At 45.0% G+C, this 71,733-nt stretch overlaps 6 protein-coding genes and 1 pseudogene across 6 annotated transcripts; 4 read left to right on the forward strand and 3 right to left on the reverse strand.

Annotated features, from left to right (window-relative positions):
• Nucleotides 1-18,521: 18,521 nt before the first annotated feature.
• LOC141110109 (heat shock protein 30C-like) lies at nt 18,522-19,495 on the forward strand. The gene has a single exon (XM_073601326.1). It carries the CDS (start codon nt 18,688-18,690, stop codon nt 19,342-19,344), a length of 657 nt encoding a protein of 218 aa, XP_073457427.1. The 5' UTR covers nt 18,522-18,687; the 3' UTR covers nt 19,345-19,495.
• A 1,720-nt stretch (nt 19,496-21,215) lies between these two features.
• On the reverse strand, nt 21,216-22,709 carry LOC141110110 (heat shock protein 30C-like). The gene has a single exon (XM_073601327.1). The coding sequence runs from the start codon at nt 22,613-22,615 to the stop codon at nt 21,959-21,961; it is 657 nt and encodes a 218-aa protein (XP_073457428.1). The 5' UTR covers nt 22,616-22,709; the 3' UTR covers nt 21,216-21,958.
• Nucleotides 22,710-33,220: 10,511 nt separating this feature from the next.
• LOC141110111 (heat shock protein 30C-like) lies at nt 33,221-34,160 on the forward strand. The gene has a single exon (XM_073601328.1). It carries the CDS (start codon nt 33,353-33,355, stop codon nt 34,007-34,009), a length of 657 nt encoding a protein of 218 aa, XP_073457429.1. The 5' UTR covers nt 33,221-33,352; the 3' UTR covers nt 34,010-34,160.
• A 1,739-nt stretch (nt 34,161-35,899) lies between these two features.
• On the reverse strand, nt 35,900-37,452 carry LOC141110113 (heat shock protein 30C-like). The gene has a single exon (XM_073601329.1). It carries the CDS (start codon nt 37,284-37,286, stop codon nt 36,630-36,632), a length of 657 nt encoding a protein of 218 aa, XP_073457430.1. The 5' UTR covers nt 37,287-37,452; the 3' UTR covers nt 35,900-36,629.
• Nucleotides 37,453-46,995: 9,543 nt separating this feature from the next.
• Nucleotides 46,996-48,011, forward strand: LOC141110114 (heat shock protein 30C-like). The gene has a single exon (XM_073601330.1). It carries the CDS (start codon nt 47,182-47,184, stop codon nt 47,836-47,838), a length of 657 nt encoding a protein of 218 aa, XP_073457431.1. The 5' UTR covers nt 46,996-47,181; the 3' UTR covers nt 47,839-48,011.
• A 1,608-nt stretch (nt 48,012-49,619) lies between these two features.
• On the reverse strand, nt 49,620-56,007 carry LOC141109878 (heat shock protein 30C-like). The gene is made up of 2 exons (XM_073601135.1): nt 55,975-56,007; nt 49,620-50,249 (listed from the first exon to the last, which is right to left on the reverse strand). The coding sequence occupies exons 1-2, from the start codon at nt 56,005-56,007 to the stop codon at nt 49,620-49,622; spliced, it is 663 nt and encodes a 220-aa protein (XP_073457236.1).
• A 15,507-nt stretch (nt 56,008-71,514) lies between these two features.
• Nucleotides 71,515-71,733, forward strand: part of LOC141110115 (heat shock protein 30C-like) — an 803-nt pseudogene continuing 584 nt past the window's right edge.

Here is a 71,733-nt window from a genome sequence, read left to right on the forward strand (position 1 = left end):
TGCATTAGTTACACAGGCTGCATTGGTGGATACAGGCTGCATTGGGGACACAGGCTGCATTGGAAGACACAGGCTGCATTAGTGACACAGGCTGCATTGGGGACACAGGCAGCACTGGTGACACAGGCTGCATTGGTGGATATAGGCTGCATTGGGGACACAGGCTGCATTGGCAGACACAGGCTGCATTGGTGACACAGGCGGTACTGGTGACACAGGCTGCATTGGGGACACAGGCTGCATTGGTGGATACAGGCTGCATTAGGGACACAGGCTGCATTTGTGGACACAGGCTGCATTAATGACACAGGCTGCATTGGGCACACAGACTGTATTGGTGGACACAGGCTGCAGTGGTGGATAAAGGCTGCATTAATGACACAGGCTGTATTGGGCACACAGACTGCATTGATGGACACAGGCTGCAGTGGTGGATAAACGCTGCATTGGGGACACAGGCTGCATTGGTGGATACAGGCTGCATTAGTGACACAGGCTGCATTGGGGACACAGGCTGCATTAGTGACACAGGCTGCATTGGGGACACAGGCTGCATTGGTGGATACAGGCTGTATTGGGGACACAGGCTGCATTAATGACACAGACTGCATTTGTGGACACAGGCTGCATTAATGACACAGGCTGCATTGGGCACACAGACTGCCTTGGTGGACACAGGCTGCATTGGTGGATAGAGGCTGCATTGGGGGCACAGGCTGCATTGGTGGACACTGGCTGCGTTGGTGGATACAGGCTGCATTGGTGGATACAGGCTGTATTGGCAGACACAGGCTGCATTAGTGACACAGGCTGCATTGGGGACACAGGCTGCATTGGGGCCACAAGCTGCATTGGTGGACACAGGCTGCATTGGCACTTGGCAGACACAGGCTGCATTTGCAGACACAGGCTGAATTGGTGGATACAGGCTGCATTGGGGACACAGGCTGCATTAGTGACACAGGCTGCATTAGTGGATACAGGCTGCATTGGGGACACAGGCTGCATTGGCAGACACAGGCTGCATTAGTGACACTGGCTGCATTGGGGACACAGGCTGCATTAGTGACACAGGCTGCATTGGGGACACAGGCTGCATTAGTGACACAGGCTGCATTGGGGACACAGGCTGCATTGGGGACACAGGCTGCATTGGAGACAAAGGCTGCATTAGTGACACAGGCTGCATTAGTGACACAGGCTGCATTGGGGACACAGGCTGCATTGGGGACACAGGCTGCATTGGTGGATACAGGCTGCATGGGGAACACAGGCTGCATTGGCGGACCCAGGGTGCATTGGTGGATACATGCTGCATTGGGACACAGGCTGCATTGGCAGACACAGGCTGCATTAGTGACACAGGCTGCATTAGGGACACAGGCTGCATTGGGGACACAGGCTACATTAGTGACAAAGGCTGCATTAGTGACACAAGCTGCATTGGGGACAAAGGCTGCATTAGTGACACAGGTGGCATTGGGGACACAGGTTGCATTAGTGACACAGGCTGCATTGGGGGCACAGGCTGCATTAGTGACACAGGCTGCATTGGGGACACAGGCTGCATTGCTGACACAGGCTGCATTGGTGACACAGGCTGCATTAGTGACACAGGCTGCATTGGGGACACAGGCTGCATTAGTGATACAGACTGCATTGGTGGACACAGGCTGCATTGGTGGACACAGGCTGCATTGGGGATACAGACTGCATTGGTGGATACAGGCTGCATTGGCGGGCACAGGCTGTATTGGGGACACAGCCTGCATTGGCGGGCACAGGCTGCATTGGTGGATACAGGCTGTTTGGGGACACAGGCTGCATTGTGGACACAGGCTGCATTGGCGGACACAGGCTGCACTGGCAGGCAAAGGCTGCATTGGTGGACACGGGCAGGCTGCATTTTTGTGCACAGATAAAGTAGTTATAACTTAATTCTGCATAAAACATTTAAGTGTCATTTCATGAGATCATTTATGAGGGATGTTTAGGGGCGGGCAGGGTGGGGGTTGGGCGGGGCAACTGGTGGCGAGTAACCCTTGAGGCCTGGCTAGTAGCTCAGGACTTGAAATTTTGAGCCCTGAAAATGGACAATCAGACTTGTGTGTAGTGCTCAATATTCCCAGTGGGGCCTGGACCGAAGGGCAATTCCAGCAGACATTAGCCACACTCATCCCAGACCATTGGTGTATATCCTGGATCTGAGGGGCAATCCGAGTGCAACCCATAACTACAGTATGTACTGACTGAGTGGAAGAAAGGGATTCCCTGTACACTACAAGGAGAGAGACTCCACTTGACCGAATCGGTTGAACCTTAAAGCGGGGGTCCACCTATCTATCGTTTTTTTTTTTTGGAGTTCATTTACAAACTTTTCTTCTCATGATTATCTACTCACATGTTCTGTGTAATAAGTCCGCCTGTGTCCGATTTCGTTGTAAAGAATAACTTATAAAATTCACTGAAGGCGGTTTCCATCTTCATTGTGGGCATTTGAAGCCCACAAGCATGTATTTCCTGGATGCAGTGAATGCTGTGCTCCCAGCATTCACCGAGATGTTGTGATGACGCTGTTGCACAATGCATGCTGGGAAGCCTGAGACTAGCTCCCAAGGTACTGTGGGAGGTCTGGGAGAGGCTAGAAACACGCCTACTCCCATGGGAGGAAAACCAGGAAGTGCTAAGAAGATTAGAAAAAAAAAAGTAATTACGGCGATTTAAATTTTTTTACACAGCATGTCAGCATCTAGGCAAGGAAGAGAATGCATAGAGATAATGTTCAAAATTTGGGTGGAACCCCGCTTTAACTCAAACAATCTGGCCGATCAGGGCAAAACCCGGGAAGTTTATAGAGAACCTACTGAGGAACTTGACCACCAGTCACAGTAATCACAAATTGAGGCTCTTTTCCAGCAGGACTCCCACCCCTCTAGGGAAGACATCTTTGATACCCGGATTGACCAGGCCATCCAGGCAGTGGAGGAGTAGGAGGTAGCTGATACCACAAACAGACAGTGTGATTGAGAGCTTGCAGGATCCAGCTTCATTGTTCAGAATCTGAAATGGGACAAGCCATGGTGCACTGCTTGCGAATGTCTAGAAGCTCTCAGAGAAGCATATGGAAAAGTCGAGAATTGTACTGAGCTAGCATACCTATTTGAACATTCATACCAAAGGTAGAGTGAAAAGCTGTCCGACTATGTCAGAAGGCTGGACAAAATCCTCCACCAAGTGATAACGCAAGGAGGATTGGAAGCAGAGGATGCCAGAAAGGCCCTCCGGACTCAGGTGTAAAAAGGGGCTCAACCCCTCGATCCCACAATACCACAGCTCCAGACCAGAAGCCCAAAGTCCCAATGACCTACTCCAAGTTTTTAAAGCCCATCCTGAAAGAGAAGGCTCTAATTGCAGCTGAAGCCCAAAAGTCATAGATGCTTAAAGGAAACAGATCCAGGACTCTTGCTTATGTTACGCAGACTGCATCCGACAAAGAAGTAATTCCTGAAGCAAGAACCCCGATCATGGGGGATGCTGCAACTCAGGCTCTAATGCAGATGGCTCAGGTCCAAGCTACTATCCAGCAACCTTTCTGTGAGGTTCTGTGAGGACTATATTTTCAAGTAATGGAGGCACACACTGCAACGCATAAGTCTTTTATTGAGATGAAACAGACAGTATTGGCTCTGACCGCAAATAGGGGAGTCCGAGTGCAGGTTCAGCTGTGTGTGTATCAGTGTGGAGAACCAGGACATTTCAGAGCTGCTCAATGTCCAAGTGGAGGTACGGTGGCTGACCTCACAGCTGAAGTGGTGCAAGCCCTAATGAAAACTTTTTTCTCTCGAAGCCAGTGGGAAACTTCAAGGGGACTCCGTGAAGGAGCCATGCACCATCTATCAAGAAACTCAAACTTGGAAATCTAAAACTACTCAAACCTCTCCAAATAGCTGCTCCATAGAGCTGGCCCACCCCCCAACTCCGCTGGCTGCTGCTTGGGCGCAGGAAGTTGGTTAACACCCCTTTTCTAAGCCTCGGAAGAACCTTATGAAGAGGAGGGTATTACAACAGGGAAAAGCCAGAATTTAGGCTGCCAAGCACAACTCAGACAGGCTTCCTGAGGATCTAATAGGCCCTTCACCCATCATCTCCATTCAAGCAGAAGGAGTGCGAGCCCTGAGCCAGGGGGCTGAATCCAGTGCAAGGGAAATGACCTACGCTGAGGTCATAGGAATCTGTGCCACCAGTATATCTCAAAACTATTGCAATGTGTCTCAATTGCAGGGCATAAAGTTACCCCAACTTACTCCAAGGGACTTGCAAGAAACGCAAGAGAAGGACCATCTCATTAAAAAGGTACTACTGAAGAAGCAAGGAGAGAGTGGGAGGCGAGCCCACTCAGAGCTTGGCTCAGGAGCAAGCCTGCTTGAGTGCCCCCACAGTAAGAGGCTTGCTATTGGGAGTACTCGGCAGGGGGAAGGAGCCAGGACTGCTGGCGGGGGTTCCAAAAAGGAGAGCATTGGGGCTGCTCTGTGAATTCCTGTAGAATCACTTTCTACCAATACCAGTATCGGTGCAACCCTACTTCCAGCCAACAGAAGATGAGGCATGTGGCAGTCCAGTGGGGGAGCTCGGGCTGGCGGTAGACATACACAGGACTGTGCGAGGACTGGAGGAGGCTGAGAGGGAACATGTCGCTCTGCTGCTGCTTCTCCTGGAGCTTCTTGTCACAGTTCAGCTGGAGTACTGCAACCTTGACCATTGGCCGTTAGTTTGAGCGGGCAAACTATGGAAGTATCTCTGGTAATCTGTCTTATTGGCTCCTTGTGATTAAGTCCAATGAGTGAAATGTGTCAGTAATAAGGTCCTGGAGGGGCTATGTATTTTCAAATATAAAAATTCCTATAATGTACATACTGGAAGCTGGAGTGTGGCTGCGTTCTTTGCATCATGGATGGTGGGAGCGAACAATAATGGCCAGCAGTCACAGATGAGCATAGGATCAGCCTGGAGCTGGTTTGACAGCTAAAGTAGAAGTAAATCTTACCTATACCCAGTGAAGTAACTGGCCACAGTCTTCACAAAGTCCAGAATTTATAAAGCTTGTCTGAGCTTTTAGAAAAAAGAGGTCGGAGAGCTGAAGTTACCCTTCAAACAGCACACAGGAACAGAGCTGAGACTGTCAATCAGCTGGAGATCCCTCCTCTGTCACCTTTTTTTCTATTAGTGTCAGGAAAAGTTGTCAAAAGTGATTCATGCTTATAGCAGAGAAGAGAAGCAGCAGACAGTAATGCCACTCTAAATTGAGACAATTACATACTATGGAGGAAAATGCTTTGTTCATAATTCATGTCTGAGGTTTACAACTACTTTAAAGTACAACTAAGGGCAAAACTTTTTTTTTTAATTTTGGATAGAGTGCACAATGATTTTAATGCTTGCTAGTTTCTATTGCTGTCTGTGCCCCTATTAAGGAGATTCACCCTCTCTATTTGTCCTGTTTACCATTTTTATTGAAAGTGAAAGTAAAAGAAAATCCCACATTTTCCCACAGAAAAGTAATAGAGGGGAAATCTTACACTGGTTCTGGCGACCTGAGGGTCCCCAAGGAATTCCCTTAATTGCCCCCTGTAGGGATTTCCTCTCACTTCCTGTTTGTCAGGAAATAAAGGGGAATCTCCGCAATGGGACACAGATAGTGGAAAAAAAACTGACTGGTTATACCCTCCCTTGCTCTCTCCAAAATGAAAAAATAAAATTTGCCTATACTTTGCTTTAACCACTTGACCACTGGAAGATTTACTCCCTTTCATGACCTGCCCATTTTTTTCGATATGGCACTGAGTTACTTTAACTAACAATTGCGAGGTCATGCAACGCTGTACACAAATAAAATTTATGTAATTTTTTCCCACAAATAGAGCTTTCTTTTGGTGGTTATTGATCACTACTGTGTTTTTTTTTTTTGTGCTATATAAAAAAAAAAGATTGACAATTTTGAAAAGAAAAACAATATTTTTTACTTTCTGCTATAAAACATATGTATTCTGCTACATGTTTTTGGTAAACAAAAATTCCAATAAGCGGATATTGATTGGTTTACTCAAGCGTTATAGCGTTTACAAACTGTGGTATATATTTATGGACTTTTTATTTATTTATTTATTTATTTATTTATTTTATACTAGTAATGGCGGCGATCAACGACTTATGCCGTGTACACACGAGTGGACTTTTCGACAGCAAAGGTCCAACGGAACGAATCCACCGGACAATTCGATCGTGTGTGGGCTTCATCGGACCTTTGCTGTCGAAAAATCAGACGGACTTTAGATTTAGAACATGTTTCATATCTTTCCGACGGACTCGAGTCCGGTCAAAAAATCCGTTCGTCTGTATACTAGTCCGACGGACAAAAAACGACTCAAGGGCAGCTATTGGCTACTGGCTATGAACTTCCCTATTCTAGTCCCTTCATACGTCATCACGTTCAAACCAACGGACTTTAGTCCGTTCGTGTGTGGGCAAGTCCGGTCATTCAAAAGTCTGTAGTAACTCCGTCGAAAGTCCGTCGGAAAGACTGTCAGACCTTTGATGCTGAAAAGTCTGCTTGTGTGTACACGGCATTATAGTGGGACTGCGATATTGCGGCAGACAATCGGACACTAACTGACACTTTGTGGGAAACAGTGACACCAATACAGTGATCAGTGCTAAAAATATGCACTGTCACTGTATTAACCACTTAAGCCCCGAAGGGTTTTACCCCCTTCATGACCAGAGCACTTTTTGCAATTTAACACTGCGCTGTTTTAACTGATAATTGCACGGTTATGCAATGCTGTACCCAAATGAAATTTGCGTCCTTTTTTTCCCACAAATAGAGCTTTCTTTTGGTGGTATTTGATCACTTCTGGAATTTTTTTTTTTTTTTTTGCGATATAAATGAAAAAAGACCGAAAATGTTGAAAAAATAATATTTTCTACTTTTTGTTATAAAAAAAAAACAATAATAGTCATACATTTAAGCCAAAATGAATTCAGCCACATGTCTTGGGTAAAGAAATTTTCAATAAGCGTATATTTATTGGTTTGGGCAAACATTATAGCGTCTACAAACTATAGTACGTTTTCTGTAATTTACGCAGCTTTTAGTTTATGACTGCTTATCTTATTTCTTAAGGTGCTAAAATGGCAGGGAAGTACACCCCCCCCCCCCAATTACCCCCCTTTTGGAAAGTGGACACCCCAAGGAATTTGCTGAGAGCCCATTGAAAATTTAATTTTTTTGTCACAAGTGCCGTAGGTATATGTGAAATTACACCCCAAAATACATTCTGCTGCTTCTGTGTACAGGGATACCACACGTGTAAGACTTTTTGGGAGCCTAGCCACATACAGGACCCCGAAAACCAATCACCACCTTCGGGATTTTTAAGGGCGTAAATTTTTGATTTCACCTCTCACTGCGTATCACAGTTTCGAAGGCCATGAAATGCCAAGATAGAACAACCCCCCCCCCCCAATGACCCCATTTTGGAAAGTAGACACCCCAAACTATTTGCTGAGAGGCATTTTGAGTCCACGGAATATCTTATATTTTGCCACAAGTTTTGGGAAAATTGCAATTTTAAAAAAAAAAATTTTACACAAAGTTGTCACTAAATGATATATTGCTCAAACATGCCATGGGTATATGTGGAATTACACCCCAAAATACATTCAGCTGCTTCTCCTGAGTACGGGGATACCCCATGTGTGAGACTTTTTGGCAGTCTAGCCGTGTACAGGACCCTGAAAACCAATCACCGCCTTCAGGCTTTCAAAGGGCATAAATTGTTGATTTCACTCCTCACTACCTATCACAGTTTTGGAGGCCATGAAATGCCAAGATAGCACAACCCCCCCCCCCAAATGACCCCTTTTTCAGAAAGTAGACACCCCAAGCTATTTGCTGAGAGGCATGTTGAGTATTTTGCAGATCTCGCTTTTTGTTACAAAATTTTGAAAATTGAAAAAAAGATAAAAAATATATTTCCTTTACATGGCGTACCTGCAAAACAAATAATGTTTAACAATAAAACCCAGTAACAGTACAATATAACAGTAGGACATACCTGCACAGCAAACACAATAAAGCACAGTAACAATAAAACATTACATTATAGCATAAATCACAGTAACAGTAGAGTATAACAGTAGAATGACACGATAAAAGACAGTACCAATAAAACATTACAGTATAGCATAAAATACAGTAAAACAGAGCAGAACAATAGAGAGAGAAGAACAATAAAATTACAACTATTTTTGGCTTTTTTATATTATATATATTTTTTAGTTTTTACTTTTTTTTTTTTTTTATACTTTGTAACTGTAAATGTTCCAGGTTAGGGTCTCTCAAAATGCGACGGCCATCTCATCTTTCCAGACCCTGTGTGAAAGTGTACCCTAAGACTGTGCTGTACCCTATGCTAATACTCCACTAGTGTGTGGTAGCGACGGGGCAATTAGGTACGGCCCCATCATCTGGTGGTTGAAGCCAACCCCTCCCATTTTAAGGTGGTATTCGTGCACACAGAGGGGCTTCTCAACAACACCAGTCGCCGTAGTAATTTAGACTGGCATGTCTGCATGAATGGAAGACAGAATGAAAACGTTCCGTTTGTCATTACATCTCACAGCAAGCAATTCGTTGGACCTCAAGCAGGCTCTCTCCACCAGACTAAATCGGGCATCTACAAGCCGTCGGGAGAAGCCCCCGGCAATTAGATCGTACGGTGCCACATGCACCAATTCCTAATTGAAAGAGGTGTCTAAAAAGTGGCACGCTTGTATAAAAATTGTCCATGTATAAATGTTACCCCTTTCCGAACAAGGGTGACAACAAGTCCCAAACAATCCTGCCGCTACACCATATGTAGTCTGGGCAATTGGGGGGTTGTCTTTTCCCTTGTAAACCAGGAAACTATATGTATAGTCTGTTGCCCTGTCACAGAGTTTATATATCTGGCACGCTTGCTGGAAGAAACTTTTTGAACACAAGGCGGCCAGAAAATTTAATCAGGGACTCATCAACACAGACATCTTGATCAGGAATAAACAAGGCTGCAAATTGTTGGTTGAAGTGGTTTACAAGGGGCCAAATTTTGTGGAGCCAATCATATTCGGGGTCACAACGAGGACGACAGAGTTCATTGTTGTTGAAGTGCATGAACCGCAAAATTTGCTCATATCGGGTCCTGGCCATGGCAGCAGAGAACACGGGCATATGGTGCATTGGGTCAGTGGACCAATATGACCGCAACTCACTCTTTTTAGTAATGCCATTGAGGAGGGATAAGCTCAGAAAGGTTCGGGAACTGTTATAGGTTTCCAGCCAAATTCTCTGGCAAGGGTCAAATTTGGATTTGCGGCCATAAATTGACCAGCATATAAATTGCTTTGGTCCACAATAGATCTGTACAGATCTTTCATGAAAAACAGCTCATAACAGTCAAGGCAAGTAAAATTTGCTGTTTCCACCTGAATTCCGGGTTGGCCAGTGAATGGAGGAAGTACGGGCGCTGCAGAAGTGGTGAGCTACCAATCAGGATTTGCAAACGCATCCGAAAGGTCACTATGGGCTCTTCGGGCCTGTGTTTGAATTCTTGGTGGATGTGGGGGGAACTACTTGTGCTAGCCACCGCACCAACTTGAACTGAACTTATGGGACTCGCCACATCACCAAGTGATACTGCAGTGCTGGTTTGTTTAGGACCAGGATGTACTAGGCTGCTGGTGCTTGCCAGTTCACCAGAAGTTTAAGCGGCCATAGCGTGCGCAGCCTATTGCATAAGGGTGTGCACCCCAAAGCTCAGACACATACAGTATTTTACAAAAGTGAGTACACCCCTCGCATTTTTGTAAATATTTTATTATATCTTTTAATGTGACAACACTGAAGAAATGACACTTTACTACAATGTAAAGTAGTGAGTGTACAGCTTGTATAACAGTGTAAATTTGCTGTCCCCTCAAAATAACTCAACACACAGCCATTAAAGCGGAGTTCTACTTAAAAAAAAAATTAAAAGACGCTTACTTGTCACAGGGTCCAGCAATGCAGGGTAATGAAGCCCCACTCGTCTGCCCCTCCGCTCGGCGGCGCCAGAATTTTAACTGTGGGCGCCCGGCTGTGAAGCCACCCACTGCACACGCGCGAGCCGCGCCGGGCACCGTGACTGGCTTTTTTTTGGGTGGAACTCCACTTTAATGTCTAAACCGCTGACAACAAAAGTGAGTACACCCCTAAGTGAAAATGTCCAAATTGTTTTGTGTGGCCACCATTATTTTCCATTATTTTCTACTCTCAAAACCACTTCCAGGCCCTAGATCAAAACAAACAGGCCCTGCCTAAATTTTCCTGCACTGACTGAAAAAAACAAAACCACTACCTCTAGCACGTCCTACCTAAGGTAGATGGTGCTACACTAGTAAGGGAGGTGTATGGTGTGTGCGTGTGTGTTAGCGCTACTGGCAATCAAAGGGTTAAAATCTGACACTGTCTGAGATTGACGCTACCACTAACTGATGCTAACACCTAACTGATGTCACCCGTGACACAAATTCAGTGATCAGAAAAGAGATCTGTACACTATACTAATGACACAGTGACAGGAAGTGAAAGGATTACCTGGGGGGGGGGGTGATCAAGGGGTTAAACGTTTATTAGGGAATATATGGCAGGTACCCTGATGCTATACAAGACTAACAATATTACAAACTAGCTAACTAGCATCACACGTGACACTAATACAGTGATCAGAAAAAATATCTGTACACTATACTAGTGACACTGTAACAGGGGGGTGAAAGGGTTAACTGGGGGCAATCAACGGTTAAAACTTTATTGGGAAATATATGGGGAGTACCCTAAACCTACCTGGGTCTACCACTAACAGTCACTAACTGCCCTAACGCTGTTTAGTGTCACAAGTGACACCAATACAGTGATCAGTGAAAAATCTGGAAACTGCACTTGGTGACACTGTGACAGGGAGTGAAAGGGTTAACTTGGGGGCCATCAGGGGGTTAAAAGTGTGCCTACGTGTACTGGTGTTAGTGTAGTACTTGGTGGTACTTACAGTAGATGTCTTCTTCTCGCTCACTGGAACCGAAAAGGGGAGGGGAGATGACATCACTTCCTCTGCCTGTGTTTACATTACACAGGCAGAGGACAGTCTGACATTCGCCAGAACTGATCAGCAGGTCCAGGCCAGAAATCATTGGCCTGGACCTGTAGACTGATCAGTTCTGAAATTAATCTGATTGCCGCTGGGACAGCGGGGGGGCATGCGCACGCGCCCCCTACCTATGGGCGCACACAACATACCAGTACATTGTTTCGCGCAGCCAGGCCGCCCTGCCACAGTATATGTACAGTGGACGATCCGGAACTGGTTAATGACGCTGGCTGGGAAGGGGTTAAACCTCTAGGGTTAACTGTGTGCCTAGCCAGTGTTTTTGTGTACTGTAAGTGCTGCTTTTACTAGATGAAGAGATGGATTTTATTCCCCAGGGACACAAAATTCATCCCCCCCCTTGTCAGAACAGAAATCTGCTTTGTTTACATAGTTAGATTTCTGCTCTGTGTGTTGTATCAACGATCAGTAGGTGCCGGCGGATTTGCAGTGCCTGACACCCTCAGAACGGCTTCTGCTGTGATTAATCACAGCAGAAGTGGCCCCCCCGGCGGTGCACACCCCCCTAGGCGGAAGTGTAGCATCAGGTATACTGGCTCTATACACCACCACAATGGATTTGAAATAAAACAAACAAGATGTGCTTTAAATGCAGACTTTAAGCTTTAATTTGAGGGTATTTACATCCAAATCAGGTGAATGGTGTAGGAATTCCAACAGTTTGTATATGTGCCTCCCACTTTTTAAGGGACTAAAAGTAATGGGACAGTTGGCTGCTCAGCTGTTCCATTGCCAGGTGTAATGGAAATTTGTAATTTTGTATGTATTGCACACTGCCTTCACTGTGCACACAGTGCTAATAATGTTTTCAGTAAATGTTTACATTCTTTTGAGTCCTGATTAGAATTAGCCTGCCTATGTAACGCCCCTTGTTACCATAAATGTGCAATTGTAATATTAATGTGATGCCTACGTAATCATGTGTATAAAAACCTTCAATTACGTCATAATAAGGCAGAACAGTTATTTGGAAAGATGCCGAGCGTATCTTTTGTGTCTGTTCCCTACTGCAGTAGTTATTATTAATTTGGAACCACTAATCAATATGAGGATAGGAGTTGCCTATCATCAATTAAACCGAGTCAGCATGGCGAGCTATGCCTTAGGAGGGGATTCCAGGTGACCCTGAGTATCCGAAACGAGGAGCTTGAGACAATCCGGGAATTTCTGATAATCAGCCGGCTGAGGTAAGCCTTTTGCTTAAATTTGAGTTATCAGACTTCCTTGATCGGTAAGGCATTTTTGGGACAAAGGGTACCTATTTTACTCCCCTTAAAGCGGGGTTCCACCCAAATTTTGAACAATATCTGTATGTATTCTCTTCCTTGCCTAGATGCTGACATGCCGTTTAAAAAAATTTAAATCGCCGTAATTACCTTTTATTTTTCTATTCTTCTTTGCACTTCCTGGTTCTCCTCCCGTGGGAGTAGGCGTGTTTCTAGCCTCTCCCAGACTCCTGGGAGCTAGTCTCAGGCTTCCCAGGATGTCACTGAGCATGTGCGGGAACGAGCAGTGAATGCTGGGAGCACAGCATTCACTGCATCCAGGAAATAAATGCTTGTGGGCTTCAAATGCCCACAATGAAGATGGAAACCGCCTGCAGTGAATAATATAAGTTATTCTTTCCGACGAAATCTGACACAGGCGGACATATTACACACAATATGTGAGTATGTAATGCTGAGAAGAAAAGTTTGTGAATGAACTCAAAAAAAAAAAAACGATAGATAGGTGGACCCCCGCTTTAATCGAACTGTATTGATTGGTGGTTTATTGTCCATCGGAGTGTTATAGATAAGAAAGGGAAGAATAGTGCTGTTCACAGGTATATGTAGTACATCTGCTAGATAAAGTAGTTTAGAGGCAAGAGGGTATAGGCACAAGTAGAGAAGACTGGCCAGTCATTATGGGCATTGAATTAAGTAAGGGAATGAAGGGTAAGAAACCCTCAAAAATACCCAGCGCAAGAGGAGCGCTATATATGAACCGAAGGTGCGGTTCTACCTATATTGAGCCCCTAGATTAATGGTTAAAGTGGACAGGGATCCACATTGGGTAATTGGGTTACCAAGGTCCACAAGGCTAAGAATCATGCAGAGTAAACAGCTAAAGAAACAGCTATCTATGTGAGCAGGATGGATCAAGAGTGACATTAACACTAAACAGAAAGGGACATTTTCATGTTAAGTTGTGGGATGAATTTGGGGTCAGGCACTACAACTAGTAAAAATCAGAAACAGAGAAATGAGAGGTAAAACAGAATACTTTATATGTTGTCAGAGAGGGAAGATGGGATGAGTACTATGGCTCCCCGTCTGATCATAGAAGCTAGATATAAAAGATATCTGAACAAAATAAGGAAAGCAGAATTTAGGCAGGGAAATATTAATGATTAGTTAAAATAAAGTGAGAGAATGATATGCATGTGTTGTGTACAAATGGGAAAAATGTAAGTGATTTTAGAGAGATATTGGTGTATGTGTGTGCGAATGCTGGAACCTTTAGTTCTATCCCTTGTGTGTGTCATGTATGCAGATGTGACCCCCTCCTTTGTGCTCTCATGAAAGAATGTGGCTGAGATGAGAGGTCAGTGATAAGCTGGAAGGACACCATTGCCAATTCGTTTTTTTAGACAAAACATTTATAACAAAATGTGCCGGGTTAACGAATCTAATGGTAAACAATGTGATCACAATTATTTTGAATCTGTTTTCCAAACATGGTAAAATGAAGGTTATATTTAACCGTGTATTACACAAATTGAATATCCTTTGATAGTGGAAACACTGCATTTAAAAAAGGGAAATTAAGTACAGTAATAATGAGTATTCATTTCTAATATGAGTTTAACAATTTTATTAATAATATAGATATATTGAAACTGGTTTAGACAACCTTTGGTTGGAAATGAAATTCAGGTTATTGGGGAAATTTGTAAAAACGGGATTAGTTTAGGTTAAGATAACAGTTTTGTAATTTTACATTTATTCAATAAGCCCTTATTGAGAGAAAAAAAAAGATTAAGATGAGGTTGTTATTTGGAATACAGCTGCCATAATATTTAACAAAGCCAAGATGGATGGGATACATAAGAAGTTTTTCTACAAAAATGAAATGTTAAGGTTCTTGATAATAACTTGATGTGCGGTCCATGATGTGAGAGTTATAATAAATAAAATTTAAATATAACAGACCCACATCAAGTCCACACACCCTGTTAGGATAGATGCCACCTGCAGCCAGTTGTTTTATAGTTTTTGATGCTTTCTGGTCCATCATACAGATTGTTGGTCCTTTTTGTTTTTATTTTTTTTTTTTTTAAATCCAAAGCAGAATGTGTGGATTGTGAAATGATGTGCCCCTTTTCCTTGTAAGTGCCGTGGTATAAGCAGAAGAATATTTTGGATTTATGGGCATCTCTCCATGACCGCAGGGTATTGTTATCGTTTATTATAATATTGCTAGGAAAAAGTTGTCTTTTGAAACATGAAACTGGAGTTCTTAGACAAACAGCATGATAGAAAACAAGCCATTGTAATATATTTATGCAAGCTGGACCCAGTAATGAAGGGTTCATTCCGATATATCAGAGCTGCAGCTTTTATGCAAAAGTGCTATTAGACAAAGTTAGATATTGTTTTGGTCAAACATTTAATTTTTAATGGTCCGACATTCTGAACAGCAAATATACAGCTAACTAAATGTTTGTCTAATGAAAGGTTTAAAATATGAGTTTGTTTATGTACAAATCTAACAATGAGAAATGCATACATTTGAATCCAGCCACCTTATTGCCTCTATTGGAGGAGGCTGGAGACAAAGGAAGACACGTGTGTTAAATTGATGATGTAGGAATCAGCTGCTGTGAGCCCAGTGCAGGACACACTCCCTGAAGACCCAGATATTACATTTTTTTTGTAGATTTGAGTATGTAGTTTATCACCCAGAAGGATACTCATTGGATCTTTTTTCCCCAGCTCAAGTCATTGGATCTTTTTTCCCCAGCTCAAGAAGCAGAGCTCCATGTTTTAGCAAAGCCTGTGACCTATAAAAAGAATGTATATTTATATAGATAGTCGAGATATCGAGAGCTTTTGGTTCCATTTGAAGGGCAAGAAGTTTGTTTTTACTTCGGCAGGTAAACCAATAAAGCATGCCAAGTTAATTTGATTGGCTATTTTCAGCCTTCCAGGGTCTTGCTGAGGTAGTCATATTAACTTTCACACATGGAAGCAGACCAGGTGACTAAGGATGCTGCATTTACAGCCCCGGACACTTGATGGGTCTGTGCAACTCACAGATTCCACCCTAGTTCTGGCCCCAGTATAGCTGGGATTAATAATTCAACTTTAAGGACCCTGGAACGAGAAGAACAAATGGTCCACAAGGGGAAACTTCTTATGAAACAGGACTTTGGAAAAGGTGATCATTTAGGTCTGCCAGCCACTCTTTTCCCTCCAGCTTGACACATGGATCATGTCATCAGTCACAAGCAGTTATGGCTGCCTTAGTAAATGAGCATGGGATAGAGCCAGGGTTCTCCACAGTTGTTTTTATAACATACCACTTCGTGTTTTACCTGTTACCAAAGGTGTTACCAAAAGCTGAACATCCCTTCCAGAGATTACAAAAAGATATATCCAGATGCCCAAGTCAGGATCTGACAAGTATGCATTTTGTCTGTATGGACATGTTTTTTGGATGTCCAGTGGCAAATGCTATTGCAAAGGCCACAGTAAAAAGTGTTATCAGAAGTAGTTTGCAAGTACAGAGTGCAGAAAGTACAGAGAGTAACAGAGGAAATAATTTTTTATTGGAGAGTCCTTACTAGAAGTTTTGAGGTTTTATTTTTACACCCCCTACTGTCTACAATGTAGCGCACAAAGTAGAGTAAGCCTGAATGTTTTCTTATATTTTATCAAGCCCCTAAGGGGGATGTTGGACTCCCTCCCTATGGGATTTTGTTTGGGAATGTGTTACTCACTTGCTTATATTTTGTCTCAGCAGCTGAAGTCCTCCATTCGGATCTCACAGAGAATGTTGCTGATCTTTTAAGGTTTTTTGACGAACTCATTTATGTGTTTTCTCCCCAAGTCCAGATCCTAAAAGTTTGGAAGGATCTAAAACTAAAGCCAGGTGACTTGTGGATTGTTAAGAGACATTTATATATAAGGAAATGTTTGGAGACTCAATACAGCATCTATTTCATGTACAGTTTTTGCAAAACTTGAAGGAAAAGTCACCTGGATCCACACCAGACTCTGCAAAAATGACTAAATTAAAGAAATCTCTGAGTTTGATTTGTTTCCCTCTTGTGATCACAGTCTAGGGTACTTTTTGATTCAATTACTTTAATTGTAAAGGATATATATATTTGAAAAGTAGTTTAGCCATGTTGAAGCCGTATTTGTCTTTTGTATGTCTTCCATTTTATGTAGAATTGTCTGTGTTTACATATGCTGATAAGTCAGCATGCCCACAATTCAGCTAGAGGGCCATTCTGGCCACAGGAGTGTACAGCCAGTACTCCGTAAATATGTCTTATCAATCATTTGTTTTTCACAATGAAAAGTCATTTTGTAATGAAAAAGTTGCTCAGCTATTATTTTCTCCACAATGGAGTTTTTTTTTTCTTTTGCCTCTTTGGCCAGGACTACCTCCACCTAAGCGTGTGGAGGTTCCAGGTTAAAGGTTATAGCAGGTATGGTTAGTGATCAAAATATTGATCAAAAGAGGGGAGACTGTAATGGAAATTTGTAAGTTCTGTATATAATTGTATTGTATTTTGTATGTATTGCACACTGCCCTCACTGTGCACACAGCGCTAATAATGTTTTCAGTAAATGTTTACATTCTTTCGAGTCCTGATTAGAATTAGTCTGCCTATGTAACGCCCCTTGTTACCATAAACGTGCAATTGTAATATTATTCCCCACTGACAGCTGAAATGTAAACTAAACAATGCCGGCAATACAAAAATATTTTTGAAAAATGGCGTGGGGGTCCCCCCCCAATCCATACCAGTCCCCTCTGCCCCCCCCCTGCCCCAAAGTACCTTGTCCCATATGATGAGGACAAGGGCCTCTTCCCCACAACCCTGAGCTATGGTTGTGGGGTTCTGCTGGCAGAGGGCTTAACAAAATCTGGAAGACCCCTTTAACAAGGGGGGCCCTCAGATCGCGCCTCCTCCCCCCTCCCCATGTGAATGAGCATGACCTACCCATTCACCAAAAATGTGTAAAAAGTAAAAAAAAAAGTACACAAGTTTTTTGACAATTCCTTTATTACAAAATAAAAAAACAATGTCCCCCTGATGTAGAGCCATCTTATGAAACAAATATTTCTGTTCTGACCCTGTCTAATGTGCGCCTTAAGTGAAAGTTCGCTTCATCATTGAAAATTAATTTTGACAGCAGGTTATCATCATTTTCCATTAACGCCTGGGGATTCCTGCAAAATTCAAGTCGCATTTCATTGTCTTGCAGATGTAACTTATGGACCAATTGCAACTTGTAAGGGTGAAACCGCAAGCCTTTGCATAAGATCTTGCTTACCGTGCTTTGCGGGATGTGCAACTCTGGGCTAGCTCTGCATGTTGACTTCTTGGGGATGCGCAAAAATGGCTTCTCTGACTCAATCAACAACTTGCTCGGAGACCGAGTATCGGCCTGAATTTCCCTTTCTCTGATCAAAGATGCATTCTTTATCAATGAAATTGCTGTACCACTTCAAAATGGACTTGTTAGTCGGCAGATCCACATTAACTTTGCATTTGAAAGCACGTTGCACAGTCACAGCACTGTTTGTTTTAACAAATTCTACCTTGCACCAGCATAGAATGCATAAAAAACCTTCTGCCTTTACAACCACAATAATGTGGGTTATTGTGTCTGCGGTCACCAAATTTATATTTTTTAACTACTTAAAATCAAGGAGTGTTTTTGTGTTAATGTATAATGTTTTTTCTAGTGTGTCTTCCAGAAACGACTACAGAGGAGACTGCGATAATATAACAAAACCATAAAGTACAGATGAATAGAGAGAAGATCTACGTAGTATAAAGAAATCTCTGGCAATCTCCAGCTGTCACCTTGCTCCCGCCCACTAGTGTTGTAATCCTCCAGGTTTAGGTTGGCACCTCCCCCTCCTCCTCCTATCTCAGAATTCTCCAGCAATCTCCAGCACAGAGTACAGAGTTCCAGCCGTCACTCAGAAGTTCCTGGCCCCGCCTCATATTATTCATGATGTGTCCCCCAGGCCCCTCCCCCTGGCTCCATATATGGAGAGCACATGGAGGGGTCCAGAAGTGGCTCAGGCAGTATAAAAGGAGTCGGGCTGGGAGAGGTTGCAGTAGAGCGAGCAGCAGAGAGCAGACGCTGACACACAGGCAGACGGCCTCCAGCTGAACTGTGACAAGAAGCTCCAGGAAAAGCAGCAGCAGAGCGACATGTTCCCTCTCAGCCTCCTCCAGTCCTCGCACAGTCCTGTGTATGTCTACCACCAGCCCGAGCTCCCCCACTGGACCGCCACACACCTCATCCTCCGCCAGCTGGAAGACGACATGCTGAGCGTGAGCAGCGACATGGAGAGGAGAATGCAGCGCCTCCACCAGACTTACCATCTCCTGGCCAATGACCCGGACATGAGGAGGGGGAGGGGGGCTCAGAGCAAACACCCCACCGCCCCCCAAGACAAATCTCCCACCGAGGGCAAAGATGGGAAGGAGAACTTTGAGCTCTCCCTGGACGTGAGTCCGTTTTCTCCAGAAGAACTGACAGTGAGGACGGAAGGAAGGAGACTGATCGTGGCGGGAAAATCCGACAAGAAAAGGGAGACGGAGAATGGCGGCTTCTTCCAGGAATACAGAGAGTGGCGCAGAGAAGCCGAGCTCCCGGAAGACGTGAATCCCGAGGATGTGCTGTGCTCCATGTCCAAGGACGGGCGACTCCACTTCCGGGCACCTCGCCTGGCACTTCCCGCTGCCCAACAGAGATCCATCACCATCACCAATGAGCAGAGCCCAGGAGAAGGTCAGGAGTCCAACCCAGAGAACCAGAACCACCGGGGACAGCAGGAGCAAGACCTCCCCCAGAATTCATCCTGATGACATGATGGGACTGAGATTTGGTACAATATTAATAGATTTTCTGTCACTATTTCTATCAGGATGAGAAGATGTCAGGAAGATCACTTCTACTTTCCCATGTTAGAATTTATGTTATTGTTCCAGTTTCCTGATTTTTATATTGCTTGGCTCACTCTTTCTATATACTGTATATATAGTTTTCTAAATAAATATTTTCATTTTATAACTATCTTCTGTTCTTAGTTTGCATGCTTTAGAAAATGCTTTTTGAAATAAGAATTCTCTTAATATTTGATTTATAGAATTAATAGGAATGTTTTATATAAAGTGAAGCTGAGTCCTTATCATCCGGTCAGTTTTCTGGATTCCTTTGTAATATGAACACAAAAATATCCAATACTGTATGATGCAGTCTGATAATAGCACAGGAGTGCTTACAATGATCAGCTTTTATTCACTTCTGTAAAACCTTTATCACAAAAAAAGAACTGTTGCTGTAAATGCACAAAGAGTGTTATCTGGAGTTCTACTTTATTTTGTTACCCATATAAAGTCTGTCTAAATCTTCTCATCCATAAATCACTACCCAGCCTTCTAATCCAGACTGTACAGGGTTAACATCAATGCAGCTAAGATCCGCCCTCCAGCCATGTGCTCTCTGTGTATCTCTAGTGAAGGGGAGGAGTCTGTATATACATAATGAATAATACAGGAGAAGGGAGGAGCAGACAGGGACTGCAAAGTTGGAGTTGGTGGAGGAACTTCCCAGTGGGCGGGTCCTTGATCTTTCTCTTTGCTCTTAATAGTCATGTTATGGAAGAGCCCCGCAGGCAATAAAAAAATAAAAATGCACAGTGAGGTAATCTCTCCAAATGATGAGCAATTATTCCAGTGTAAAAATAAGGTAAAGTTTGTTAAATGTGTATGTGTTAAGGATGAGCCTGAAATACATTTCATCGCTGTGGAACTACAAGTCTCAGCATGCCCTGCAAACTTGTCTCTGTGGTGATCTGCATATTAACCCCTTCACCTCCGTTATCCTGTACATTAACCCCTTAATTTCCATCTTCGCACTGTATATGACCTGTACATTAACCCCTTCACTTTCTCCTCCCTCTATGTATGACTTGTACATTCATGATACCCTTTATCTAGTGCACAATCATTAAACTCTGTGTTTTAACCCCCTCATCACCAGCATGTATTTTCATTTCAATTGAAATGACTTTAGGGTGTTTACCTTCCCAAAAGACATCATTTGGCATATTTTTATATAAGAGAAACGTTTTTTTTTTAAATGTTGACCTTTTTTCACCTATACAGTTAAAAAATTAAAAACTTGAAGCATATTTAATATCACCAAATAATGCTTTATGTTTCTCAAAAAAATAAATATATAAATATAAATATCTATTTATTTTTTTTTTTTTTGGTACAGTGCTGCATGACCAAGTAATTGTCAGTCAAACTATCACAGCACTGAAAAGTGGCCCGGTAATGAATGGTGGATATACAGACTGGTACAGACTGAACTCCATACAAAATGTTTTTTTTTTTTTTTGTTATGGGGAAGAGTTGGAAAGTCTGTCAGGTTTTTAATAGTGTGTGTGTTCTCTCACTTACTATCCCTATGACAGACATTCCGGGAGAAGAAAGAGAGAAGAATTTTTTCCAATATAGTCAAATGAGGCAACAAAACCTTACAGATTTTCCCCATTACGGGAAAAAAAAAAGAAAAGAGATATGGCTGAAGTTCCACTTTAATATTTATCATTTGTATTCATAGTCAGTACTATCCTCCTCTAGTCAGGACCACTTCCCTAACACCTCATCTCATATCCCATTATACAGTTTCATACAAATCAAAACAGACAATATCATTAGCATCTAAACATTTATTTAAAAAATAATATGTTACAAAACAAAAGAAGAGATTGTATAAAACAAATAACAAGACCAAAATAAGAGTTAATTATAAAATAAAGTTACATCTTGGGGTGGGAATAGATAGTAATAAAATAGAATAAAATCTCACACTTCATAATGTCTATTTTTCACAAAAAATCAAATGACTGTCTATACCTCATATGAGACCATATGTATACCAATTCATTGATTCATGATAGGCTCATAGCCTATCACTGGAAATCTCCCTCAATACCGATAAATCAATTAAAAACAAGAATTAGTTTCATTAACCAGATGGAAAAAATCTTTCACGTATTATAAAACTCGATACAATTTTATAATAAAAAATGTGACTCTTGGTTCTCACTTGGAGATGTATTGTTTAGAAATGCAAACAAATGAATAGAGATATTAGTTCAAATTGATATTTCTATGTTTGTTTATTTTTTCATCATTCATATCTATCTATATCTATATCTATATATTCTTTACACTATTGTACAAAACCCTTGATAGATTGTATCAATATATTTTCTACTTGTCTATTTTTCAATAATTATATAACTGAATAACCTTTATATGTTAATTTTACTGTAATTGAAACCTCTTATTATACCACGAATTAACCTCAATAAAAAAAGTTTGTAAACAAAAAAAGAATAGAATAGAATAAGATCGAAGAATGTGATCTGTGATGAAGCCAAATCTCAGTCCCATCATGTCATCAGGATGAATTCTGGGGGAGGTCTTGCTCATGCTGTCCCCGGTGGTTCTGGTTCTCCGGGTTGGACTCCTGACCTTCTCCTGGGCTCTGCTCCATGGTGATGGTGATGGTTCTCTGTTGGGCAGCGGGCAGTGCCAGGCGAGGTGCCCAGAAGTGGAGCCGCCCGTCCTTGGACATGGAGCACAGCACATCCTCGGGATTCACGTCTTCCGGGAGCTCGGCTTCTCTGCGCCACTCTCTGTATTCCTGGAAGAAGCCGCCATTCTCCGTCTCCCTTTTCTTATCGGATTTTCCCGCCACGATCAGTCTCCTTCCTTTCGTCCTCACTGTCAGTTCTTCTGGAGAAAACGGACTCACGTCCAGGGAGAGCTCAAAGTTCTCCTTCCCGTCTTTGCCCTCGGTGGGGGATTTGTCTTGGGGGGTGGTGGGGTGTCCGCTCTGAGCCCCCCTCCCCCTCCTCATGTCCGGGTCATTGGCCAGGAGATGGTAAGTCTGGTGGAGGCGCTGCATTCTCCTCTCCATGTCGCTGCTCACGCTCAGCATGTCGTCTTCCAGCTGGCGGAGGATGAGGTGTGTGGCGGTCCAGTGGGGGAGCTCGGGCTGGCGGTAGACATACACAGGACTGTGCGAGGACTGGAGGAGGCTGAGAGGGAACATGTCGCTCTGCTGCTGCTTTCCCTGGAGCTTCTTGTCACAGTTCAGCTGGAGGCCGTCTGCCTGTGTGTCAGCGTCTGCTCTCTGCTGCTCGCTCTACTGCAACCTCTCCCAGCCCGGCTCCTTTTATACTGCCTGAGCCACTTCTGCACCCCTCCATGTGCTCTCCATATATGGAGCCAGGGGGAGGGGCCTGGGGGACACATCATGAATAATACAAGGCGGGGCCAGGAACTTCTGAGTGACGGCTGGAACTCTGTACTCTGTGCTGGAGATTGCTGGAGAATTCTGAGATAGGAGGAGGAGGGGGAGGGGCCAACCTAAACCTGGAGGATTACAACACTTGTGGGCGGGAGCAAGGTGACAGCTGGAGATTGCCAGAGAATTCTTTATACTACGTAGATCTTCTCTCTATTCATCTGTACTTTATGGTTTTATTATATCATCCCAGTCTCCTCTGTAGTCTTTTCTGGAAGACACACTTAGCCAAACATTATATAACATTCATTTTAAAATGTAGTTTAACTTTGTTGCTTTTGCATTCATGTTTTATTAAAAGTGTATCTGAATCAAAAAATGAAACAGTAACATATTGCAGTTTACCAATTAATGTGGATGGAGAAATTGTTTCCTTTCTTTTTTTTTTTATTTAACCCGCTGGTTCAACAAAATAAAGGAATAATGTATGGCCAGCTTTATAGTGTACATACTGTTAGTTGGATTGCTTCTGTTTTCATTCGATCGTGGACAGTGAGAGTGAACAATAGTGCCTGAGAGTTGCAGATGAGCATAGGATCAGCCAAATTATTTTTACAATTACACTTTAAAGCAGGGATACACCCAAAAGTGGAACTTTCCCTTTTAAGGACTCCTGACCCCCTGTCATGCCACATTTGACATGTAATTTTTTTGTTGGGGGGGGGTGGGTACATAGTTTTGACAGCTCCCAACTTCCGTTCACGCCACCTAGGCAACTCGAGCGGAAATTCTCCTCTCACCCTCCCTCCCTGCAATGTTCTGGAACATGTCACAGGTCCCAGAAGACTGTCTGGCCATTCAGGACGCACAGCACAACTCACGAATGCACAGTGCGCATCGGCTGTGACAGCCGGGTGCCCACACTAGTGATGCCAGCACCAGGGAGAAGCTGGGGAGAGAACCAAGGCTTTGGGCAGCCGCATCGCTGGGACAGGTTAGTGTGTGTTTATTAAAAGTAACTTTTTGGCGCTGCTGACGTTTAATAAACACAGAAACGTCTGGAAATCCGCTTTTACCACTTGTCTACTCAGGTAATTTTTTTTATTTTCTGCACACACCAAAATCTGCATTTTTTTGGTTAGAATTTACCATAAAGAAGTATATATTTTCTAAAAACAGAAACCCTGGAGAATAAAATAGTGGGCGTTGCAATTTTTATATGACACAATATTTGTGCAGTTACAGTATTTATCGGCGTATAACACGCACATTAATTTTAAGAAGGAAGTTTCAGGAAAAAAAAAAACATACATTTTAAATAAGGATCTCTGAAGCAAAATAAGGGTCAGTGCCCATCTGCAGCCCCACCATTGCCATCAATGCAGCCTGATCAATGTCCATCTGCAACCTCACAAGTGCCATCGATGTAGCCTCATCAATGCAGCAGCTCCACCATTGCCATCAATGCAGCAGCCTCCCTATTGCCATCAATGCAGCAGCCTCACCATTGCCATCAATGCAGCAGCCTCACCACTGCCATCAATGCAGCAGCCTCACCATTGCCATCAATGCAGCAGCCTCACCATTGCCATCAATGCAGCAGCCTCACCATTGCCATCAGTGCAGCAGCCTCACCATTGCCATCAGTGCAGCAGCCTCACCACTGCCATCAGTACAGCAGCCTCACCATTGCCATCAATGCAGCAGCCTCACCATTGCCATCAATGCAGCAGCCTCACCATTGCCATCAATGCAGCAGCCTCACCATTGCCATCAGTGCAGCAGCCTCACCACTGCCATCAGTACAGCAGCCTCACCATTGCCATCAGTGCAGCAGCCTCACCATTGCCACCAGTGCAGCCTGATCAATGCCCATCTGTACCTAGAAGGGACAGGGAGGGGGGTGGGACGAGTGCCGACAGATTACATACAGTGACAATCTCCTATGATAGACAGAACAGTGGTCCAATGGCGGCCCAGGAGACGGGACTTCCTATTACAGAGGCCGCCAAGTAAACAGGAGATTCTCACTGAATGTAATCTGACGACGCTTGTCCCTCCTCCCTCCCTGTCCCCTCCAAGGCAGCTAAAATTGAAGTATTGGCGTATAACACGCACACGCTATTTGCACCCGATTTTCACAGTGAAAAAGTGAGTGTTATACGCCAATAAATACAGTACAGTATTTATCAAATGTTTATCTGCAGGAAATAATATGCTAAAATGCCTTTTAGTACAAATACAATATTATACCCAATTTTTGATAAAAGACAGGGTTGTGTCAAGTAAATAAATACCAAGCATTTCAAGTCTTGAGCATGGAATAATTGCTTTGCCATCATATTTAAAAATTAGAACAAAAGGTTGAGCCTTAAAGTATTGATGTACACATAATATCTACAGACACTTCCCCTGCATAACACCATGCAGACTATTTCTCCTCCTCTGCATATCTCCTGCAGACTGTTGCTCCCAGGACTTCCACCCTCCTGAACAATCTTCCACTGTAGATCATTACTCTTCCTATCACATCATCCTCTTTTGACAAAAGAGACCACTCTGAACAGTCTCAGTTGCTGGCTAGAATTGGTTGCACTGTTACTAGGCCAGAGGTCTGCAGTACCTCTCCCCGGTAGCCTAGTAATTTAGTAGCATGTGTTGATTGGTGAACTACTGCTTCCAGCTAGTCCAGCCTGCAAATCCTGCACCCTCAGGCCACAGCAATTTGACACTTTCCCCACAGTCTCTGGCCTCACACCCAGCTCCCCTTGCATGCCTCATCCAGAACTCCACTGTGGTCCACTTACCGACCTTTTTCTGCCCCGAGTCCATAATGGAGAACCTTAACTGGACATATGTTCTGACAGCTTCTCCAGCCCCTCTGTTTCAGAACACTCCATCCATGACTGTGTAAGGATGAAGCTCCCTCCACGCTCTCCCAGGCTCCTCCACTAGGCCTCGCAACCCCCCCAAGATGGGGATGGGACCCCTCCTGCTGCCTAGTACTCCAAGTCTTCCGGCCGACAACTTCCCCCAGTGGGCTGTTACCTCAGCTTATATGGGAGTTCTGCCCCCTGCCAATTCCAGTTGGGGCTTGGTCAGAGCTCCTCACATGAGCAGCCTGCCACTCCAGTCCTAGGCCCTGCCCCTCTTCCAGAACATTCTTCATGGAAGCAGGGGAGGCGCCTCAGAACTAAAGCACAGGTGGTCACACCCACTGCTGCACTAACCACTCCCTGTCCCCCAGATCAAAACAAGCAGGCCTAGCCTGAAGCATAGGCCTGCCCAAATGTATGCACTGACAGTTTCCCTTATAAAATCCTCACTCTAGCACCTACCTATGGTAGAGGGTGCTACATATTTTAGACATACGGGTAGTCCCTGACTTACAAATGCCCGACTTACGAATGACTCCTACTTATGAAAGGCCTCAATGCCGGCTGATTGTGCTCCACACTGGTCCTGGATACCTCTGAGCAGCTATCTTACCACATTCCACACTGCAGTACTTCATGTACTGCATGGCCAGAAGAGCCATTGGAGTTTTTCACCCGTAGGGTAAGTGTGGATCTGGTGGGGCCCACCCATGCCCCCCAAAAATCCTCCAACACCAGCTGCCATTGGGTCTCACCAACCAGGGCTTTTTTCAGGGGGAACTTGGTGGAACTCAGTTCCACCAACCCTGGCTCAAACCCTTGGGGGGACCTGCTCACCACAATCACGTAAACACAGAAGTCCAGTTTCCCCCCTGAACTCTGCACACTGTATGTAATGCAATCTTGGTATTTAATGCCCCTTTAACTACTTCAATACAGGGCTTTTATACACCCTTCCTTCCCAGACCAATTTTTAGCTTTCAGCGCTCGCACACTTTGAATGACAATTACTCAGTCATGCTACACTGTACCCAAACCAAATTTTTATCATTTTTTTCTCGCAAACATTGCTTTCTTTTGGTGGTATTTAATCACTGCTGTTTTTTTTTTTTTTTGCAATATAAGCGAAAAAAGAGAGAAATTTTTGAAAAAAAACACTTTTTTTAGTTTCTATTGTAAAATTTTGCAAATAAGTAATTTTTCTTCATAAATTTGGACCAAAATGTATACTGCTACATATCTTTAGTAAAAATAATCTAAATTAGTGTATATTATTTAGTCTCTGTGAAAGTTATAGAGTGTACAAGCTATTGTGCAAATCATTGAAAAATGATCACATCTGATCACACCTGATGTACTGAAGGCCTATCTCATTTCTTGAGGCCCTAACAAGCCAGAAAAGTACAAATACCCCCCAAATTACCCCTTTTTGGAAAGCAGGCATTCCAAGGTATTTAGTAAGAGGCATGGTGAGTTTTTTGAAGTTGTAATTTTTTCCCACAATTCTTGGAAATTTTTTTTTTTATTTTTGTTTGCACAAAATTGTCATAATAACAAGTTATTTCTCTCACACAGCACATGCATACTTGCAATGACACCCCAAAATACATTCTGCTACTCCTGCTGAGTATAGTGATACCACATGTGTGAGACTTTTACACAGCCTGGCCACATACAGAGCTCTAACATCCAACTAGCACCGTCAGGCGTTTTACGAGCATAAATTGCACATTTCATTTGATGACAACCTATTACACTTTTGAAGGCCCTGGAGCACCAGGTCAATGGAAACGCCCACAAAATGACTCCATTTTGGAAAGCTAACACCCCAGCGTATAATCTATGAGGCATAATGAGTCTTTTGAACAGTTCATTTTTTTCCAGTAGTTTTTGGAATATGTGGGAAAAAAATGAAAACGCATTTTTTAATACAAAGTTGTCCATTTATAAGATATTTCCAACACATAGCATTGACGTAGGAAAACTGACACCCCAAAATATATTCTGCTTCTCCTCCCGAGTATGGCGATACCACATGTGTGAGACTCTTACACAGCCTGGCCACATACAGAGGCCCAACATTGAAGTAGCACCATCAGGCGTTCTACATGCATAAATTACACATCTCATTTCTCAACCACCTATTACAGTTTTGAAGACCCTGGAGCACCAGGACAATGGAAACGCTCACAAAATGACCCCATTTTGGAAAGCTAACACCCTAATGTATAATCTATGAGGCATAATGAGTCTTTTGAACAGTTCATTTTTTTCCAGAAGTTTTTGGAAACTGTGGAAAAAAAATGAAAACGCATTTTTTTTACACAAAGTTGTCCATTCATAAGATATTTCCAACACATAGCATGTACATAGCAAAAATGATACCCCAAAATACATTCTGCTACTCCTCCTGAGTATGGTGATATCAAATGTGTGAGACTTTTACACAGCCTGGCCACGTACAGAGGCCCAACATTGAAATAACAGCTTCAGGCATTCTAGGAGCATAAATTACACATCTAATTTCTCAACCACCTATTACAATTTTGAAGGCCCTGGAGCACCAGGACAATGGAAATGCCCACAAAATGACCCCATTTTGGAAAGCTAACACCCCAACGTATAATCTATGAGGCATAATTATTCTTTTGAATGGTTCATTTTTTTCCTGAAGTTTGTGGAATATGTGGAAAAAACATGAAAACACATTTTTTTTATACAAAGTTGTCCATTTATAAGATATTACCAACACATAGCATGTACATAGCAAAACTGACACCACAAAATACATTCTGCTACTCCTCCCGAGTATGGCGATACCACATGTGTGAGACTTTTACACAGCCTGGCCACATACAGAGGCCCAACATCCAAGTAGCACCGTCAGGCGTTCAACAAGCATAATTTACACATCTAATTTCTCAACCACCTATTACAATTTTGAAGGCCCCGGAGCACCAGGACAATGGAAACGCCCGCAAAATGACCCCATTTTGGAAAGTTAACAGCCCAACGTATAAGCTATGAGGCATAATGAGTCTTTTGCATGGTTCTTTTTTTTACAGAAGTTTTTGGAAAATGTGGGGAAAAAAATGAAAACGCATTTTTTTAACACAAAGTTGTACATTTATAAGATAAGTCCAACATACAGCATGTACATAGCAAAAAGGACACCCCAAAATACATTCTGCTACTCCTCCTGAGTATGGAGATACCACATGTGTGAGGCCACATACAGAGGCCCAACATCCAAGTAGCACTGTCAGTTGTTCTAGGAGCATACATTACACACAAATTCCTGCCAACCTATCCCATTGTTGAAGGCCCTTCATATTTCTAACACATAGCATGTACTGTACAATTACAAACCAAAATACATTCTGCTGAGTAAAGGGTAAAGGAAAGATTACCTGTGGTTTTAGTAGTGCAGTGGTCCACAGAAAAGAGCATCGGTCCAGGCAGCAGGCAGGAACGTGGATAGCGACAGCAAAACAGGCAGCAGGCAGGAATAGTCAGTACAGGTAGAGATGTCAGCACAGCCAAAGCATTGGTCCAGATAGCAGGCAGGGATGTGGTCAGCAGCAGCAAAAGGATCAAAGGATCGTCCATGCAGCAGGCAGGAATACTGTCCATAGTTAGTATATGCAGCAGGCAGAGGTATAGTCAGCACAGCCAGAGTATTTGTCCAGGGAGCAGGCAGTACCATCAAGCTTAGGGCATCAGTCAGGAAAGAATGGGGAGAGGGGTAGAGGCTTCTCCCACCCTTATCACTTTGAAGCCTCCGGGCAACCAGACCTTGTTCTGGGAACACAGAAAACCAAAAACTGGTTTTCTGAACTCCGAACACTATTCTGGAGCTCCTCACATATGTGAGACCCCTGTGTAGCAGGTGAAAGATCAATCCAAGGGGCAAGCAAAAACATGGTCAACAGGCCGAGGTCAGTACAGGTAAAAGGCAGAAATAGACGGTAGGCAGAGGCATAGTTGATTCAGTCCAGGGTCAGTTCACGTGAAAGGCAAAAACATGGCGGAAAAACAATGCAGACGGTAGGCAGAGGCATAGTCGAGAAACAGGCCAGGGTCGGTTACATGGAAGGCAATGATATGGTTGGTTGAGGAAGGGAAATATTCAGGACAGAAATTGAAAACGGGGAAATGGCAGTATTAGAAATATGGACTAATAATTTTCCAGAGTGTGATATCGCTTGAAGCATTCTCCGATGCAAAGGCCAGGTTGGGAGGGACAGTCGGGACAATGGAAGCTGGTATCTTTCCTAATCCCTCTTTTGGTGCACACCCGACATTTTTTTTGGCGTTGTCTTCCGGATCCTGTTGGTGGAATATAGTCCGGGAAATGGTGCTCATGTAGTCTGCTGACAGAATCGGAGTGAATGCTTTCTGGAGGGGGATACTTGCTGATAAATCAGGGCAGTGACAATGTCTTCAATAAACTTTATGAAGGTGGTGGGTGTTTCTGTTGATTTCTGGTAGATGATGCAAGAATTTAAAAGGGCCAAATGAAAAAAGTAAATTGCGACTTTTTTGCACCAGAAGAGGGATTTTCTTGTTGAAAGATAGGGCTGCAACAATTGATCATTTAAATCCACCCCCCCATGTATTTATTGTACTCAGTGATACAGGAAGGCTTGCGAACGGTACCGCGTCTTCTATGAAGTTCCACCGAGGTGTCATCGTGGATGGTGGACATGATGTACACATCTTTCCTATCCCTCCACTTCACAGCCAACACTTCTTCGTTCCTCAAGCTTGTCGATTCCACCCTTTGAATGTTTGTGGTGACAAGACGCTGTGGGAAGCCCTTTCGGTTTTTTCTTGTTGTACCACAGGCCAAAGTTTGTTGTAGATATAGGTGGTGGAGAAGGGGAAAACTAGTATAATAGTTGTCCATGTAAATATGGTACCCCTTTTGGAGGAGTGGGAATGCCAACTCCCAAACAATTTTCCCACTTATTCCCATGTACGAGGGACACTCAGGGGGCTGGAGCTGGGAATCTTTGCCTTCGTACACGCGGAATGAGTACACATAACCGGTGGCGCTTTCACAAAGCTTGTTAAGATCAAGCCGTACCTCGCCCTCTTACTGGGGATATATTGCTTGATTCCCAGCTGGCCTGTGAAATGCACCAGGGATTCGTCCACAGATATATTTTTGTCAGGGACATAAAGTTCGGCAAACTTCTGGGAAAAAAAATTAATTAGGGGGCAAACTTTATATAGTTTGTCAAAGTTTGGGTGATTTGGGGGGGGCACTGTGAGTTGTCACTGAAATGCAAGAAGCGCATTATGATTTCGTATTGGGACCTAGACATGCCCGATGAAAAAATTGGCATATGGTGGATGGGTTTGGTCGACCAATACTTATGCATTTCATTTTTTTTGTAAGCCCCATGTTGAGGGTTAGGCCTAAAAACAATTTTAGCTCCACTACTGTTAGGGGTCTCCATTCAAAAGGGCGGGCATAGCTGGAGCTGGGGTTGGTTGCAATAAATTGTTGGGCAAAGAGATTGGTTTGGTCCACGATGCCTTGAATCAATTCATTAGGGAAAAATAAATTTAAAAAATCAATTTGGGAAAAACCTGCAGTGTTGACCTGCACACCTGGCTGTGCTGTAAAAGGGGGGATCGTGGATGACCCTGTGGTAGAAGGCAGCCACAATGGGTTGGCCAAGGCATCTGGAAGCTGGGTTTGGGCCCTAATTTGGTGTGCACTTGTGCTGGGCCTTTCCTCCTGGGGTCTAGCAGCGCTTGTACTGGGCCCCTCCTCCTGGGGTCTACCGTCGCTGGCACTGCTGGTAGCTGCCTGGTGTTCAGATCGTCGTCTTTTTGGACCGACTGCTTCCTCCTCTGATTCGGATCCTGACGTGCTGCCTTCGGGGTGCTCATATTCCGAACCAGAACCAGAATCAGAATCAGAACTGAGCGGTGAGAGCTCCCCGTTGCTCTCATCGGTCAGACTGAGTATTTGGTATGCCTCTTCTGGGGTGTACACCTTTCTGGACATAGTGGCTCACTGGCTGTATGTACTCTGGTGGCAGGTACTCTGGTGGCAGGTGGTGAGGTGACGGGTACTCTGGTGAAGTGACAGGTACTCTGGTGGCAGGTGGTGAGGTGGCAGGTACTCTGGTGGCAGGTGGTGAGGTGGCGGGTACTCTGGTGAGGTGGCAGGTACTCTGGTGGCAGGTGGTGAGGTGGCAGGTACTCTAGTGGCAGGTACTCTGGTGGCCGGTGGTGAGGTGGCAGGTACTCTGGTGGCAGGTACTCTGGTGGTGAGGTGGCGGGTACTCTGGTGGCACTTACTCTGGTGGCAGGTGGTGAGGTGGCAGGTACTCTGGCGGCAGGTGATGAGGTGGCGGGTACTCTGGTGGCGGGTACTCTGGTGGCAGGTACTCTGGTCGTAGGTGGTGAGGTGGCAGGTACTTAGGTGGCAGGTACTCTGCTGGCAGGTGGTGAGGTGGCGGGTACTCCTGATGGACAGGTACTCCTGATGACAGGTACTCCTGATGACAGGTACTCTTTATTTAGGGGGGGAAATCTGGGCACAGTAGTACATATATGTAATAGGTAACTCACTGTTAGCTGATCTCCTCCTCACACTGGATCGGTGTGTGAAGAGTAGAACCCAGCAACAGCAATTACACTGTATGTTTTATTTACATTAGTGACCGGCTGTGATTGGACACAGCTGGTCATGTGGTGAAGAGCCATCTCATTGGCTACAGTGATCGGGGCTGAGCTGTATCCAAGGGAAAAGCCTCAGCCCCGATCACCGCTCTGCGCGCCACCGGAAGCACGCGTGGACACCGTGCATGCCGCTTCCCAATGCCGCTCTGCATTGTGACAGGTTCACCACTCCCGACGCTCCGCCGCCGCACGCCGCCGCTTCAATACCCCCATCAGGGAACGGCTGTGTCCCGGACACAACAGAACCCCGATCTGCGGGCCCTAGCGGCAGAAAGCCAAGGCCGTCATATGACGTCCTCCCAGGATGGGAGATCCCATCTGTGGCCGTCATTTGACTATGGCTGGGTATTGAAGTGGTTAAGACCTCCTACGCTTTGTGAAAATTGATTGACCACACCCATTATTTGATGTGATTTGGGGGGTGTATGTGGGGGGAGGGGTTTTGGGGGGTTACAATGGCTGAAAAATGTTGTCTGTACAAAATAATGGGATTTCCCAGCCTTGTTCAGCTCTTTTAGGAAATGGTAATTACGCTGTGTATATTGTCTGTCCTAGAGATTAGCTTCTCCGTGTGTATCTGAACTATATATACAATATATACATTGTTCTAATCTCCATCATGTGTGCTCAGTATACGGCTATGTACACTCATCTTCTTTCTATCACAGATATTTCTCAGAATTCTCCAGCAATCTCCAGCACAGAGTACAGCGTTCCAGCCGTCACTCAGAAGTTCCTGACTCCGCCTCGTATTATTCATGATGTGTCCCCCAGGCCCCTCCCCCTGGCTCCATATATGGAGAGCACATGGAGGGGTCCAAAAGTGGCTCAGGCAGTATAAAAGGAGTCGGGCTGGGAGAGGTTGCAGTAGAGCGAGCAGCAGAGAGCAGACGCTGACACACAGGCAGACGGCCTCCAGCTGAACTGTGACAAGAAGCTCCAGGAAAAGCAGCAGCAGAGCGACATGTTCCCTCTCAGCCTCCTCCAGTCCTCGCACAGTCCTGTGTATGTCTACCGCCAGCCCGAGCTCCCCCACTGGACCGCCACACACCTCATCCTCCGCCAGCTGGAAGACGACATGCTGAGCGTGAGCAGCGACATGGAGAGGAGAATGCAGCGCCTCCACCAGACTTACCATCTCCTGGCCAATGACCCGGACATGAGGAGGGGGAGGGGGGCTCAGAGCGGACACCCCACCGCCCCCCAAGACAAATCCCCCACCGAGGGCAAAGACGGGAAGGAGAACTTTGAGCTCTCCCTGGACGTGAGTCCATTTTCTCCAGAAGAACTGACAGTGAGGATGGAAGGAAGGAGACTGATCGTGGCGGGAAAATCCGACAAGAAAAGGGAGATGGAGAATGGCGGCTTCTTCCAGGAATACAGAGAGTGGCGCAGAGAAGCCGAGCTCCCGGAAGACGTGAATCCCGAGGACGTGCTGTGCTCCATGTCCAAGGACGGGCGGCTCCAATTCCAGGCACCTCGCCTGGCACTGCCCGCTGCCCAACAGAGAACCATCACCATCACCAATGAGCAGAGCCCAGGAGAAGGTCAGGAGTCCAACCCGGAGAACCAGAACCACCGGGGACAGCAGGAGCAAGACCTCCCCCAGAATTCATCCTGATGACATGATGGGACTGAGATTTGGTACAATATTAATAGATTTTCTGTCACTATTTCTATCAGGATGAGAAGATGTCAGGAAGATCACTTCTACTTTCCCATGTTAGAATTTATGTTATTGTTCCAGTTTCCTGATTTTTATATTGCTTGGCTCACTCTTTCTATATACTGTATATATAGTTTTCTAAATAAATATTTTCATTTTATAACTATCTTCTGTTCTTTGTTTGCATGCTTTAAAAAATGTTTTTGAAATAAGAAATCTCTTAATATTTGATTTATAGAATGAACAGAAATGTTTTATATAAAGTGAAGTTGAGTCCTTATCATCCGGTCAGTTTTCTGGATTCCTTTGTAATATCAACACAAAAATATCCAATACTGTATAATGCAGTCTGATAATAGCACAGGGGTGCTTACAATGATCAGCTTTTATTCACTTCAGTAAAGTCTTTATCACAAAACTCAAAAAAGAACTGTTGCTGTAAATGCACAAAGAGTGTTATCTGGAGTTCTACTTTATTTTGTTACCCATATAAAGTCTGTCTTAATCTTCTCATCCATAAATCACTACCCAGCCTTCTAATCCAGACTGTACAGGGTTAACATCAATGCAGCTGAGATCCGCCCTCCAGCCATGTGCTCTCTGTGTATCTCTAGTGAAGGGGAGGAGTCTGTATATACATAATGAATAATACACGAGGAGGGAGGAGCAGACAGGGACTGCAAAGTTGGAGTTGGTGGAGGAACTTCCCAGTGGGCGGGTCCTTGATCTTTCTCTTTGCTCTTAATAGTCATGTTATGAAAGAGCCCCGCAGGCAATAAAAAAATAAAAATGCACAGTGAGGTAATCTCTCCAAATGATGAGCAATTATTCCAGTGTAAAAATAAGGTGAAGTTTGTTAAATGTGTATGTGTTAAGGATGAGCCTGAAATACATCTCACCGCTGTGGAACTACAAGTCTCAGCATGCCCTGCAAACTTGTCTCTGTGGTGATCTGCATATTAACCCCTTCACCTCCTTTATCCTGTACATTAACACCTTAATTTTCATCTTCACACTGTATATGACCTACACATTAACCCCTTCACTTTCTCCTCCCTCTATGTATGACTTGTACATTCATGATACCCTTTATCTAGTGCACAATCATTAAGCTCCGTGTTTTAACCCCCTCATCACCAGCATGTATTTTCATTTCAATTGCAATTACTTTAGGGTGTTTACTTTCCCAAAAGACATCATTTGGCATATTTTTATATAAGAGAAACTTAAAAAAAAAAAGTTTTTTTTTAAAATGTTGACCTTTTTTACCTATACAGTTAAAAAATTAAAAACTTGAAGCATATTTAATATCACCAAATAGTGCTTTATGTTTCTCAAAAAAATAAATATATAAATATAAATATCTATTTTTTTTTTGGTACAGTGCTGCATGACCAAGTAATTGTCAGTCAAACTATCACAGCACTGAAAACTGGCCTGGTAATGAATGGGGGATATACAGACTGGTACACAAGTTAAAGTGGAACTCCATACAAAATGTTTTTGTTTTTTTTTTGTTATGGGGAAGAGTTGGAAAGTCTGTCAGGTTTTTAATAGTGTGTGTGTTCTCTCACTTACTATCCCTATGACAGACATTCCTGGAGAAGAAAAAGAGAAGAATTTTTTTTTTTTGCAATATAGTCAAATGAGGCAACAAAACCTTACAGATTTTCCCCATTATGGAAAAAAAAAAGAAAAGAAAAGAGATATGGCTGAAGTTCCACTTTAATATTTATCATTTGTATTCATAGTCAGTACTATCCTCCTCTAGTCAGGACCATTTCCCTAACACCTCATCTCATATCCCATCATACAGTTTCATACAAATCAAAACAGACAATATCATTAGCATCTAAACATTTATTTAAAAAATAATATGTTACAAAACAAAAGAAGAGATTGTATAAAACAAATAACAAGACCAAAATAAGAGTTAATTATAAAAGTTACATCTCAGGGTGGGAATAGATAGTAATACAATAGAATAAAAGCTCACACTTCATAAATGTCTATTTTTCACTAAAAATCAAATGACTGTCTATACCTCATATGAGACCATATGTATACCAATTCATTGGCTCATAGCCTATCACTGGAAATCTCCCTCAATACCGATAAATCAATTAAAAACAAGAATTAGTTTCATTAACCAGATGGAAAAAATCTTTCACGTATTATAAAACTCGGTACAATTTTATAATAAAAAATGGGACTCTTGGTTCTCACTTGGAGATGTATTGTTCAGAAATGCAAACAAATGAATAGAGATATTAGTTCAAATTGATATTTCTATGTTTGTTTATTTTTTAATCATTCATATCTATCTATATCTATATTCTTTACACTATTTTACAAAACCCTTGATAGATTGTATCAATATATTTTCTACTTGCCTATTTTTCAATAATTATATAACTGAATAACCTTTATATGTTAATTTTACTGTAATTGAAACCTCTTATTGTACCACAAATTAACCTCAATAAAAAAATTTTGTAAACAAAAAAAGAATAGAATAGAATAAGATCGAAAAATGTGATCTATGATGAAGCCAAATCTCAGTCCCATCATGTCATCAGGATGAATTCTGGGGGAGGTCTTGCTCCCGCTGTCCCCGGTGGTTCTGGTTCTCTGGGTTGGACTCCTGACCTTCCCCTGGGCTCTGCTCCATGGTGATGGTGATGGATCTCCCTTGGGCAGCGGGCAGTGCCAGGCGAGGTGCCCAGAAGTGGAGCCGCCCGTCCTTGGACATGGAGCACAGCACGTCCTCGGGATTCACGTCTTCCGGGAGCTCGGCTTCTCTGCGCCACTCTCTGTATTCCTGGAAGAAGCCGCCATTCTCCGTCTCCCTTTTCTTGTCGGATTTTCCCGCCACGATCAGTCTCCTTCCTTCCGTCCTCACTGTCAGTTCTTCTGGAGAAAACGGACTCACGTCCAGGGAGAGCTCAAAGTTCTCCTTCCCGTCTTTGCCCTCGGTGGGGGATTTGTCTTGGGGGGTGGTGGGGTGTCCGCTCTGAGCCCCCCTCACCCTCCTCATGTCCGGGTCATTGGCCAGGAGATGGTAAGCCTGGTGGAGGCGCTGCATTCTCCTCTCCATGTCGCTGCTCACGCTCAGCATGTCGTCTTCCAGCTGGCGGAGGATGAGGTGTGTGGCGGTCCAGTGGGGGAGCTCGGGCTGGCGGTAGACATACACAGGACTGTGCGAGGACTGGAGGAGGCTGAGAGGGAACATGTCGCTCTGCTGCTGCTTTTCCTGGAGCTTCTTGTCACAGTTCAGCTGGAGGCCGTCTGCCTGTGTGTCAGCGTCTGCTCTCTGCTGCTCGCTCTACTGCAACCTCTCCCAGCCCGACTCCTTTTATACTGCCTGAGCCACTTCTGGACCCCTCCATGTTCTCTCCGTATATGGAGCCAGGGGGAGGGGCCTGGGGGACACATCATGAATAATACGAGGCGGGGCCAGGAACTTCTGAGTGACGGCTGGAACTCTGTACTCTGTGCTGGAGATTGCTGGAGAATTCTGAGATAGGAGGAGGAGGGGGAGGGGCCAACCTAAACCTGGAGGATTACAACACTAGTGGGCGGGAGCAAGGTGACAGCTGGAGATTGCCAGAGAAATCTTTATACTACGTAGATCTTCTCTCTATTCATCTGTACTTTATGGTTTTCTTATATCATCCCAGTCTCCTCTGTAGTCGTTTCTGGAATACACACTCAGCCAAACACTATATAACTACCATTTAAAAATGTAGTTTAACTTTGTTGCTTTTGCATTCATGTTTTATTAAAAGTGTATCTGAATCAAAAAACGAAACAGTAACATATTGCAGTTTACCAATTAATGTGGATGGAGAAATTGTTTCCTTTCTTTTTTTTATTTAACCCGCTGGTTCAACAAAATAAAGGAATAATGTATGGCCAGCTTTATAGTGTACATACTGTTAGTTGGAGTGCATCTGTTTTCATTCGATCGTGGACAGTGAGAGTGAACAATAGTGCCTGAGAGTTGCAGATGAGCATAGGATCAGCCAAATTATTTTTACAATTACACTTTAAAACAGAGTTACACCCAAAAGTGGAACTTTCGCTTTTAAGGACTCCTGACCCCCTGTCGTGCCACATTTGGCATGTCATTTTTTTGTTGGGGGGGGGGTACATAGTTTTGACAGCTCCCACTTCCGTTCATGCCACCTAGGCGACTCAAATGGAAATTCTCCTCTCACCCTCCCTCCCTGCAATGTTCTGGAACATGTCACAGGTCCCAGAAGACTGTCTGGCCATTCAGGACGCACAGCACAACTCACGCATGCACAGTGCGCACTGGCTGTGACAGCCGGGTGCCCACACTAGTGATGCCAGCGCCGGGGAGAAGCTGGGGAGAAAACCAAGGCTTTGGGCGGCCGCATTGCTGGGACAGGTGAGTATGTGTTTATTAAAAGTAACTTTTTGGCGCTGCTGACGTTTAATAAACACAGAAACGTCTGGAAATCCGCTTTTACCACTTGTCTACTCAGGTAATTTTTTTTTATTTTCTGCACACACCAAAATCTGCATTTTTTGGTTAAGATTTACCATAAAGAAGTATATATTTTCTAAAAACAGAAACCCTGGAGAATAAAACAGTGGGCGTTGCAATTTTTATATGACACAATATTTGTGCAGTTACCGTATTTATCGGCGTATAACACGCACATTAATTTTAAGAAGGAAGTTTCAGGAAAAAAAAAAAAAACGTACATTTTAAATAAGAATCTCTGAAGCAAAATAAGGGTCAGTGCCCATCTGCAGCCCCACCATTGCCATCAATGCAGCCTGATCAATGTCCATCTGCAACCTCACAAGTGCCATCGATGTAGCCTCATCAATGCAGCAGCCTCACCATTGCGATCAATGCAGCAGCCTCACTATTGCCATCAATGCAGCAGCCTCACCATTGCCACCAATGCAGCAGCCTCACCATTGCCATCAATGCAACAGCCTCACCATTCCATCAATGAAGCAGCCTCACCTTTGCCATCAGTGCAGCAGCCTCACCATTGCCATCAGTACAGCAGCCTCACCATTGCCATCAGTGCAGCAGCCTCACCATTGCCATCAGTACAGCAGCCTCACCATTGCCATCAGTGCAGCCTGATCAATGCCCATCTGTACCTAGAGGGGACAGGCAGGGGGGCCGGACGAGTGCCGACAGATTACATACAGTGCCAATCTCCTATGATAGACAGAACAGTGGTCCAATGGCGGCCCAGGAGACGGGACTTCCTATTACAGAGGCTGCCAAGTAAACAGGAGATTCTCACTGAATGTAATCTGACGGCGCTTGTCCCTCCTCCCTCCCTGTCCCCTCCAAGGCAGCTAAAATTGAAGTATTGGCGTATAACACGCACACGCTATTTGCACCCGATTTTCACAGTGAAAAAGTGAGTGTTATACGCCAATAAATACAGTACAGTATTTATCAAATGTTTATCTGCAGAAAATAATACGCTAAAATGCCTTTTAGTACAAATACAATATTATACCCAATTTTTGACAAAATATAAAAGACAGGGTTGTGTTAAGTAAATAAATACCAAGCATGTCAAGTCTTGAGCATGGAATAATTGCTTTGCCATCATATTTAAGAATTAGATCAAAAGGTTGAGCCTTAAAGTACTGATGTACACATAATATCTACAGACACTTCCCCTGCATAACACCATGCAGACTATTTCTCCTCCTCTGCATATCTCCTGCAGACTGTTGCTCCCAGGACTTCCACCTTCCTGAACAAACTTCCACTGTAGATCATTACTCTTCCTATCACATCATCCTCTTTTGACAAAAGAGACCACTCTGAACAGTCTCAGTTGCTGGCTAGAATTGGTTGCCCTGTTACTAGGCCAGAGGACTGCAGTAGCCTAGTAATTTAGTAGCATGTGTTGATTGGTGAACTACTGCTTCCAGCTAGTCCAGCCTGCAAATCCTGCGCCCTCAGGCCACAGCAATTTGACACTTTCCCCACAGTCTCTGGCCTCACACCCAGCTCCCCCCTCATCCAGAACTCCACTGTGGTCCACTTACCAACCTTTTTCTGCCCCGAGTCCATAATGGAGAACCTTAACTGGACATATGTTCTGACAGCTTCTCCAGCCCCTCTGTTTCAGAACACTTCATCCATGACTGTGTAAGGATGAAGTTCCCTCCACGCTCTCCCAGGCTCCTCCACTAGACCTCGCACCCCCCAAGATGGGGATGGGGTCCCTCCTGCTGCCTAGTACTTCATTCACCAAGTCTTCCGGCCGACAACTTCCCCCAGTGGGCTGTTACCTCAGCTTATATGGGAGGCCTGCCCCCTGCCAATTCCAGTTGGGGCTTGGTCAGAGCTCCTCACATGAGCAGCCTGCCACTCCAGTCCTAGGCCCTGCCCCTCTTCCAGAACATTCTTCATGGAAGCAGGGGAGGCGCCTCAGAACTAAAGCACAGGTGGTCACACCCACTGCTGCACTAACCACTCCCTGCCCCCCAGATCAAAACAAGCAGGCCTAGCCTGAAGCATAGGCCTGCCCAAATGTATCTGCACTGACAGTTTCCCTTACAAAATCCTCACTCTAGCACCTACCTATGGTAGAGGGTGCTACATATTTTAGACATACGGGTAGTCCCTGACTTACAAATGCCCGACTTACGAACGACTCCTACTTATGAACGGCCTCAATGCCGGCTGCTTGTGCTCTACTCTGTATTTAGTAAGAGGCATGGTGAGTTTTTTGAAGTTGTAATTTTTTCCCACAATGCTTGGAAATTTTTATTTTTATTTATTTTTTTTTTGCACAAAATTGTCATAATAACAAGTTATTTCTCTCACACAGCACATGCATACTTGCAATGACACCCCAAAATACATTCTGCTACTCCTCCTGAGTATAGTGATACCACATGTGTGAGACTTTTACACAGCCTGGCCACATACAGAGCTCTAACATCCAACTAGCACCGTCAGGCGTTTTACGAGCATAAATTGCACATTTCTTTTGATGACAACCTATCACACTTTTGAAGGCCCTGGAGCACCAGGTCAATGGAAACGCCCACAAAATGACCCCATTTTGGAAAGCTAACACCCCAGCGTATAATCTATGAGGCATAATAAGTCTTTTGAACAATTCATTTTTTTCCAGAAGTTTTTGCAAACTGTGTAAAAAAAATGAAAACGCATTTTGTTTTTACACAAAGTTGTCCATTCATAAGATATTTCCAACACATAGCATGTACATAGCAAAAATGACACCCCAAAATACATTCTACTACTCCTCCTGAGTATGGTGATATCAAATTTGTGAGACTTTTACACAGCCTGGCCACATACAGAGGCCCAACATTGAAATAGCAGCTTCAGGCATTCTAGGAGCATAAATTACACATCTCATTTCTCAACCACCTATTACAATTTTGAAGGCCCTGGAGCACCAGGACAATGGAAATGTCCACAAAATGACCCCATTTTGGAAAGCTAACACCCCAACGTATAATCTATGAGGCATAATTAGTCTTTTGAATGGTTCATTTTTTTCCTGAAGTTTGTGGAATATGTGGAAAAAAAATGAAAACGCATTTTTTTATATAAAAAGTTGTCCATTTATAAGATATTACCCACACATAGCATGTACATAGCAAAACTGACACCCCAAAATACATTCTGCTACTCCTCCCGAGTATGGCGATACCACATGTGTGAGACTTTTACACAGCCTGGCCACATACAGAGGCCTAACATCCAAGTAGCACCGTCAGGCGTTCTACAAGCATAAATTACACATCTCATTTCTCAACCACCTATTACAATTTTGAAGGCCCTGGAGCACCAGGACAATGGAAACGCCCACAAAATGACCCCACTTTGGAAAGCTAACACCCTAACGTATAAGCTATGAGGCATGAGTCTTTTGAATGGTTCATTTTTTTACAGAAGTTTTTGGAAAATGTGGAAAAATTTTTTTACACAAAGTTGTCCATTTATAAGATATTACCCACACATAGCATGTACATAGCAAAACTGACACCCCAAAATACATTCTGCTACTCCTCCCGAGTATGGCGATACCACATGTGTGAGACTTTTACACAGCCTGGCCACATACAGAGGCCTAACATCCAAGTAGCACCGTCAGGCGTTCTACAAGCATAAATTACACATCTCATTTCTCAACCACCTATTACAATTTTGAAGGCCCTGGAGCACCAGGACAATGGAAACGCCCACAAAATGACCCCACTTTGGAAAGCTAACACCTTAACGTATAAGCTATGAGGCATAATGAGTCTTTTGAATGGTTCATTTTTTTACAGAAGTTTTTGGAAAATGTGGAAAAAAAATGAAAACGCATTTTTTTTACACAAAGTTGTCCATTTATAAGATATGTTCAACACACAGCATGTACATAGCAAAAAGGACACCCCAAATACATTCTGCTACTCCTCCTGAGTATGGAGATACCACATGTGTGAGACTTTTACATAGCCTGGCCACATACAGAGGCCCAACATCCAAGTAGCACTGTCAGTTGTTCTAGGAGCATACATTACACACAAATTCCTGCCAACCTATCCCATTGTTGAAGGCCCTTTATATTTCTAACACATAGCATGTACTGTACATACCAATTACAAACCAAAATACATTCTGCTGAGTAAAGGGTAAAGAAAAGATTACCTGTGGTTTTAGTAGTGCAGTGGTCCACAGAAAAGAGCATCGGTCCAGGCAGCAGGCAGGAACGTGGACAGCGACAGCAAAACAGGCAGCAGGCAGGAATAGTCAGTACAGGTAGAGATGTCATCACAGCCAAAGCATTGGTCCAGATAGCAGGCAGGGATGTGGTCAGCAGCAGCAAAAGGATCAAAGGATCGTCCATGCAGCAGGCAGGAATACTGTCCATAGTTAGTACATTCAGCAGGCAGAGGTATGGTCAGCACAGCCAGAGTATTTGTCCAGGGAGCAGGCAGTACCATCAAGTTTAGGGCATCGGTCAGGAAAGAATGGGGACAGGGGTAGAGGCTTCTCCCATCCTTATCGCTTTGAAGCCTCCGGGGAACCAGACCCTGTTCTGGGAACACAGAAAACCAAAAACTGGTTTTCTGAACTCCGAACACTTTTCTGGAGCCCCTCACATATGTGAGACCCCTGTGTAGCAGGGTGAAAGATTAATCCAAGGGGCAGACAAAAACATGGTCAACAGGCCGAGGTCAGTCTATAAATAGACGGTAGGCAGAGGCATAGTTGATTCAGTCCAGGGTCAGTTCACGTGAAAGGCAAAAACATGGCGGAAAAACAATGCAGACAGTAGGCAGAGGCATAGTCGAGAAACAGGCCAGGGTCGGTTACATGGAAGGCAATGATATGGTTGGTTGAGGAAGGGAAATATTCAGGACAGAAATTGAAAACGGGGAAATGGCAGTATTAGAAATATGGACTAATAATTTTCCAGAGTGTGATATCGCTTGAAGCATTCTCCGATGCAAAGGCCAGGTTGGGAGGGACAGTCGGGACAATGGAAGCTGGTATCTTTCCTAATCCTTCTTTTGGTGCACACCCGACATTTTTTTTGGCGTCGTCTTCCGGATCCTGTTGGTGGAATATGGTCCGGGAAATGGTGCTCATGTAGTCTGCTGACACAATAGGAGCGAATGCTTTCTGGGGGGGGATACTTGCTGATAAATCAGGGCAGTGACAATGTCTTCAATAAACTTTATGAAGGTGGTGGGTGTTTCTGTTGATTTCTGGTAGATGATGAAAGAATTTAAAAGGGCCAAATGAAAAAAGTAAATTGCGACTTTTTTGTACCAGAAGAGGGATTTTCTTGTTGAAAGATAGGGCTGCAACAATTGATCATTTAAATCCACCTCCCCCCATGTATTTATTGTATTCAGTGATACAGGAAGGCTTGCGGACGGTACCGCGTCTTCTGTGAAGTTCCACTGAGGTGTCATCGTGGATGGTGGACATGATGTACACATCTTTCCTATCCCTCCACTTCACAGCCAACACTTCTTTGTTCCTCAAGCTTGTCAATTCCCCCCTTTGAATGTTTGTGGTGACAAGACGCTGTGGGAAGCCCTTTCAGTTTTTTCTTGTTGTACCAAAGGCCAAAGTTTGTTTTAGATATAGATGGTGGAGAAGGGGCAAACTAGTATAATAGTTGTCCATGTAAATATGATACCCCTTTTGGAGGAGTAGGAATGCCAACTACCAAACAATTTTCCCACTTATTCCCATGTACGAGGGACACTCAGGGGGCTGGAGCTGGGAATCTTTGCCTTCGTACACGCGGAATGAGTGCACATAACCGGTGGCGCTTTCACAAAGCTTGTTAAGCTTTAAGCCATATCTTGCCCTCTTACTGGGGATATATTGCTTGATTCCCAGCCGGCCTGTGAAATGCACCAGGGATTCGTCCACAGATATATTTTTGTCAGGGACATAAAGTTCGGCAAACTTCTGGGAAAAAAAATTAATTAGGGGGCAAACTTTAGGGTGATTTGGGGGGGGGGGCACTGTGAGTTGTCACTGAAATGCAAGAAGCGCATTATGATTTCGTATTGGGACCTGGACATGCCCGATGAAAAAATTGGCATATGGTGGATGGGTTTGGTCGACCAGTACTTATGCATTTCATTTTTTTTTTGTAAGCACCATGTTGAGGGTTAGGCCTAAAAACAATTTTAGCTCCACTACTGTTAGGGGTCTCCATTCAAACGGGCGGGCATAGCTGGAGCTGGGGTTGGTTGCAATAAATTGTTGGGCAAAGAGATTGGTTTGGTCCACGATGCCTTGAATCAATTCGTTAGGGAAAAATAAATTTAAAAAATCAATTTGGGAAAAACCTGCAGTGTTGACCTGCACACCTGGCTGTGCTGTAAAAGGGGGGGATCGTGGCTGACCCTGTGGTAGAAGGCAGCCACAATGGGTTGGCCAAGGCATCTGGAAGCTGGGTTTGGGCCCTAATTCTTTGGCGTGCACTTGTGCTGGGCCTTTCCTCCTGGGGTCTAGCAGCGCTTGTACTGGGCCCCTCCTCCTGGGGTCTACCGCCGCTGGCACTGATGGTAGCTGCCTGGTGTTCAGACCGTCGTCTTTTTGGACCGACTGCTTCCTCCTCTGATTCAGATCCTGATGTGCTGCCTTTGGGGTGCTCATATTCCGAACCAGAACCAGAATCGGAATCAGAACTGAGCGGTGAGAGCTCCCCGTTGCTCTCATCGGTCAGACTGAGTATTTGGTATGCCTCTTCTGGGGTGTACACCTTTCTGGACATAGTGGCTGACTGGCTGTATGTACTCTGGTGGCAGGTACTCTGGTGGCAGGTGGTGAGGTGGCAGGTACTCTGGTGAGGTGACAGGTACTCTGGTGGCAGGTACTCTGGTGGCAGGTGGTGAGGTGGTGGGTACTCTGGTGGCAGGTGGTGAGGTGGCGGGTACTCTGGTGAGGTGGAAGGTACTCTGGTGGCAGGTGGTGAGGTGGCAGGTACTCTAGTGGCAGGTACTCTGGTGGCCGTTGGTGAGGTGGCAGGTACTCTGGTGGCAGGTACTCTGGTGGTGGGGTGGTGGGTACTCTGGTGGCAGGTACTCTGGTGGCAGGTGGTGAGGTGGCAGGTACTCTGGTGGCAGGTGATGAGGTGGCGGGTACTCTGGTGGTGGGGTGGTGGGTACTCTGGTGGCAGGTACTCTGGTGGCAGGTGGTGAGGTGGCAAGTACTCTGGTGGCAGGTGATGAGGTGGCGGGTACTCTGGTGGTAGGTACTCTGGTGGCAGGTACTCTGGTGGTAGGTGGTGAGGTGGCAGGTACTCAGGTGGCAGGTACTCTGCTGGCAGGTGGTGAGGTGGCGGGTACTCCTGATGGACAGGTACTCCTGATGACAGGTACTCCTGATGACAGGTACTCTAGATGACAGGTACTCTTTATTTAGGGGGGGGCAATCTGGGCACAGTAGTAAATATATGTAATAGGTAACTCACTGTTAGCTGATCTCCTCCTCATACTGGACCGGTGTGTGAAGAGGAGAACCCAGCAACAGCAGTTACACTGTATGTTTTGTTTACATTAGTGACCGGCTGTGATTGGACACAGCCAGTCATGTGGTGAAGAGCCATCTCATTGGCAACAGTGATCGGGGCTGAGCTGTATCCAAGGGAAAAGCCTCAGCCCCGATCACCGCTCTGCACGCCACCGGAGGCAAGCGCGGACACCGTGCACGCCACTTCCCAATGCCGCTCTGCATTGTGACAGGTCCGCCACCCTTGACGCTCCGCCGCCGCCGCTTCAATACCCCCATCGGGGAAAGGCTGTGCCCCGAGGGACACAACAGAACCCCAATCGCCGCTCTGCGGGCCCCCGGGGGCCCGCAGTAGCTGCGGAAAGCCGAGGCCGTCATTTGACGTCCACCCAGGATGGGAGATCCCATCTGTGGCCGTCATTTGACTATGGCTGGGTATTGAAGTGGTTAATACTCCCCTACTCTTTGTGAAAATTGATTGACCACACCCACTATTTGATGTGATTTGGAGGGTGTATGTGGGGGGAGGGGTTTTGGGGGGTTCATGGTTGAGTTCCAGCACCTATTGTTTGAGAAAAAAAGCCCTGTCACCAACAATGGCTGAAAAATGTTGTCTGTACAAAATAATGGGATTTCCCAGCCTTGTTCAGCTCTTTTAGGAAATGGTAATTATGCTGTGTATATTGTCTGTCCTAGAGATCAGCTTCTCCGTGTGTATCTGATCTATATATACAATATATACATTGTTCTAATCTCCATCATGTGTGCTCAGTATACGGCTATGTACACTCATCTTCTTTCTATCACAGATATATCTCAGAATTCTCCAGCAATCTCCAGCACAGAGTACAGCGTTCCAGCCGTCACTCAGAAGTTCCTGGCCCCGCCTCGTATTATTCATGATGTGTCCCCCAGGCCCCTCCCCCTTGCTCCATATATGGAGAGCAAATGGAGGGGTCCAGAAGTGTCTCAGGCAGTATAAAAGGAGTCGGGCTGGGAGAGGTTGCAGTAGAGCGAGCAGCAGAGAGCAGACGCTGACACACAGGCAGACGGCCTCCAGCTGAACTGTGACAAGAAGCTCCAGGAAAAGCAGCAGCAGAGCGACATGTTCCCTCTCAGCCTCCTCCAGTCCTCGCACAGTCCTGTGTATGTCTACCGCCAGCCCGAGCTCCCCCACTGGACCGCCACACACCTCATCCTCCGCCAGCTGGAAGACGACATGCTGAGCGTGAGCAGCGACATGGAGAGGAGAATGCAGCGCCTCCACCAGACTTACCATCTCCTGGCCAATGACCCGGACATGAGGAGGGGGAGGGGCGCTCAGAGCAGACACCCCACCGCCCCCCAAGACAAATCCCCCACCGAGGGCAAAGACGAGAAGGAGAACTTTGAGCTCTCCCTGGACGTGAGTCCGTTTTCTCCAGAAGAACTGACAGTGAGGACGGAAGGAAGGAGACTGATCGTGGCGGGAAAATCCGACAAGAAAAGGGAGACAGAGAATGGCGGCTTCTTCCAGGAATACAGAGAGTGGCGCAGAGAAGCCGAGCTCCCGGAAGACGTGAATCCCGAGGATGTGCTGTGCTCCATGTCCAAGGACGGGCGGCTCCACTTCCGGGCACCTCGCCTGGCACTGCCCGCTGCCCAACAGAGATCCATCACCATCACCAATGAGCAGAGCCCAGGAGAAGGTCAGGAGTCCAACCCAGAGAACCAGAACCACCGGGGACAGCAGGAGCAAGACCTCCCCCAGAATTCATCCTGATGACATGATGGGACTGAGATTTGGTACAATATTAATAGATTTTCTGTCACTATTTCTATCAGGATGAGAAGATGTCAGGAAGATCACTTCTACTTTCCCATGTTAGAATTTATGTTATTGTTCCAGTTTCCTGATTTTTATATTGCTTGGCTCACTCTTTCTATATACTGTATATATAGTTTTCTAAATAAATATTTTCATTTTATAACTATCTTCTGTTCTTTGCATGCTTTAAAAAATGTTTTTTTAAATAAGAAATCTCTTAATATTTGATTTATAGAATGAACAGAAATGTTTTATATAAAGAGAAGCTGAGTCCTTATCATCCGGTCAGTTTTCTGGATTCCTCTGTAATATGAACACAAAAATATCCAATACTGTATAATGCAGTCTGATAATAGCACAGGGGTGCTTACAATGATCAGCTTTTATTCACTTCTGTAAAACCTTTATCACAAAACTCAAAAAAGAACTGTTGCTGTAAATGCACAAAGAGTGTTATCTGGAGTTCTACTTTATTTTGTTACCCATATAAAGTCTGTCTTAATCTTCTCATCCATAAATCACTACCCAGCCTTCTAATCCAGACTGTACAGGGTTAACATCAATACAGCTAAGATCCGCCCTCCAGCCATGTGCTCTCTGTGTATCTCTAGTGAAGGGGAGGAGTCTGTATATACATAATGAATAATACACGAGGAGGGAGGAGCAGACAGGGACTGCAAAGTTGGAGTTGGTGGAGGAACTTCCCAGTGGGCGGGTCCTTGATCTTTCTCAGGCAATAAAAAAATAAAAATGCACAGTGAGGTAATCTCTCCAAATGATGAGCAATTATTCCAGTGTAAAAATAAGGTGAAGTTTGTTAAATGTGTATGTGTTAAGGATGAGCCTGAAATACATCTCACCGCTGTGGAACTACAAGTCTCAGCATGCCCTGCAAACTTGTCTCTGTGGTGATCTGCATATTAACCCCTTCACCTCCGTTATCCTGTACATTAACCCCTTAATTTCCATCTTCACACTGTATATGACCTGTACATTAACCCCTTCACTTTCTCCTCCGTCTATGTATGACTTGTACATTCATGATACCCTTTATCTAGTGCACAATCATTAAACTCAGTGTTTTAACCCCCTCATCACCAGCATGTATTTTCATTTCAATTGCAATTACTTTAGGGTGTTTACCTTCCCAAAAGACATCATTTGGCATATTTTTATATAAGAGAAACTTAAAAGAAAAACGTTTTTTTTTTTTAAATATTGACTTTTTTTACCCATACAGTTAAAAAATTAAAAACTTGAAGCATATTTAATATCACCAAATAATGCTTTATTTTTCTCAAAAAAATAAATAAATATAAATATCTATTTTTTTTTTATTGGTACAGTGCTGCATGACCAAGTAATTGTCAGTCAAACTATCACAGCACTGAAAATTGGCCCGGTAATGAATGGGGGATATACAGACTGGTACACAAGTTAAAGTGGAACTCCAGACAAAATGTTTTTTTTTTTTTTTTTTTTTGTTATGGGGAAGAGTTGGAAAGTCTGTCAGGTTTTTAATAGTGTGTGTGTTCTCTCACTTACTATCCCTATGACAGACATTCCTGGAGAAGAAAGAGAGAAGAATTTTTTCCAATATAGTCAAATGAGGCAACAATTTATTGTACCACAATTTAACCTCAATTAAAAAAGTTTGTAAACAAAAAAAGAATAGAATAGAATAAGATCGAAGAATGTGATCTGTGATGAAGCCAAATCTCAGTCCCATCATGTCATCAGGATGAATTCTGGGGGAGGTCTTGCTCCTGCTGTCCCCGGTGGTTCTGGTTCTCCGGGTTGGACTCCTGACCTTCTCCTCGGCTCTGCTCCATGGTGATGGTGATGGATCTCCCTTGGGCAGTGGGCAGTGCCAGGCGAGGTGCCCAGAAGTGGAGCCGCCTGTCCTTGGACATGGAGCACAGCACGTCCTCGGGATTCACGTCTTCCGGGAGCTCGGCTTCTCTGCGCCACTTTCTGTATTCCTGGAAGAAGCCGCCATTCTCCCTCTCCTTTTTCTTGTCGGATTTTCCCGCCACGATCAGTCTCCTTCCTTCCGTCCTCACTGTCAGTTCTTCTGGAGAAAACGGACTCACGTCCAGGGAGAGCTCAAAGTTCTCCTTCCCTTCTTTGCCCTCGGTGGGGGATTTGTCTTGGGGGGCGGTGGGGTGTCCGCTCTGAGCCCCCCTCCCCCTCCTCATGTCCGGGTCATTGGCCAGGAGATTGTAAGCCTGGTGGAGGCGCTGCATTCTCCTCTCCATGTCGCTGCTCATGCTCAGCATGTCGTCCTCCAGCTGGCGGAGGATGAGGTGTGTGGCGGTCCAGTAGGGGAGCTCGGGCTGGCGGTAGACATACACATGCACATTCCCCTGAAGAAGTCACGTGATCGGTGATGTCACGCGTAGGGATGGAATAGGCTTTTTCACATTGCTGGATACACAACGAGCTCGCTGCTCGTAGGAGACAGGCTCTCTCTTCACAGTTTTTTATGTGAGTACATTGATTTAAAATTTTAAATAAAGTGCTATCTGGTTGTAACATACTACACTATCAAGTACCTTTGTCCTGCATATTCCTGCATATATACACCTGAGATGTGGAGGCTGAGCTAGGACCCGCGCTGGCCCAGAACTCCAGCTAGGACCATAGCCATTTGTAACCAGTTGCCATTAGGATTATTTAACGCCGGCAAGCGTGGACACAGGGACGGGATTGAGGTTCAGGACCTGGCGGTTTAGCTACATTTTTTGCGGTTGACCTAGCTCCGCTAGGTAAGGGGCCATTACTTACATGAGTGTTTTATGCACGAAGAGGACACAGAGTGAATTGCATCCCAGACAACCCACTGTCGTTTGATTGAAACACCTAGAACCTGTTTATGCACCTTAAATTACTTTTATACTGGCACTTTAGTTTACTGCACTTATTGGCATGTTATTTACTATTTTTTTGTAGATCAGCACAGTATTTTAAAATCACCATTGCTGGGATATTTTACTATATTGATTTATACCATCATTACTTATATATTGTTTTGGATTAATTTGTCTGAATGGAGATATTCAGATCACTTTAAAGCACGGGCACTTTTGATATTTTTATATTTTGCACAATTTATAAGGACACGTTTCTGATTTTTATTCCAATTTTTTTATATGTTATTTAATGTATTTTGTAGATTTTCACATATAGATGTCTTTACATATTTCTTCTCACTAACACGTGATGCTGATTACCACGATTTCAATAGTTTGTTTAGTGCCAACACCAATTTATGCGATTTATTTATTATGCGATTTTATGTGTTATGGGTAGTCAGCACTAGGAATTGATCACATACGGAGATTTGTAGCATTTTTCTGGTTAGCGCAGCACCCCTCCCCTCTTACATTTCTGTCCTATTTTGGGTTTATGCTTGGCCCTTTTTTGGTGCATGCAGCTGTCCAGTCGCATACGTGCGCTCCAGCCTTTTTTCCTGCGTTTTTTGTTTTCTCTGTCTTTTCTTTTTCCAATTGGGTAGCGCAGGAATATTTTTACTACTCGTTCTGCTGCTGCTTTTCCTGGAGCTTCTTGTCACAGTTCAGCTGGAGGCCGTCTGCCTGTGTGTCAGCGTCTGCTCTCTGCTGCTCGCTCTACTGCAACCTCTCCCAGCCCCACTCCTTTTATACTGCCTGAGCCACTTCTGGACCCCTCCATGTGCTCTCCATATATGGAGCCAGGGGGAGGGGCCTGGGGGACACATCATGAATAATACGAGGCGGGGCCAGGAACTTCTGAGTGACGGCTGGAACTCTGTACTCTGTGCTGGAGATTACTGGAGAATTCTGAGATAGGAGGAGGAGGGGGAGGGGTCAACCTAAACCTTGAGGATTACAACACTAGTGGGCGGGAGCAAGGTGACAGCTGGAGATTGCCAGAGAATTCTTTATACTACGTAGATCTTCTCTCTATTCATCTGTACTTTATGGTTTTGTTATATCATCCCAGTCTCCTCTGTAGTCTTTTCTGGAAGACACACTCAACCAAACATTATATAACAACCATTTTAAAATGTAGTTTAACTTTGTTGCTTTTGCATTCATGTTTTATTAAAAGTGTATCTGAATCAAAAAATAAAAGAGTAACATATTGCAGTTTACCAATTAATGTGGATGGAGAAATTGTTTCCTTTCTTTTTTTTTTTTATTTAACCCGCTGGTTCAACAAAATAAAGGAATAATGTATGGCCAGCTTTATAGTGTACATACTGTTAGTTGGAGTGCTTCTGTTTTCATTCGATCGTGGACAGTGAGAGTGAACAATAGTGCCTGAGAGTTGCAGATGAGCATAGGATCAGCCAAATTATTTTTACAATTACACTTTAAAGCAGGGATACACCCAAAAGTGGAACTTTCGCTTTTAAGGACTCCTGACCCCCTGTCATGCCACATTTGACATGTAATTTTTTTGTTGGGGGGGGGGTGGGTACCTAGTTTTGACAGCTCCCACTTCCGTTCACGCCACCTAGGCAACTCGAGTGGAAATTCTCCTCTCACCCTCCCTCCCTGCAATGTTCTGGAACATGTCACAGGTCTCAGAAGACTGTCTGGCCATTCAGGACGCACAGCACAACTCACGCATGCACAGTGCGCACCGGCTGTGACAGCCGGGTGCCCACACTAGTGATGCCAGCGCCGGGGAGAAGCTGGGGAGAAAACCAAGGCTTTGGGCGGCCGCATCGCTGGGACAGGTGAGTGTGTGTTTATTAAAAGTAACTTTTTGGCGCTGCAGACGTTTAATAAACACAGAAACGTCTGGAAATCCGCTTTTACCACTTGTCTACTCAGGTAATTTTTTTTTATTTTCTGCACACACTAAAATCTGCATTTTTTGGTTAGAATTTACCATAAAGAAGTAAATATTTTCTAAAAACAGAAACCCTGGAGAATAAAATAGTGGGCGTTGCAATTTTTATATGAAACAATATTTGTGCAGTTACCGTATTTATCGGCGTATAACATGCACATTAATTTTAAGAAAGAAGTTTCAGGAGAAAAAACGTACATTTTAAATAAGGATCTCCAAAGCAAAATAAGGGTCAGTGCCCATCTGCAGCCCCACCATTGCCATCAATGCAGCCTGATCAATGTCCATCTGCAACCTCACAAGTGCCATCGATGCAGCCTCATCAATGCAGCAGCCTCACCATTGCCATCAATGCAGCAGCCTCACAATTGCCATCAATGCAGCAGCCTCAACATTGCCATCAATGCAGCAGCCTCAACATTGCCATCAATGCAGCAGCCTCACCATTGCCATCAACGCAGCAGCCTCACCATTGCCATCAGTGCAGCAGCCTCACCATTGCCATCAGTACAGCAGCCTCACCATTGCCATCAGTGCAGCAGCCTCACCAGCCATCAGTACAGCAGCCTCTCCATTGCCACCAGTGCAGCCTAATCAATGCCCATCTGTACCTAGAGAGGACAGGGAGGGGGGCGGGACGAGTGCTGACAGATTACATACAGTGACAATCTCCTATGATAGACAGAACAGTGGTCCAACGGTGGCCCAGGAGACGGGACTTCCTATTACAGAGGCCGCCAAGTAAACAGGAGATTCTCACTGAATGTAATCTGACGGCGCTTGTCCCGACCCCCTCCCTGTCCCCTCCAAGGCAGCTAAAATTGAAGTATTGGCGTATAACACGCACACGCTATTTGCACCCGATTTTCACAGTGAAAAAGTGAGTGTTATACGCCAATAAATACAGTACAGTATTTATCAAATGTTTATCTGCAGAAAATAATACGCTAAAATGCCTTTTAGTACAAATACAATATTATACCTAATTTTTGACAAAATATAAAAGACAGGGTTGTGTTAAGTAAAAATATACCAAGCATGTCAAGTCTTGAGCATGGAATAATTGCTTTGCCATCATATTTAAGAATTAGAACAAAAGGTTGAACCTTAAAGTACTGATGTAAACATAATATCTACAGTCACTTCCCCTGCATAACACTATGCAGACTATTTCTCCTCCTCTGCTTATCTCCTGCAGACTGTTGCTCCCAGGACTTCCACCTTCTTGAACAAACTTCCACTGTAGATCATTACTCTTCCTGTCACATCATCCTCTTTTGACAAAAGAGACCACTCTGAACAGTCTCAGTTGCTGGCTAGAATTGGTTGCACTGTTACTAGGCCAGAGGTCTGCAGTACCTCTCCCCGGTAGCCTAGTAATTTAGTAGCATGTGTTGATTGGTGAACTACTGCTTCCAGCTAGTCCAGTCTGCAAATCCTGCGCCCTCAGGCCACAGCAATTTGACACCTCTGCCGGGTTAGCCCCCCCAAATCAAAATGTTTGAAAAAATCTTATGTAGTTTTTTAGATCTTTGTTAGATCAGGTTAGATCAACTGTTGTTTGCGTTAGATCTCACACAGAAGAAGCAATATTAACAGTTATTTGCTGGGGGGGCTAACCCGTCATCAGCCCCCCCTTATCAAAAAATAGACCAAAAAGTTAGCTATTTTGGAAGCAATTTGTTAGATCCGGTAAGATCAAGTGGTTTTAACGTTAGATCTCACATAATTAGAGACTTATTAAGTAATTAATGAGGGGGGGCTGGCCCCCCCTTATCAAATTTTCTGGCCAAAAATCATTCAGGCTTATAGATATTCGTTAGATCCGGTAAGATCAAGTGTTTTTATTGTTAGATCTCACATCATTTCAGAGATATTCCACATCAAAATAGAGCTAATAGGTGGTACATATGGACGGGCTGACCCCCCCCTTATCAAATTTTCTGGCCAAAAAATATTCAGGCTAATAGATATTCGTTAGATCCAATAAGATCAAGTGGTTTTAACGTTAGATCTCACATAATTAGAGACTTATTGAGTGATTAATGAGGGGGGGTTGGCCCCCCCTTATCAAAATTTCTGGCCAAAAATCATTCAGGCTAATAGATATTCGTTAGATCCGATAAGATCAAGTGGTTTTAACGTTAGATCTCACATCATTTCAGAGATATTCCACATCAAAATAGAGCTAATAGGTGGTACATATGGACGGGCTGGCCCCCCCTTATCAAATTTTCTGTCCAAAAATCATTCAGGCTAATAGATATTCGTTAGATCCAGTAAGATCAATTGGTTTTAACGTTAGATCTCACATCATTTCAGAGATATTCTGGATCAAAATAGAGATATTAGGTGGTACATATGGACGGGTTAGCCCCCCCTTATCATATTTTCAGGCCAAACATCTTTCAGGCTAATAGATATTCATTAGATCCGGTAAGATAAAGTGGTTTTAACCTTAGATCTCACATCATTTCAGAGATATTCCACATCAAAATAGAGATATTAGGTGGTACATGTGGACGGGTTACCCCCCCACATGCAATTTTCTAGGCTAATAGATATTCGTTAGATCCCGTAAGATCAAGTGGTTTTAACATTAGAGATATTAGGTGGTAGTACATAAGGATGAGATTAGATCTCACATAATTAGAGACTTATTAAGTGATTAATGAGGGGGGCTGGCCCCCTCTTATCAAATTTTCTGGCCAAAAAATCACCCCAGCTAATTGATATTCATTAGATCCGATAAGATCAAGTGATTTTAATGTTTGATTATCCATAATTACAGGGATATTATGGATATTTGGTAGCGATGTTCGTATATCCATACTAGTGTCTATATTGGAGGCGGTGATGAGCATTTTCATGTGTACCAGAGAGGAGTGCCATTGAGCATACCGAGGTATGCTGAAATTATGTAGGACATTAATCAACAGGTGTGTCCAAGCCCAGTGAAGCCTGAACCACAGTGCCAGAAGCCCGAGGGAAACTTCGGAGGGCTCTGGTGAAGGAGCCAACCGGGTGCCTATCTACGGTAGCTGGCTCAAAACCAATGACACGAAGAGACAGCAGCGAAAGTCCAAACCTTGCAGAGGACCCCCCGTTGTTGCCTCCAAGCAACCCAGTGTCCTGTTTCTTTTGACAAATGCTGCCTGGTGTCGGAGAGTCAATGCACACCAGACTCCCAGAACTTAACGCAGACTTAAGCCTAATCAGAACCTCGCAGAGAGGAGCGCGGATACAAACCACTGAACAGGCCAGGGCCACCATATCCTCCATGCTCCCAGACAAGCTGGTGGGACCTTCTTCTGTTGTTCCCATCCAAGTAAAGGGAGTCTACACCAAGACTCTTCTGGATACTGGAGCTTAAGTGACCCTTCTCTACAGAGACTTCTATGACAGGCACCTCAAGCGCCTGTCTTTGCAGAAGTTGGAAGAGTTGCAGATATGGGGCATTGTGACTCAGAACTTCCCCTATGATGGCTATCTACTGGTCAAGCTGACCTTTGATCCCTCCATGGCTGGAAAAGATTTTTGAAACTCAGGCAGTGGTCTGTCCTCGCCCACCAGGGGCCAGTAAGAGTTCTCTCATCATAGGGACCTATACTGATCTTGTCAGAAGGCTGTTGACACCTCTTGTTCTGGAGCCGGGCACTTCAACTACAAGTTTGCACCCCATGCTGAGACAAGCCTACCAGCACCTGGTACAAAAACAGAAGGGAAAGATCTGGCGCTTGGACAAGTGTGAGAAGGTGTTACAGCCTGGTAAAGTGGCCTACTTACGAGCAACTGTCAAGCTAAATTGGAAGCAAGCAGGCCCTTTCATTGTCCTTCAATCAGACGGACAGAGAGAAGACATGGGAGTGGAGATAATTCCCGAGGTGGTTTCAACCAAAGGGTTGCAAAGAAGTCACGGGAAGATCTTGGTTAGTGTCCGCAACATAACAGCCTCGCCAGTGAAGATGCCGGCTCAGATGTTGCTGGGACAAGTGAATCTGGCCACCCCAGTCCCGCCGTCTGATTTGGTGGGGGGAGCAAAGGATGGGATCTCTGTGGAGGAGCTCTATCCGAAAAATACTCCCCTTTTGCCTGAATGGAAGGAAAGGGCCAAGACTCAGCTCCTGAGATGGCAGGCTGCATTCTCCAAGAGTGAATTTGATGTGGGGTTTACAAAAAGTGCCCAATATCAGATCCATCTCTTCCAGTGCATAAGCCGTTCAGGGAAAGAGTTTGATGGATTCCTTTAGGGGACTTGGAGGATCTGCATGAACAACTGGCAGAGTTGAAGAGGGCAGGTATCTTCCGAGAGTCCCAGAGTCTATACGCTTCCCCAATAGTGGTGGTACGGAAGAAGAGTGGGTCACTGAGGCTGGGTATTGACTACCGGACGCTGAACTGAAGGACCATTCCCGACCAATATACCACCCCAAGGATATGAGATGCCTTGCAGAGCCTGTCAGGAACGAAGTGGTTCAGCATGCTGGATTTGAAGAGTGGGTATTACCAAATCCCCAAGCACCCTGAGGATCGGGAGAAGACCATTTTCATTACCCCGCAGGAGATGTTTGGATTTGACCGTATGCATCAAGGCCTCTCTGGTGCCCCAGCCACCTTCCAAAGGCTAATGGAGAAGACCATGGGTGACATGAAACTGATCGAGGTGTTGGTGTACTTAGACGACATAATCGTTTTCAGCAAAACTCTGGAAGAGCATGAAGAGTTTCTGCAGAAGGTCCTTAAGAGACTCCATGGTGAGGGGGTTGAAGCTGTCTCTGGAAAAGTGCCAGTTTTATCAACCCTCGGTCAACTACCTTGGTCACATTGTGTCTGCTGATGAAGTGGCCACTGACCTCCTGGCCGAGGCCTACCAACGTGACTGAGCTTAGGTCATTTCTGGGATTCTGCTCTTATTACAGAAGATTTGTCAAGGGATTCGCTAAGACGCTGACCCTGATCTGGCGAAGGCTGTTAGACCAGCTGGAGTGCCCTGAAAACCCAGAGAGTTTATTCAGGAACAATTGACTCTGAAGTGTGAAGAGGTTTTAGGCAGCTGAAGTGAAGCCTAACAACCGCTCCAGTCGTGGCCTATGAAGATCCAACCAAGCCATACGAGCTACACTTTGACGCCAGTTGAGATGGGTTAGGTGGGGTGCTATATCAAGAGCATGACTGTCATCTACGGCCTGTTGCCTACGTGAGTCGGAACTTGGCCCCCAGAAGAACCCGAGAAGAACTATCCCATGCACAAACTTGAGTTCCTGGCCTTGAAGTGGGTGGATAAGCTGAGGGATTAACTGTATGGAGCGGAGTTCGTGGTCAAGACCGACAAAAATGCTCTCACCTACATCCTCACTTCCACCAAGTTGGACGCCACAGGTCACAGATGGTTGGCTGCTCTATCAGGGTTTATTTTAAGCCTGATGTATCGACTGGGGTCAGGAAACAAGACGCTGATGCTTTGTCAAGAAGGCCCCATTGTTCCAGAGACCCTCCAGAAGAATAGGCCAGAAGAAGGGTACGAGCCTTATGTCAAGGAGCAGAACATCAACCTGGAGTAGGATCCAGGACCGAAGAGGTTGGAGTGTCAGCCGTTGGTGTCCCCAGATGTTATTGCAATGTCACCCAATTCGGGGATGAAGGTCTGCCCAAGCTGTTAAAGACCTGCGGAGGGACCAGTTGGAGGACCCTCCCTGTAACTTGGCATTGAAGGCCTTGGAGAGCCAATGCCCTGACTTGTTCCTCACTGACTCCCCGAAGGAAACCCATCTGCTGCACCGAGAGTGGGATCGGTTTCAGGTGCACAGAGGGTTGGTCTATCGAAGGGGCCCCTCTGACGATTCTGAAGAAAAATGGCAGCTATTCCTACCTTAAAAACATACGGAGACAGTATTAACTGCCCTACTGTCAGGAACCATGAATCAGACCGAGACAGAAGTATAGTTAAATCACACTTGTTTATTATTAATAATAATAATAATAATAAGGTAAACAGAGTAAGCGTAGTCAAAACAAGCCAGAGTTCAGTAACCGGATCGGGTAGTCAGCCAAGCAAATGTCAGAGAGCCAGAGATAAACGTAGTAGTACAGGAAGCAGGATCAGGAGCCAGAAGGAACGTCAGCCTAGCAAGTCTTCAACAGGAACGCAGGAGAAAGACTCTGTGATGTTGACAAAGGTGAAGGCAGAGATCAAGTGAGCTGGACGAGTTTCTGGGTAACTGTGGAGAGAAATGGGAGCTGGCAATTAGCTGACAGCTGAGTGGCCAGCTCAGAGAAGGAAGGGCTGAGCCCAGCCCTGACACCTACATGACAACCATGGCCACCTAGGGCCCAAGAGGACTTTTTTCTTGGTGAGGGACCGGTTTTACTGGCCCTGCATGCAGGCTGCAGTTGAAGACTATTGCCACTCCTGCATCAGATGTATCCAAAGGAAGACTTTGCCTCATGAGCTGCCCCAATGGACCATCTTCAGAGTCAAGGACCCATGGAGCTGGTGTGCATTGACATTCTGTGCTTGGAGCCTGATCTGAGTGGGCAGGGAAATATCCTGGTAGTGACTGACCATTTCACTCAGTATGTCCGGGCGTTTTCCACGAGGGACCAACAAGCATCCATGGTGGCCAAGATCTTTGCGGAGAAATTCTTTGTGCACTATGGTCTGTCCCAACACATCCACTCTGATCAAGGGAGAGATTTCAAGAGTAGTCTCATCAAGAGACTTTCAGACCTGTTGGGCATCAGGAAGTCTAAAACCACCCCGTATCTTCCTCAAGGAGATCCTCAACCAGAGAGATTCAACTGAACCCTCCTGGATATGCTTGGAACTCTAAGTTAAGAACAAAAGCAGCACTGGATCAAGCATATAGTGGCTATTGTGCATGCTTATAACAGCACCGCCAATGATGCCACAGGTTACTCTCCCTATAGTTTGTTGTTCGGACCGTAGGCCCGGCTGCCAGTAGACTTGGCCTTCGGCACATCCCTCGACCATACCTTAGCAACTTTCCACAGAGGGTATGTGGATCGGCTGCAGAGACGTCTGAAAACCACCTTTGATAAGGCTCAAGCTGCCTCATATGCCTGAGGACAGAGAAACAAAATAAACTTTGACCTTAGGGTACGAGTGCAGGACCTACAGTCGGATGACAAGGTACTGCTGAGAAACCTGGGTGTCCCTGGAAAGCACAAGTTGGCTAACCGCTGAAAGTCACAGCCCTATGTCGTTTGCAAGCATCTGCCAAGACACCCAGTATATCAAATCCGGCCAGAGGGAAGCACAGGCTTGCTGAAGACTTAGCATCACAATCATCTGTTGCCTCTGTCAGAAGCAGTTCATGTGCCACCACATCCAGATTTACAGTCCACACCCACGGCCTCTCAAAGATCCCGGCCAGTGACTAGATCTCACTCTGTATCACTCTGTACCACTCTCACTCTGCCAAAGATGAAAACAGCGAGGATGAAGAGAAGATTGTCTGTGGCCATCTCAAATGCCAGGGCCTGCCACCCACCCCACCCTCTTTCTTCTCCTCCCAAGGTGACTGAAGTGACTCTCAGGCCAGAGGCTCCTGAGTTTGTACCTCAAAGTCCACCTTTTGAAGAGTTGGAAGACCCTCAATCTTCCCTGCTGACAAGAGACCCCTAAGACTTTCCATCCTTCATTGAGGAAGCTGAAGCTGATATGCAGGAAGAAGAAGAGACCCGTGTGCCTGTAACCCCAGAACCTAAAGAACAGCAAGAGCGAAGGGTTATTCACCCGCCCAAAAGACTAACATATGATACTTTGGGTGAAAGTTCTGAGGAGGTCGTTCTCATTGCAAAAAGGACTCTTGAAGAAACTGACCCTTCCACTGCAGATTTGGTGGGGGACAATCCCAACCCACTGTCAGGGCTGGCCACTCAGCTGTCGGATAATTGCCAGCTCCTATCTCTCCACAGTTACTCAGCTGTTGATGATATCCTGCTCGTCAGTCCTGCCTACTTAAGCCGTCCAGTCCAGAGGATCTCTGCCTTCGCCTTGGTCAACATCACAGAAACAATCTCCTGCGATCCTGTTCAAGACTTGCTTTGCTGACATCCCTTCTGGCTCCAGATCCTGCTTGCTGTTCCACTACATTGATCCCTGACTTCTGGCTTGGCTGACTATCCGTTCCGGTTACTGAACTTTGGCTATGTTTTGACTACGTTTGTTCTTTTTACTTTTATTATTAAACAAGTGTGATTTAACTGTACTTCTGTCTTCCTGCCTGATTTCTTGGTTTCTGACACTCAGCCCCTGGCACATCTAGCTGGGCCATTCCAGTTAACCTCCCCTCCTATGCTAATTGGTGGGATGTTCCTCTGCCAGGGTTTTATGCAGATGTAAATTGTATGGTTTCCTGTGCACACTAACCTGTTTTTTTTTCCGTGTGTATATCAAAAGCATGTAACAAGTCATAGACTCTTTACCTCCTTTGGCGGACCAAAGGTTCTTTGGTGGGGGGAGTGTGTAGCGGGGGCTACTCTATCACCCATGGTCCCGCCATTCCTGCCAGTGACCGCCAGACTGAATAGACACTGACACAGGCACTCACTGAGGGAGAGCACGCCTGTCAGTCCCTGTGGGAGATTTCTCCCCCTCCCTCTCCTCTTACTGTGTCCGTATTGGCAGGGAGAGGGAGCCAATCAAGTAGCAGCAGAGGACCACGGCCCACAATACAGCCCCATTGATTTCTATAGGGGGTGGAACTACCATGCCCAGCCTGCTTTGCAAGAAGGGGGGCTAGCTAAAGACTTAAGCTTGTTGGTCTGAGGAAAGATCACCATGAGGCAGGGAGGTGAACGGAGGTGTGAGGAGAGACTACAGGCACCCGCTGAAGAACCATGCAAAGAAGGTTCCAGAGACCATCCAGAGACGGTTGAAGTTTGATAAGGGGGGGCTAACCCGTCCATATGTACCACCTAATATCTCTATTTTGATGTGGAATATCTCTGAAATGATGTGAGATCTAACGTTAAAACCACTTGATCTTACCGGATCTAACGAATATCTATTAGCCTGAATGATTTTTGGCCAGAAAATTTGATAAGGGGGGGCCAGCCCCCCCTCATTAATAGGGGTGCAACGGATCGTCACCGATCCATGATCCGAACGGGCCAGGCTGTTCGGATCGGCACACCCGCGATCCGCGGAGCGCTCCGCGGCCTCGGGTTTTAGGAAAGGCCGCGGCTTCGGCCTAGCTCCGGAGCCGCGGTCATCTTGGTGCACCTGGCGACGCTCAGCTGCGTGCTGACGTCATCACCCCGCCCTCAACTCGTGGGTCCGGCGGCTGGCTTGGCGGCGCCGGCTTCTCTTAACACTAAGGTCAGACTAACAGCACTGTAATGTATACAGTGCAGGGGGACATGTGGCTGTATTACAGTGGAGGGGGGGCGTGTGGCTGCATTACAGTGGGGGGACATGTGGATGTATTACAGTGGAGGGGGGTGTGTGGCTGTATTACAGTGGGGGGGACATGTGGATGTATTACAGTGGGGGGGACATGTGGATGTATTACAGTGGGGGGGCATGTGGATGTATTACAGTGGGGGGGGCATGTGGATGTATTACAGTGGGGGGGGACGACATGTGGATGTATTACAGTGGGGGGGGGACATGTGGATGTATTACAGTGGGGGGGAACATGTGGATGTATTACAGTGGGGGGGATATGTGTATGTATTACAGTGGGGGGGATGTGGATATATTACAGTGGGGGAGATGTGGATATATTACAGTGGGGAGATGTGAATATATTTTTTTTTTTGTTGATCCGAAAATGATCCGATCCGTGACTCTGATCCGAGGAACGATCCGAACCGTGAGTTTTTTGATCCGTTGCACCCCTACTCATTAATCACTTAATAAGTCTCTAATTATGTGAGATCTAACATTAAAACCACTTGATCTTACCGGATCTAACGAACATCTATTAGCCTGAATGATTTTTGACCAGAAAATTTGATAAGGGGGGGCCAGCGCGTCCATATGTACCACCTAATATCTCTATTTTGATGTGGAATATCTCTGAAATGATGTGAGCTCTAACGTTAAAACCACTTGATCTTACCGGATCTAATGAATATCTATTAGCCTGAATTATTTTTGGCCCAAAAATTTGATAAGGGGGGCCAGCCCGTCCATATGTACCACCTAATATCTCTATTTTGATGTGGAATATCTCTGAAATGATGTGAGATCTAACGTTAAAACCACTTGATCTTACCGGATCTATTGAATATCTATTAGCCTGAATGATTTTTGGCCAGAAAATTTGATAAGGGGGGGCCAGCCCGTCCATATGTACCACCTAATATCTCTATTTTGATGTGGAATATCTCTGAAATGATGTGAGATCTAACGTTAACACCACTTGATCTTACCGGATCTAACGAATATCTATTAGCCTGAATGATTTTTGGCCCGAAAATTTGATAAGGGGGGGCCAGCCCGTCCATATGTACCACCTATTAGCTCTATTTTGATGTGGAATATCTCTGAAATGATGTGAGATCTAACGTTAAAACCACTTGATCTTACCGGATCTAATGAATATCTATTAGCTTGAATGTTTTTTGGCCAGAAAATTTGATAAGGGGGGGCCAGCCCCCCCTCATTAATCACTTAATAAGTCTCTAATTATGTGAGATCTAATGTTAAAACCACTTGATCTTACTGGATCTAATGAATATCTATTAGCCTGAATGATTTTTGACCAGAAAATTTGATAAGGGGGGGCCAGCGTGTCCATATGTACCACCTAATATCTCTATTTTGATGTGGAATATCTCTGAAATGATGTGAGATCTAACGTTAAAACCACTTGATCTTACCGGATCTAACGAATATCTATTAGCCTGAATGATTTTTGGCCAGAAAATTTGATAAGGTAAGTCTCTAATTAAGTGAGATCTAACGTTAAAAACACTTGATCTTACCGGATCTAACGAATATCTATTAGCCTGAATGATTTTTGGCCAGAAAATTTGATAAGGGGGGGCCAGCCCGTCCATATGTACCACCTAATAGCTCTATTTTGATGTGGAATATCTCTGAAATGATGTGAGATCTAACGTTAAAAACACTTGATCTTACCGGATGTAACGAATATCTATTAGCCTGAATGATTTTTGGCCAGAAAATTTGATAAGGGGGGGGGCTAGCCCCCCCTCATTAATCACTTAATAAGTCTCTAATTATGTGAGATCTAACCTTAAAACCTCTTGATCTTACCGGATCTAACAAATTGCTTCCAAAAAAGCTAACTTTTTGGTCTATTTTTTGATAAGGGGGGGCTGATGACGGGTTAGCCCCCCCCAGCAAATAACTGTTAATATTGCTTCTTCTGTGTGAGATCTAACGCAAACAACGGTTGATCTAACCTGATCTAACAAAGATCTAACAAACTGCATAAGATTTTTTCAAAAATTTTGATATGGGGGGCTAACCCGGCAGAGGTTAATTTGACACTTTCCCCACAGTCTCTGGCCTCACACCCAGCTCCCCTGGCATGCCTCATCCAGAACTCCACTGTGATCCACTTACCGACCTTTTTCTGCCCCGAGTCCATAATGGAGAACCTTAACTGGACATACGTTCTGACAGCTTCTCCAGCCCCCTGTGTAAGGATGAAGCTCCCTCCACGCTCCCCCAGGCTCCTCCACTAGGCCTCGCAACCCCCCAAGATGGGGATGGGACACCTCCTGCTGCCTAGTACTTCATTCTCCAAGTCTTCCGGCCGACAACTTCCCCCAGTGGGCTGTTACCTCAGCTTATATGGGAGGCCTGCCCCCTGCCAATTCCAGTTGGGGCTTGGTCAGAGCTCATCACATGAGCAGCCTGCCACTCCAGTCCTAGGCCCTGCCCCTCTTCCAGAACATTCTTCATGGAAGCAGGGGAGGCGCCTCAGAACTAAAGCACAGGGGGTCACACCCACTGCTGCACTAACCACTCCCTGCCCCCCAGATCAAAACAAGCAGGCCTAGCCTGAAGCATAGGCCTGCCCAAATGTATCTGCACTGACAGTTTCCCTTACAAAATCCTCACTCTAGCACCTACCTATGGTAGAGGGTGCTACATACTTTAGACATACGGGTAGTCCCTGACATACAAATGCCCGACTTACGAACGACTCCTGCTTATGAAAGGCCTCAATGCCGGCTGCTTGTGCTCCACACTGGTCCTGGATACCTCCGAGCAGCTATCTTACCACATTCCACACTGCAGTACTTCATGTACTGCATGGCCAGAAGAGCCATTGGAGTTTTCCGCCCATAGGGTAAGTGTGGATCTGTTGGGACCCACCCATGCCCCCCAAAAATCCTCCAACACCAGCTGCCATTGGGTCTCACCAACCAGGGCTTTTTTCAGGGGGAACTTGGTGGAACTCAGTTCCACCAACTCTGGCTCAAACCCATGGGGGGGACCTGCTCACCACAATCACGTAAACACAGAAGTCCAGTTTCCCCCCTGAACTCTGCACTCTGTATGTAATGCAATCTTGGTATTTAATGCCCCTTTAACCACTTCAATACAGGGCTTTTATACACCCTTCCTTCCCAGACCAATTTTTAGCTTTCAGCGCTCTCACACTTTGAATGACAATTACTCAGTCATGCTACACTGTACCCAAACCAAATTTTTATCATTTTTTTCTCGCAAACATAGCTTTCTTTTGGTGGTATTTAATCACCGCTGTTTTGTTTTGTTTTTTGCAATATAAGCGAAAAAAGAGAGAAATTTTTGAAAAAAAACACTTTTTTTTAGTTTCTTTTGTAAAATTTTGCAAATAAGTAATTTTTCTTCATAAATTTGGGCCAAAATGTATACTGCTACATATCTTTAGTAAAAATAACCCAAATTAGTGTATATTATTTGGTCTCTGTGAAAGTTATAGAGTGTACAAGCTATGGTGCAAATCATTGAAAAATGATCACATCTGATCACACCTGATGTACTGAAGGCCTATCTCATTTCTTGAGGCCCTAACAAGCCAGGAAAGTACAAATACCCCCCAAATTACCCCCTTTTGGAAAGCAGACATTCCAAGGTATTTAGTAAGAGGCATGGTGAGTTTTTTGAAGTTGTAATTTTTTCCCACAATTCTTGGAAATTTTTTTTTTATTTATTTTTTTTGCACAAAATTGTCATAATAACAAGTTATTTCTCTCACATAGCACATGCATACTTGCAATGACACCCCAAAATACATTCTGCTACTCCTCCTGAGTATAGTGATACCACATGTGTGAGACTTTTGCACAGCCTGGCCACACACAGAGGTCTAACATCCAACTAGCACCGTCAGGCGTTTTACGAGCATAAATTGCACACTTCATTTGATGACAACCTATCACACTTTTGAAGGCCCTGGAGCACCAGGTCAATGGAAACGCCCACAAAATGACCCCATTTTGGAAAGCTAACACCCCAGCGTATAATCTATGAGGCATAATGAGTCTTTTGAACAGTTCATTTTTTTCCAGTAGTTTTTGGAATATGTGGGAAAAAAATGAAAACGCATTTTTTTAATACAAAGTTGTCCATTTATAAGATATTTCCAACATATAGCATTGATGTAGGAAAACTGACACCCCAAAATACATTCTGCTTCTCCTCCAGAGTATGGCGATACCACATGTGTGAGACTCTTACACAGCCTGGCCACATACAGAGGCCCAACATTGAAGTAGTACCATCAGGCGTTCTACATGCATAAATTACACATCTCATTTCTCAACCACTTATTACAGTTTTGAAGACCCTGGAGCACCAGGACAATGGAAACGCTCACAAAATCGCCCCATTTTGGAAAGCTAACACCCCAATGTATAATCTATGAGGCATAATGAGTCTTTTGAACGGTTCATTTTTTTCCAGAAGTTTTTGGAAACTGTGGAAAAAAAATGAAAACGCATTTTTCTTTTTACACAAAGTTGTCCATTCATAAGATATTTCCAACACATAGCATGTACATAGCAAAAATGACACCCCAAAATACATTATGCTACTCCTACTGAGTATGGGGATACCAAATGTGTGAGACTTTTACACAGCCTGGCCACATACAGAGGCCCAACATCCAAGTAGCACCGTCAGGCGTTCAACAAGCATAGCATAGCACCAATGCAATGGAAACGCCCACAAAATGACCCCATTTTGGAAAGCTAACACCCCAACGTATAAGCTATGAGGTATAATGAGTCTTTTGAATAGTTCATTTTTTTACATACGTTTTTGGAAAATGTGGAAAAAAAATGAAAACGCATTTTTTTTACACAAAGTTGTCCATTTATAAGATAAGTCCAACACACAGCATGTACATAGCAAAAAGGACACCCCAAAATACATTCTGCTACTCCTCCAGGGTATGGAGATACCACATGTGTGAGACTTTTACATAGCCTGGCCACATACAGAGGCCCAACATCCAAGTAGCACTGTCAGTTGTTCTAGGAGCATACATTACACACAAATTCCTGCCAACCTATCCCATTGTTGAAGGCCCTTCATATTTCTAACACATAGCATGTACTGTACAAATACAAACCAAAATACATTCTGCTGAGTAAAGGGTAAAGAAAAGATTACCTGCGGTTTTAGTAGTGCAGTGGTCCACAGAAAAGAGCATCGGTCCAGGCAGCAGGCAGGAACGTGGACAGCGACAGCAAAACAGGCAGCAGGCAGGAATAGTCAGTACAGGTAGAGATGTCAGCACAGCCAAAGCATTGGTCCAGATAGCAGGCAGGGATGTGGTCAGCAGCAGCAAAAGGATCAAAGAATCGTCCATGCAGCAGGCAGGAATACTGTCCATAGTTAGTACATGCAGCAGGCAGAGGTATGGTCAGCACAGCCAGAGTATTTGTCCAGGGAGCAGACAGTACCATCAAGCTTAGGGCATCGGTCAGGAAAGAATGGGGAGAGGGGTAGAGGCTTCTGCCACCCTTATCACTTTGAAGCCTCCGGGCAACCAGACCCTGTTCTGGGAACACAGAAAACCAAAAACTGTTTTTCTGAACTCCGAACACTATTCTGGAGCTCCTCACATATGTGAGACCCCTGTGTAGCAGGGTGAAATATTAATCCAAGGGGCGGGCAAAAACATGGTCAACAGGCCGAGGTCAGTGCAGGTAAAAGGCAGAAATAGACGGTAGGCAGAGGCATAGTTGATTCAGTCCAGGGTCAGTTCACGTGAAAGGCAAAAACATGGCGGAAAAACAATGCAGACGGTAGGCAGAGGCATAGTCGAGAAACAGGCCAGGGTCGGTTACATGGAAGGCAATGATATGGTTGGTTGAGGAAGGGAAATATTCAGGACAGAAATTGAAAACGGGGAAATGGCAGTATTAGAAATATGGACTAATAATTTTCCAGAGTGTGATATCGCTTGAAGCATTCTCCGATGCAAAGGCAAGGTTGGGAGGGACAGTCGGGACAATGGAAGCTGGTATCTTTCCTAATCCCTCTTTTGGTGCACACCTGACATTTTTTTTGGCGTCGTCTTCAGGATCCTGTTGGTGGAATATGGTCCGGGAAGTGGTGCTCATGTAGTCTGCTGACAGAATCGGAGCGAATGCTTTCTGGGGGGGGGGATACTTGCTGATAAATCAGGGCAGGGACAATGTCTTCAATAAACTTTATGAAGGTGGTGGGTGTTTCTGTTGATTTCTGGTAGATGATGAAAGAATTTAAAAGGGCCAAATGAAAAAAGTAAATTGCGACTTTTTTGCACCAGAAGAGGGATTTTCTTGTTGAAAGATAGGGCTGCAACAATTGATCATTTAAATCCACCCCCATGTATTTATTGTACTCAGTAATACAGGAAGGCTTGCGAACGGTACCGCGTCTTCTATGAAGTTCCACCGAGGTGTCATCATGGATGGTGGACATGATGTACACATCTTTCCTATCCCTCCACTTCACAGCCAACACTTCTTCGTTCCTCAAGCTTGTCGATTCCCCCCTTTGAATGTTTGTGGTGACAAGACGCTGTGGGAAGCCCTTTCGGTTTTTTCTTGTTGTACCACAGGCCAAAGTTTGTTTTAGATATAGGTGGTGGAGAAGGGGAAAACTAGTATAATAGTTGTCCATGTAAATATGGTACCCCTTTTGGAGGAGTGGGAATGCCAACTCCCAAACAATTTTCCCACTTATTCCCATGTACGAGGGACACTCAGGGGGCTGGAGCTGGGAATCTTTGCCTTCGTACACGCGGAATGAGTGCACATAACCGGTGGCGCTTTCACAAAGCTTGTTAAGCTTCAAGCCGTACCTCGCCCTCTTACTGGGGATATATTGCTTGATTCCCAGCCGGCCTGTGAAATGCACCAGGGATTCGTCCACAGATATATTTTTGTCAGGGACATAAAGTTCGGCAAACTTCTGGGAAAAAAAATTAATTAGGGGGCAAACTTTATATAGTTTGTCAAAGTTTGGGTGATTTGGGGGGGGGGGGGGGGGCACTGTGAGTTCGTTGTCACTGAAATGCAAGAATCGCATTATGATTTCGTATTGGGACCTGGACATGCCCGATGAAAAAATTGGCATATGGTGGATGGGTTTGGTCGACCAATACTTATGCATTTCATTTTTTTTGTAAGCCCCATGTTGAGGGTTAGGCCTAAAAACAATTTTAGCTCCACTACTGTTAGGGGTCTCCATTCAAAAGGGCGGGCATAGCTGGAGCTGGGGTTGGTTGCAATAAATTCTTGGGCAAAGAGATTGGTTTGGTCCACGATGCCTTGAATCAATTCGTTAGGGAAAAATACATTTAAAAAATCAATTTGGGAAAAACCTGCAGTGTTGACCTGCACACCTGGCTGTGCTGTAAAAGGGGGGATCGTGGCTGACCCTGTGGTAGAAGGCAGCCACAATGTGTTGGCCAAGGCATCTGGAAGCTGGGTTTGGGCCCTAAATCTTTGGCGTGCACTTGTGCTGGGCCTTTCCTCCTGGGGTCTAGCAGCGCTTGTACTGGGCCCCTCCTCCTGGGGTCTAGCATCGCTGGCACTGCTGGTAGCTGCCTGGTGTTCAGACCGTCGTCTTTTTGGACCGACTGCTTCCTCCTCTGATTCGGATCCTGATGTGCTGCCTTCGGGGTGCTCATATTCCGAACCAGAACCAGAATCGGAATCAGAACTGAGCGGTGAGAGCTCCCCATTGCTCTCATCGGTCAGACTGAGTATTTGGTATGCCTCTTCTGGGGTGTACACCTTTCTGGACATAGTGGCTGACTGGCTGTATGTACTCTGGTAGCAGGTACTCTGGTGGCAGGTGGTGAGGTGGCAGGTACTCTGGTGAGGTGACAGGTACTCTGGTGACAGGTACTCTGGTGGCAGGTGGTGAGGTGGTGGGTACTCTGGTGGAAGGTGGTGAGGTGGCGGGTACTCCGGTGGCAGGTGGTGAGGTGGCAGGTACTCTAGTGGCAGGTACTCTGGTGGCCGGTGGTGAGGTGGCAGGTACTCTGGTGGTGAGGTGGCGGATACTCTGGTGGCAGGTGGTGAGGTGGCAGGTACTCCTGATGGACAGGTACTCCTGATGACAGGTACTCTAGATGACAGGTACTCTTTATTTAGGGGGGCAATCTGGGCACAGTAGTACATATATGTAATAGGTAACTCACTGTTAGCTGATCTCCTCCTCACACTGGATCGGTGTGTGAAGAGGAGAACCCAGCAACAGCAGTTACACTGTATGTTTTGTTTACATTAGTGACCGGCTGTGATTGGACACAGCCGGTCATGTGGTGAAGAGCCATCTCATTGGCAACAGTGATCGGGGCTGAGCTGTATCCAAGGGATAAGCCTCAGCCCCGATCACCGCTCTGCGCGCCACTGGAGGCACGCGCGGACACCGTGCATGCTGCTTCCCAATGCCGGTCTGCATTGTGACAGGTCCGCCACTCCCGACGCTCCGCCGACGCACGCCGCCGACGCTTCAATACCCCCATCGGGGAACGGCTGTGTCACGAGGGACACAACGGAACCCCGATCGCCGCTCTGCGGGCCCCTGGGGGCCCGCAGTAGCGGCGGAAAGCCAAGGCCGTCATATGACGTCCACCCAGGATGGGAGATCCCATCTGTGGCCGTCATTTGACTATGGCTGGGTATTGAAGAGGTTAAGACTCTCCTACTCTTTGTGAAAATTGATTGACCACACCCACTATTTGATGTGATTTGGAGGGTGTATGTGGGGGGAGGGGTTTTGGGGGGTTCATGGTTTATTTCCTGCACCTATTGTTTGAGAAAAAAAGCCCTGTCACCAACAATGGCTGAAAAATGTTGTCTGTACAAAATAATAGGATTTCCCAGCCTTGTTCAGCTCTTTTAGGAAATGGTAATTACGCTGTGTATATTGTCTGTCCTAGAGATCAGCTTCTCCGTGAGTATCTGATCTATATATACAATATATACATTGTTCTAATCTCCATCATGTGTGCTCAGTATACGGCTATATACACTCATCTTCTTTCTATCACAGATATTTCTCAGAATTCTCCAGCAATCTCCAGCACAGAGTACAGCGTTCCAGCCGTCACTCAGAAGTTCCTGGCTCCGCCTCGTATTATTCATGATGTGTCCCCCAGGCCCCTCCCCCTGGCTCCATATATGGAGAGCACATGGAGGGGTCCAGAAGTGGCTCAGGCAGTATAAAAGGAGTCGGGCTGGGAGAGGTTGCAGTAGAGCGAGCAGCAGAGAGAAGACGCTGACACACAGGTAGACGGCCTCCAGCTGAACTGTGACAAGAAGCTCCAGGAAAAGCAGCAGCAGAGCGACATGTTCCCTCTCAGCCTCCTCCAGTCCTTGCACAGTCCTGTGTATGTCTACCGCCAGCCCGAGCTCCCCCACTGGACTGCCACACACCTCATCCTCCGCCAGCTGGAAGACGACATGCTGAGCGTGAGCAGCGACATGGAGAGGAGAATGCAGCGCCTCCACCAGGCTTACCATCTCCTGGCCAATGACCCGGACATGAGGAGGGGGAGGGGGGCTCAG

The sequence above is a fragment of the Aquarana catesbeiana genome, linkage group LG10, assembly GCF_042186555.1.
Source record: "Aquarana catesbeiana isolate 2022-GZ linkage group LG10, ASM4218655v1, whole genome shotgun sequence".
NCBI classification, from domain to species: Eukaryota; Metazoa; Chordata; class Amphibia; order Anura; family Ranidae; genus Aquarana; species Aquarana catesbeiana.

Bases quoted from the DNA above. Each gene is read 5' to 3' on its own strand.
- LOC141110113 (XM_073601329.1), bottom strand. From the start codon at position 37,286: ATGTTCCCTCTCAGCCTCCTCCAGTCCTCGCACAGTCCTGTGTATGTC.
- LOC141110114 (XM_073601330.1), top strand. From the start codon at position 47,182: ATGTTCCCTCTCAGCCTCCTCCAGTCCTCGCACAGTCCTGTGTATGTC.
- LOC141109878 (XM_073601135.1), bottom strand. From the start codon at position 56,007: ATGGAGGATATGGTGGCCCTGGCCTGTTCAGTG. The intron at 50,250-55,974 runs GTTTGTATCCGC...TGACTTCTTCAG, and splicing joins TGGCCCTGGCCTGTTCAGTG to GGGAATGTGCATGTGTATGT.
- LOC141110109 (XM_073601326.1), top strand. From the start codon at position 18,688: ATGTTCCCTCTCAGCCTCCTCCAGTCCTCGCACAGTCCTGTGTATGTC.
- LOC141110110 (XM_073601327.1), bottom strand. From the start codon at position 22,615: ATGTTCCCTCTCAGCCTCCTCCAGTCCTCGCACAGTCCTGTGTATGTC.
- LOC141110111 (XM_073601328.1), top strand. From the start codon at position 33,353: ATGTTCCCTCTCAGCCTCCTCCAGTCCTCGCACAGTCCTGTGTATGTC.